Consider the following 72,089-nt stretch of genomic DNA (forward strand, 5'->3'; position numbering starts at 1 on the left):
GATTGACAGTATTTTAAGATATGACCTTGTGGTTCATAAGTTGTAAAAAAATAAAGTTTCTTTTTGAGCTCAGTTTATATATATATATGTTTCTCTCGTGTAGGCCTCACAACACCATTGTCACCTGTAATAAATATTCTTTTACATTATTCTTCTACGTGTTTGCTTTCTTCATTAAATGTTGACGCAGTTAATTTTTATATATATATATATATATATATATATATAGAAAGCAAACACGAAGAAGAAGAATTATGTTGTAAAATAATATTTAATACACGAATTTTCGGGCCTTTCCCTTCGTCAGGTGACAATAACGGTGTTGTGAGGCCTACACGAGAGAAACATTTAAAACATGATTAAAACGAGCGCAGGTGAATGATGGGAGCGACACGCAAGCGACACATGAGCGCCATGCGCACGTTTTAATATAATTTTGGTATTCTCCGTTTTGCGTGCATTTTTTTAATTAAACATGTTTAACGCTCTTTACTTGTATACGCTCTACGCATTTTTACCCTCAGGCCTATGCTTGTGCTTGCGCAACGCCTATAACCTTTTTGTACTCGCACTCGCGTTTTCGCATTTTATAATTTTATTTTATTTTATTTTCTGTCTTGCGCGTTATGTTTTCCAACTTAAACATGTTTAACGCGCTGGATTTGTATACGCTTCCCGCTTGCTCGCTTGTCGCTCACGTGTCGCCTCCCACCATTCACCTGCGCTTCGTGTATTTTTAATCGTGTTTTAAATGTTTCTCTTGTGTAGGCCTCACAACACCGTTATTGTCACCTGATATAAGGGCGAGGCCCGAAGAAAATTAAAATGTATAATTAAATATTATTTTACGACATTTTAAGTATTCTTCTTCGTGTTTGCTTTCTTCATTAAATGTCGACGCAGATAATTTTCTATATATATATATATATCCAAAGAGCAGCCCTTTTGCTTTCAATTAGCAAAGTCGGATGGAGCACATACACCTACCCAACAAAAGGTGAAGTACCCCTTCCCCATGTCAACGTTCTAATACAAAATAGTATGCACTTAAAACCAAATGTGTCAATTTTATGCTTAAATACCAGTTGCATGTACATGTTACAGTTCAATATAAAAATGACACATGGCTAAAATTGCTCCAAGTGCAGCAATCTACATTCACTGAGACTTTCTCTATACTATCCACAGTACACAGCCATAGCAAAACAGACAGTGATACTTTTATACACAGAAGACTGGTTCTATTTTGGAAAGCACCATTCAGCAAGTTTGCATAAAAGCTGACAACCAACATATTTTTTTAGCCAGCACGACGCTCAATAATCTAAAAGGTTGGGGGTGTAACGGTCAAAATATTATAACATTAACGTTACTGTTACGTAACAACAGCACCATTTCGCAACACATTAATCTTTTATATGACTCTTGCAATTTGCCGACAATCACATAGCTTTGACTACAATTGCCGACAATCTCATGGTTTTCACGACAACAGTCAATTTTTGCCAACAAAAATTGTGTATAGGGGGTGTCACACCCCCATATCCCCATCTAGTCACAGCCCTGAGTTTAATACCAAGTTATAGTGAGGCACAACAGGTTTATGGTCAATTTGCATTTTGTACATGCTTGCCGGACAACATATTTGAATCCAGCCAACCAGGGTTCGAATTAGTTTAAAAATTTTGTGTAGCAGTTTTTGACTAATTCATCATAATCAGGATACTTCCATATACTCAAAGCACTATAAAGTGTTATAAACCTCATCTAAAGATTCCCGCCATCTGATTGGTTAAAAGAGTGGGCATAGTTTTGAATATGCCCGCAAAAGTAACTATTCCCCGGGCATAGTTCTGTGTGTGCGTAAAATGATATTACGCACAAGTTGTAATTTGTGCCGTTCGCATTGAAAATATTAATTTCTCTTTCCAAAATCGATGCTTTTAACCAAACAGATGACAAGAATCTTTAGATTTGGTATATAAAACAAATATTTATTTGAGGCATGGTTAAAATTAGGCCCGCGGTGATCTCAAAACCATGACTATAACCCTCGCCACGCCGCCGCATAGTCATGGTTTTGAGATCACCTTGGGCCTATAATTTTAACCACTAGCAGTCAATATTTGTATACTATATAAATGCAAAATTGGGTAGCAGTTACTTCAAAATAAGGAGCAAACTGCTATGCGATACAGCCAAATTCGTACCCTGCAGCCAACCCGATCAAACATTAAGTTGGTTGTTCGTTTTTATGTATTAAAACTAGCCAAATGGAAAATATTTTTCCAAAATAAAACAAGTCTACAGCATAGAGCATTAAACAATTATGGTACAGACAGTGAAAACTCATTAACACAAACTGTTTATAGCATAAAGTTATGATAACACACTTGTAAATTAATAACTGTGCATTACTTGTTGGCAGTGAAATTGTACAAAATAATGCATACGTTGATGTGTCTTGTGCACGAGCCCACAGGATGGAGCGCATTAGACACATCAACGTCGCAGTACTACGTGTGCATTATGTTGTACAATTTCTCTAGCAACAACACACAGCTTATATACTAACCTATTCATACACAAGAAAAAAAATCCCATGATTTTTTGCTAAACCATAACAAAATGTTGGAAATGTGAGTAAATATAATGTAATCAACCCGCAAATAAAATGACTCAACCATATGCCTCACAAGTAAAAACACTGCGCATAGTTTGGGGAGTGCAATTATAAACAACACATTCCTGGCATTTCTCAAATGTTTGCTCCAATTGGTTCTAGCTATCCAAGAGTGTATGAAAGTCCCAAGTTTATACCTGAACAAACCTGATAACACACACTCCTTATAATACAAGCTAAAATCGTCAATACAGGCAAATTTGTGTTAACGAGTCTTCCCTCTACATACAGAATCATGCATGAATGCAAATATATGGACTTTTGCTATTCCACACTATGCATCATTAACAAATGTATACATTGAGGCTTTTTGAGAGTCCTTCATTTATGCGGTATGAAAAACTGTACAATCAGTATAAAAAGTGCCCAAATTAGGTATGTTTGAAGGCTTTTTGCCATACACACTGTGACAGTGACAGGTGTGTATATAGGTTGGGTATTTTTAATTTTGATGCAACACCAGTATGCAGCATTTAATGTTGTTCCACTGGTCCCGAAGAAGAAAAATGGCAATGTATCTCCATACAATTAATGAGGTATAATGTCTAAATATATGTCAAAGGGACTTAATAACAGTGCATGAATGTCCATTTGTGTGTGAAATTAAAGCCATGTGTGATTTGCTCCAAAGCGACGCCCTCAATTTTTCTTGAATTGCTACTTTTTGCATAATTGTAATGCCAAGTGGTATAATATTTAAAATTTGATATTTAAAATACCATGTGAAAGACTAAGCCTGAAGTAAAATTTAAGTTTTTATATTAAAAACAAAGATCTCTGGTTTTATTCAGAGTCCACCAACCGAGTGCTTGCTAACACGTCCCATGAATGTCAGCTTGTGTGTACACACATATCATTGAATCAGTGATATGTACGCATATCGCTGTCTGTAGTATGTCTTGACGAATAAACGGTGTGCATATCGCTATATTCGTCTTATGTCTTGTTTGTACATCCCAGCTCATGAGCTGTGCGGTGCTTAGTGGAATGATAAATGCAATACAATCGGAAAGCTATACATGCATTGTAGGTACTGGAATGAAATTGCAATTTGCTTATTTTACCTCATTTGTTTGGCTCAAAATTAAAAGGGGGCAATGTGCTCAATGAAAACTAACATTTAAATAGGAATCTATTCTTTATGCAAATCACATATTATGGCTTCAATTAAAAATGACCCCTCATGTGTGACACCATTTCCAAATCTATGTGTCATGGCCCTTTTACATAGCTGTCTACCATAAATGACCAGTCATGTTTCACAAGCTATGTCAACCTTCTTATCAAGGCAGTAGATTTGCCACAGGTGTACAGCTACATGTACTCAATTCAATATGTGGCATGATCTGGTTAATGGAGAAAGAAGGAGGAAATTTGAAATATGGCAAAAATATGGAGTAAAAACAACAGCAATAAAATACATAAGAAAATAGACATTGCAAAACTTCAGAATTTTAGAACAAAGTATGCTAGTCCTTTGGTGTTTTCAGTATATGATAGCCAAATGTTTGTATAATGTAATAATTACTGTAACTCAATTTAAAAAAATGAATCCTTTGACCCTCCACAGACCAGATTGTGTCATATAATATGGCAGATAATGTCACATTCACATGTCAGTGTTTGAAAATTGCACATTTTAGCTGAAACCAAGAATAACCAAAGATTATATAATGATTTTTATAATATCAAAACATGTCCCTAACATTATACAGGGAACAAAATCATGTTTTTTCCCTTCAAACAAAAGCAAGACTTCTATATTCAAGAAAGTGCATATGTGACATGATCTGGTCCATGCAGGCCAAAGTAGGTATTTTTGAAAATTGAGTTACTTAATTATTACATAATAAGGCTATTACATGCTGAAAACATCAAAGGACTAGCATGCTTGGCTCTAAGTTTATATGATGTCTATTTTCCTATGTATTTTATTTCTTTTTTAAATTCCATATTCAGTTTGCCTTTATCTCAATTTCATATTTACCACCCTTTGTCGGCTCCATGGACCAGATTGTGTCACATATTAGGCCCTTGAAACTTGATTTCCAGTTTCAGGACACCCGCATGAAATGAAATTCAACATGGTTATGAAATTTCACCGTTTGTGAACCAAGATTCCGAGAAAAAAATCATTATTTGGTAAAATTGTACTAGAGAGATCTTCGAAGTGAAAATGGGCCACAAAATCATTTCAGAAGCAGGGAATAAACTATTCAGTCTTCGGTTATCCCCTATTATGTATGGGTGGCACCCATAGGGGATAACCGAAGACTGAATTGTTTATTCCCTGCTTCTGAAATGATTTTAATGGGTGGTGCCAAAGATGTTAATTTTTGTGAGAAATGGAAATCGCCAAAATAATGTAAAAGTTGCCATATTATGAGCTAAAAAAGGTGACAAGAAAAAGAAAATCAAGTTGCAAGGACATTCTGGGAGTGGGGCAAAAAGCACATTTTTTTCTCAGAATAAATTGAAACACTTTCTACTTGTCTGCTGAAATATAAGTAAGATCTGAGCATGTTACGGCCAATCAGTAGATTTTCATGAAATCTCTACTTATTAGCTAATTTTACTTTATAACTCTTATATGTGATACAATCTGTTCCATGGGAGCAAAAGGAGGCATTTGTGACATGATCAAGGGAAATGAGTAGGATGTCGTTAACAATGATTTTGAGATATTTGCAAAGAAAAGTCGTATCAACATGGGGTTTTCAATTTCTGATAGCTCTATGTAAAACTCATTTTGACTAGGGTCAACATGTGACTCATTCCCTTGATCATGTCACATTTTTGAAAATTGAGTTCTATAATTATTAGGCTATCACATACTGAAAACACCAAAGGTCTAGCATACTTGGTTCTAAAGTTAAGTTTTGTGATGTGTATTTTCTTATATATTTTATTGCTTTTTTTCCTCTATTTTTGCCTTCATCTCAATTTCAAATTTGCCACCTTTGGCATCCGTAGACCAGATTGTGTCACATACATGTATGTGGTGTAAACAGTATAGAAGAGAGGCCATTGGTCTATCTGCTCTAGTTAAGATTTTCATGCAACATTTTTAGACAAAGGTGCCTGCCTGGTTAGAATTAACCATTAGGCAACGAAAAACAAACAACCCCTGTTCTATGGGCCGACCGACCTAGAATTTGCCTTTTGGAGGATTTTTTCAAATTTGGCCAAAATCATGTAAAATCAGCTGTTTTGGGACCAAAATTGATTAGTTTTTTTAGAAAATATGTTTGCAAAAAATCTTCAAATTTTACAGATTTTGGTGATACATTTATAATTTCAACTTCCAGAAAAAAAAAACATAACAAAAAACGCCTGACTGACCAACATTACTTGAAAGATATTTGGTTTGGAAATTCAGTTTTTGTGATTTTTTATACTTTTTTTAACCAAAAATGTAAATTTATATTAAAACAGCTTTAACTTTGAACGTAAGTAGAGTATGAACTTCAAATTTGCGTTGGAGAATACAAGTTACATATATTTTCAATATTCATTGACCAAAAAATTGCATTTTTATATCTTGATGCAATATTTTGGAAGAAATGCATTATTTTGATGATTTTGCTCCATTTAGACCAAATAAAGTTTATTTTACATGGTAAAAATTGGAATTAAAAAATTAAGACATTTGAAATAAAAAAGTATATCAATACATTGATATGAAGGTGTACATCAATAAAGTCAATCACAACAACTTCCTGAAACCATATGTTTTTGACCTCTTGAATATCAAAGTTCAACATAAAATGATCATATGATAATATGACTTTAAAATTTAACATGTTTGGGTAAAAAATTGTAAAAAAAAATCACAAAAACACATTTTCAACAACTAAAATATCTCACTTCACATCACTTGTCAGATATGACACTCGGGTTAAACAGGAGACTACAGATTACTTTTAACCCAGCTGGTACTTTTGTCCAAAACTGTTGCACGGGTCCCTATGAAGTCACCTCTCTACAAGTAAGAACAATCGCGAAAGTAGTCATTCTGCTGATCACAGCCAATAATGATAATTAATTAATTTGAGACTATGTAATGATCTAGAGGGTCCTAACAACACGTTGTACTTTAAATTTGCTGATGTCAGATGAATGGCTACTTTTCCTGTATTGTTCCTACTGATTTCTCTCTATGTGTTGTGATCAAGCAAAATCAGTCATAAGTAGGAAATATTATTTTTGAGATATAACTGCTCTTTAGAACTTGTCATCCAAATTCATTGGAGTTTTCAGCAAAATGTAGCTTGCAAATGCTGTTTACAATCCTATAAGAAATGGAAAATGGAATATGTCCGACTTCAAACTGATTTTGCTTGATCATGCACACCACATTTACTTATATAGTAAGAATTAGGCCATAAAAAAGAATCGTCTCAGAGACACGTATGTAAGGTAAGTTGGATTTGATGGGTAACTTTTATGAGATGGGCCACTATTTTTCAGTTATAAAAAAAATGTTTAAAAATGTTCAATTTATTCAACAAAAAAGGTGGGCCAAAAATGCAACAACAAAAAAAGAAGTGCATACATGTAGCTTTCCCTCCCCCACAAAAAACAAACAAAAAACTGCATAGTACATACCTTTTTGACCAAATGTTTCTGAGACAAACTTTTTTTATGGTCATAAGGTAAATACGAGGGGGTATCAAAAAGTTTTAGAAATCGGCCAGAAGTGAAAGAGCTATATCAATGAAATTTTGTCAGTGCAATCACTGGTCCTTATGTACACTATGGTGCAAAAAATGGTCTCATAAGTATGTTTACTTTTTTACAGGAGCTAGATGTCACTACCTGCATATGTAACCGCATAACCAGCAAAATGGAGAAAATTTAGGCATCCAGCATGATTAAGTTCCATTTTCAGGGTTACAGTGCCCAGAAAATCTGTGATGAAATAAAATTCCTTTTCCAAAAGCGACAGTGACATATCACAATCACCACCAAGATAACTTTCATTTCATCATCAATTTTCTAGGTACTGCAACCCTTCAAAAGCAGGATCTTAATAATGCTGCTTTCCTCAATTTTCTCAATCTTGCAGTTTATGCGCAGTAACTGGGGCAGCAGGTTATTGGCATCTAGTGCCACCTGTAAAAAAAGTAAACATACCTATGAGACCATTTTTGCACCATAGTGTACATAAGGACCAGTTATTGTACTGACAAAATTTCATTGATATAGCTCTTTCACTTCTTGGCGATTTCTAAAACTTTTTGATACCCCCTCGTATTAGATTGAGGATTTTGTGAAATTTGATTGCCTATGGGCAAAGCATGCTCAGATCTTGGTGATATTCCACAAAAGAGTCCCAAAGCCGTTATAGAATGTAAGTGTGAATGGCAGGCTTCCTCAACCATCCAAAGATACATTCTGTTTAGTTGACAATGTTCCCATCAAACTTGTAGTCGAGTCACACTGTACCAAACTCAAGTTAAAGTCATCTAGGGCTCCAGTCTTGAATCGACTTGTGTCACCGAAGTATCATTTCAAGTCAGTTGGGATTCGAGACTTGAGTCCTATAGTTTGAGTCCGAGTCATATGGAATTTGAGACACTAGTCTACATGTAGTCACATTTAAGTCTTAAGTCCAAGTCCTGAGTTAGTTCATTCAAGTCAAGTCATTACAAGTCTGGTTACCATGTCTTCAGGCTTCAGTGTGTAAAGGTAACTCGGCATGGCATACATTTGCATGATGTTTTTCACTGTATATCTTTTTCTTCTTCTTGTCCTTATTCATTTTGTAGTTCACCAATAACTTGATCTAATTAATACTTTTGAATGCTTTCTTACTTGCATTTGATGATTTACTCCCTCCTGATATATTCTGATCTAAACCATGTGTAACTTTCAAATCCATATAGTTTTTATACTCTAAACTTGTCCTTGTGCAAATACATCTATATAATTCAGGCAAATATAGTGCATGCAAAGAGATTTAAGCAAGCTGATGTGCAGAAGTTTGTGCTGGTGCATTTGAAATGGGTGGATTAACAGCAGCAGGTGAAATGGGTTGAGCAGGTGAAGAAGTTTGTACAAGTGGATTGTGAGAAGTATAAGCAGGTGGTTATACAAAAGCAATCTACAAAAGCAGATGAGTAGCAGATTGAGAAGGTGAAGCCATGACGAGAAGCTCTTCAAGTTGTACAAACTACAAGCCTAAAATGGAATCAATAGTGATAATAAAATAGAGTTAATTAAGAAGAATGAAAACTAGCGTGCATTCCATATTTCAATATTTATGCCAATACCTAAAGTCATAAATAAATTTGTATATATCTTTTCAGCAAAATGTTATTTTTTACTGTCAGACTTTTAATAGTGAGCCTAACAACTGCGGTAAGCAGAGAAAATTGCAATGTAATACGCCAATTGATGCAAGTCACTACGTAGACCAACTGAGGTCGGCCCTGTTGATGTGTTTTGACCATCCCATACGCCATGCATGTGCGGTGTATCAACATCGCACATAGATTCCACTAATATTTCGATTGTGTGAATAAAATGACCTAAACCAGTAATTCCATACACAATGGATTTTGACATTTTGGTGCAAAAACATTAAAACCATCACACTACCGTTGTTCCAAAAGCACTTTTAAAGAATGGGTAATGTAAATTTCCTTTGATTTCATGCATGTGGCTGGGGCATGTGGTACATATGCATGCATATGGACAGACAAAGTTCAAGATTTCATTGCGTACATATAGTACTTTGCATCAATTTCATTTAAGGGCTCGGTAATATGAACAATACGTTACTTCTTGCATCAACAAAATGGTAATGGTTGAACATTCATGTCAAATGTTCATCATAATGCCATCCTGTAGGACCACTGTGAATGAACATTCAGAAGCTAAAAATGCAATTGGGTACATCATATCTCTAATCCCTCCATAAACTGTACTAAACTTGGAAAAACAATTACAAGGAAATAAAACCTTGTCATGTCACTTTGAATTTGTGTTGGATTTTGTGATGGTTTTGTATTTTTTACTCTTACATACATTTGTGATGCAGCACATCAAAAGGGGTACTTTGCAGGTAAATGCAATTTTGAGTTCAGTATTTTTGCTTTGAAAGAATTTTGCAAGCTTTAAAATGAAAACTTGTTTGCTAAACGTGATCAAGGTATTAATATTAAATGTTTACTATGTATATCAAATTTTTACAAGTGAAAAAGCAACCCAAATTCTTATTATTTTCATATCGAGATCGTAATTTGCAATTTTATAATACCATAACATACGAACGCAATATCTTCGCTTAGGAATGTCCGATTTCATTGGGGAAAACGGAGATGTGGAACAATATTCATATATTTCAGATATGTAAAACCTCAAAATTGATAACCTGCCCAAAAGTGTCTCCTTATGACAACCGTCAAGCATATTTTCTGTCTATTTAAATCTATGTCTTGAACAGTACTTTGCTGCAATATCTATATATTTCAGATAGTACCATTTGTGATGTGCTGCATCACATTTGATAAAATTGGCAGTTTTACATGTGTCATAATTCATTAAGCCATAGTTCCTCCTTAAAGGAGCATTTCGTGATTCACAGCCTCATCAGATTTTTATGCTACCAGAAACCTCTGGCTGTACACAATTGCTATGTACAAAACCTTTCTTGCCGATTCAGTTATAAAAAAAAAAACATCATCGAATTTGAATTTATGCTCTGTTGGCAAAGCAAAATTACAACACAGCTAGCCTGTGTGTGGAGTGATATAATTCATATATAAATCATGAATAAGTTGTAAATTCAAAATCGGAATCTACTGATTATTTTTGCAAAAAGCTTTTTTTGTGAATATCTGCTAGAATCACTAAATACTCCTTCAATACGTTGCATGATTTAAATCCTGAAATCCAGTCATGTTGATTGGTTATACACATTGCTGTGCTTGTGTCTTCAATATCAGGAAACCTGAAAAAAAAAAAATACAAAAAATGTTGTATGATTCTTTTTGCATACAGGCAATGACATTTTCGTGTAAAAAAATGATGAGAAATTGCCACATGTGCCCATCAGTTTAAACATGAGTTGAACATAGTGTGCAAATTTGAATATAATGAATTCACATTAACTGTTTTGCTTTTCCTTCACTTATGGTAGATTTGAAAGTGTCAATGTGGGTCGTGGATCAAGAATAATTTATATCTTAATATAGAGCAGTATAGGCACGAATAACTTTATAGGGGTTTGGTTGCAATCTACCGCGACGATTCGTCTCTCACACATAACAAATGCGCTACGATTAAATAGGGTTGGTGACAACATTTGATTGGATGGACTGCACCGTACCATGATTACGGCAAAGGACACCTGTTCAAATCCTGTGTTTGGAGCCAATTGATAAAAGTATGCTGGGCCTTTGTATTATTTATCGACATATTTTATTTGACAGGTCAAGTTTTGATTTCATCCCTTACACATGTATGACAATGTCTTTACTAAATCACTATTGTGCATTCAATTAACTTAGACCAGGAGTTTTTATTCAATTTTGACAAAGTAGGGATAAATGTGGAAAATCAATCATGAATAAAATGTTGCTAAATATTGTCAGACCCAATAAGTTTCCAACTTCCACTTGGAATAAACACTTTAAATTCTTCACAAATTTGGTGTTTTCCCACAATATTTTTATAAAAGCTGTAGATTATAGGGTACCATAAACCTTTTTGAATCATTCCATAGTGCAATGATGACAAATGTTAAAGTTATAATAATTAGATGTGTTGAGATTGTATTCATTCGACCATCCCGTATCAGGAAGTGTTGTACGTCAAATAACAATATTTGCCAGTAATTTGTGTCAATACCCCTCTGTTGAAACATAACTTTATTATTAAAATGTGAAGATGAACTAAGGTTTTCAGAACATATAGGCTTATATAAATAAATTCCTCACATATTTCTTTATTGTGTGGATGGGTCTGAGAAACTACACATTCATTTTTAACTTTTATATTTCATTAAATGTTGAATACAAACTATGAAATGGATATTTGGAAACAAAAGAACTTTTGTACAAGAAAATATGGTTTAAAAAAAATAACGGAGACCTATCACCTCTTTTATTGTGTTATGAGACTGTTATCATGCTATGCTGGCCTCTTGTTGGACAGATTTTTTTAAATGTGAGAATGAGTGACATATAGTATTCGATAGGTCTATGTCCTCCCTAAGTTAAGATTGGACTGTCCCATCCGATTTGTGAAAAGGTACCTTGCAAACCCTATTGGTGGACCCAAGTAACTGCCTAAAATAAGGCAAAATTGAAATTTGGAATTTGAACAGTATAAATCATGTTTGGTCTAAAGATGCGCTAACTTTAATAACTTAAACCAAAAGTTAAATTTTTTCAAATACCTGGTCTATGCTAATTGAATGGAAGTACATTATTATGCAGTTTATATTTCCACAGTGTAATGGTTCATTTGGTTGTATCATCTCCATAATATTCAATGACTATAATTTAAGGAAGGTGACCCAATATATTGGAAAATCAAATTCTTTAAAACTTTTAAGTATTTAACATAAAATGTTGTCCCTTTCAAGCATTAATGCAAAAGGAACACAGAAATGTTTCTTGTAAATGTGACTAATTCCTTATGGAATAACCTGGTGGGCCCTCATGAATAAAAGTCTTTGCAAGCATCCTCGTAAATTGACTTTCTAAAATGGCCCTAAGCTAGGATGTTGAAAAATTTGTCAAAGTAACCCTAAACAATGATTTTACTCAAATAAAAACACCATAAATGAAGAATTGGTTTTGAATTTGCCCCTAAACAAGGATAGACATTATAAAAACATCCTAAGCGAGGAATTGGGTTGAAATTTGCCCCTAAACAAGGATAGACATTGCGTGTACCAGTATGAGTGACATTCAACGACTGTGATATCGATAAGCTGTAAAATCGCTTGGAAACCACTATTTTATGCCGAATAACTTGATAAAACGTGTCACAATTAATGGCTGCTAATTGGGTTTATGATTTTTTAAAAACTACCCTAGGTGAGGATCATTCTTAAAAAATACCCCTTCTTCTAGTAAAATGAGTGTTTTGAGAAGCTTGTTTGGAGACAAAACCACCCTAAATCCGTGTTTTATTTCACATGGATGCTTACAACTTTTATACATGAGTGCCCCCTGTGGGAATTACTGACATTTATACAGCGTGATACTAGTTTTTACTGATGATAATCATCATGATCGTGCATGTAATATATTGATATCAAATGAAAGACCTTATTTTTCTCATTAACATATTGAAATTAGGAGTTTCAAATCGGTGTATTTCCGAAGATATCATCAAAAAAACTGTCAAATTAGTCTCAAACAAGGTATACTAGTCTTTTCCTTCTTCCTAGGTAAGTGTATCATCATTGCATGATGACTGGCACACTTCAAGTTGCGCATGTACAGAGCATCATCTTTAAAGACAGCAGTGCAAAATATGTACAGTGTGATGTGCGATAAGGCAGCTCTCAGCTGCAGAGCCATCAATGCAGACTTGAAAGTGTTGAGGTACGGTGAGCTGGCTGGATCTTTCCAGTCAAAACTAATTCAACAGTTTTTTGATGATATCTACAGAAATGTACCGATTTGGACTGCCTAATGTCAATATGTTAATGAGAAAAATCTGAGCTTTCACCTGATACCAACATCTCCATTTTGATGGGGTAAATTGGGGGACAAGGCGGTACATTGGGTCACCCACCTGTAAAAAAACAAAACAAAACAAAATCAACAGCAATGATATACCACCACCAGAATAATAATGAGAAACCTGTCTTGTTACCACATGACAATGACATAAATAAAAACATTTGCATTACTTAAAAAATAGTGGTTCGCGAACCACATGATCCCCCTGGCTGGGCAGTCAGTAAAATGTAACCGATTAGTACTCATACATACTCCACCCACCCACCACACAGTGGCATCGCCCCGATATCTAGATGGCAGAAAATCCCGGGGTCACTCCCATTGTGGCCTGTACACCATCCGCGATAATCAACTTTTGAAAAGCACCCTAAACAAGGATTTAACCCTGGGCTAAAACGACACCCTAAACACCGGGATTTCATTCCTAACATCAAATTTCATAACCTAAATTTCATTTCCGCGTATTTAGAAATTGCAATTTTGCTACCCTTTTTTCCAATTTTTCATGTTTTTGACACCCTAAACGCGAGCACGCGGCGATCGTGCCTACCCACTAAAAACTGACCCTTTTACGCTGCTTTTCATTATCGCGGATGGTGTACAGGCCACAATGGGAGTGACCCCGGCAGAAAATGCCATGGTACAGTAGGTTGAATCCACAGCAACAGATGGCCATTGTGTTGAATAGTTTTAAATGCATAGCAGGCTGAAGGACATCCGACTAAGGCTAATGACATTAGCCTGTGACTGACCTCTGTACGGTCAGTGAGCATTACATTCGCCATTGTCACCTGCTTATAGACTGTCGCTACGATAGTCTCTTACACAGCCAGTTTGTGTCAGTCGGTCTGACACTCGTCGATCCTGTATGTTCGTGATAGCCACGTACAGTCTGGCTCGAGACTACCTCCACGAGGTTCTACGCTGTGCTATTTAAAATCTTGAATTTTGGTCACTTTTTCAGCTCAAGACACAAGCTACTCTCTCAAAGCGCAAACTAACGACTATCATCTGTTCAACACATATTTTCAAGTGTATGAGCCACATCTGGTTTCTTGAGAAAAAAATCATTTACGGGAGATATTCATCATTTTCCAACCCGGTATCCGAAGATTTTCGTCTGATATCAAAATCGTGCATAGCAATTCACGTGTATCGATCCCGTGTATTTATTTTAATATCTCTGCTGCATCAAATAATTATTAGCCAGGCGATGTCGGTGTGCACCACCCAGTTGGACTACAAACCCCCACCCACCCTGCACTAACTTTGAACATCTCCAGTACCAACTAAAAAATATATAATTTGGCTCTAAATGTAAACTGTACCCACTAAGTTTCATGCCCATCAGACAGTTTTTACTAATTTGACCTCAGATGACCCCTGGTGACCCTGAAATGACCTTCCAAAAGTTGGCTCTAAATGTTGACTGTGCCCACCAAGTTTCATGCCCGTCCGACAGTTTTTACTAATTTGACCTCAGATGACCCCAAAATGACCTTCCCAAAATTTGGCTTTAAATGTAGACTGACTCTACCAAGTTTCATGGCCATACATTTACTAAATAAACATTATTTTTCATCAGGTTCGCAGTTGCATATAATAAAGGACACAAGTAGAAATTAATACATTTACTAATTTGACGCGAGATGACCCCTGGTGACCCAGAAATGACCTTCCCAAAAATTTGGCTTTAAATGTAGACTGACTCCACCAAGTTTCATGGCCATATGACAGTTTTACTAATTTGACCTCAAATGACCCAGATGACCCTGTAATGACCCTTCTCAAATTTGGCTCTAAATGATGACTGTATATACCAATTTTTATGCCCATCCGACAATTTTACCAATTTGACCTCAGATGACCCCTGGTGACCCTGAAATGACCTTCCAAAAATTGGCTCTAAATGTTGACTGTACCCACCAAGTTCATGCCCATACGACAGTTTAACTAATTTGACCCCAGATGACCCCTGGATGACCTCAGGTGACCTTGACCCACTAACCAATACAAACTTGTTCTGTCTCGGTCAAGATGTACCCACCCATCAAGTTTGAGGAACATGCAACCCCTAGTTTCTGTGTTCTATTACAGTGTTTTTATAAAGTTATCATTGAGGAATGTTTGATGCATGGTATGTGTACTCATTGAAGTGACAGAGTGAAAAACGGGTACATTTCTTGAAAAGAACACGTCTTCAAAAGTTGTGAGCTGATTGAAATATTTCTTTCATTTTATTAAAGCTAACGAATAAAGGTTTCTTTACATACACAAATATATTTGATAAACTTTTCAGAAATAGGAGAAAAAGAGGGCACAATGAGGGTTCTGTTTTTATTGGGACAGCCTGTACATACACACCCCTACACGTACACCCCTACATACAGAAGGAATACACTATTGCAATATCCCCCTCCATGGCTAAAGCCAGTGGGATAACAATATGTCAATGTTTGTTATATTACAAAATAAAATAAAATTATACAATGTAAACTGGTCCCAAAAAGTTACTTACCAGGTAAGAAATTCGTCTGTCAAGTTCAAACGACAAATCGTATTATACTGAATAGCATATGAGTGGAAGCGGTGTACATTTACGCTGAGTTTGACACCTCATTTGTCGTAAACAGATCAAAACTTTTGAAGTTATGCTCATTTGAACAAGCCTACTATCAAATTTGAAAGTTGCAGGTCCGCCCCAATGAATTCACACAATAAACAGACACATGAAAGGATGTTCAGAACTTTTATTCTTTGTCAACTCACACTTTCCTGCTCAAACTTTGATCATTCTTCATCCTCACAAGAAGCAATAGGAAAGTTAGTCATGCAAAGAAGAAGAGGAGAGCACTGATTACACCTGTATACTGCCAACCATCTCAAGTGGTATGAACAACACTCCTAGCCACGTTCAGCGTTCGTGCAGTTTCTGACACGCTCTGACCGGCCTCTAACATTCCATTTAAAAGCCATCTCTGATTTTCACTTAATTTAGGCATATTGCTTGGTCTTGTCAGGTCTTGAACCAACGACCACATGAACGCAATACTCTGGACACACCCAAGGTCCCCTAAATCCCTGGTCATCATATTGATTCTTTCATTCGACTTAATTTCTTCAGATGATTGAATAAGGACAATTGTCATTGAACTTTGATCATTCTTCATCCTCACAAGAAGCAATAGGAAAGTTAGTCATGCAAAGAAGAAGAGGAGAGCACTGATTACACCTGTATACTGCCAACCATCTCAAGTGGTATGAGTGCAACTTTCATTCCAGTGGATAGGTTAGGTTAAATAAGCATAACTTCAAAAATACTCATCCGCTTGCAACAAATGAGGTGTAAAAATTCGCGTCAATTAACACTGCTTCCACTCATATCCCATTTAGTGTAACACAATTTGTCGTTTGAATTTGACAGACAAATTTCTTACCTGGTAAGTTTCTTTTTTGGAGCAGTTTATGTACATTTACAAGGCTGATCAAGGCACGTCGTCATCATCCCTATATCTTTGTGTTAAAAATTGCCATGATAGTAGGGCCAATCCACTAGTTCTTCAACAGCAATTTTGTTCGAGATAAGCCGTGCGATTCAGGTCAAGCACACCAGCTGTCCCACAGTGTCATCGCCCTGATATCATTATGGCAGAAATCGTCATGGTAGGTTGAATCCACAGCCACGCATGGCCATTTTGTTCCGACCTTTGAGACGCATAATGAACCGAGGGACATCCCGACTAAGGCTACTGACAATAGCCGGGTAATTGACCTCTCTGTGTGTGAGTGAGCATGTATACGCCATGTGAGTGAGTGCTCACATCAGAAAATTGGAATATTTTTGTCAGTTTTTGAGTTCAAGACGCACGCTTCTTTCTCAAGACACTAAGCTAATGACTATCATATCCGCTGAACATATATATTCAAGTGCAAGGAACCAAATCTGGTTTCTTTAGACGAAATCAATTACGGGAGATATTCATCATTTTCTACCCCGGTATCCAAAGATTTATCATCTTATTATCAAATCGAGCATAGCACATTCACGTGTATCGATCCCGGGTATTCATTTCAGTGTCTCTGCTGTATAATGTAATTATTAATCGGGCAATGTCAGTGTGTGTCCGATATAAAGATGTTTCTTTCACATTATGAATATGGCGTTGCCATTCATCTGTGCAGAAATGGCTCATTTTTACGACCTGTGCATGCTCATTACCCTCTTTATCGTTACCAACCCAAGAAAATTCTCTTTTTTTTTGTTGTCAGTTTTTGTTTTCAAAGTGCAGACTGGAAGTTGAAAGGGCATGTATGAGCTTAATATTCTTTCAACACATGTATTCAACTGCAAGTCAAGCAATAGGTTTTTACAAATACCAAAAATAACAGGATATATTCAAGGATTTGAGCTATAATCATATCAAGAATATACACCACCAGACTACCATATGTAGTCTATCTTCATTATAACTAGGAATAAAATCAATTCATCTTAATATGCATCTTGGACAGCTCATAGTACTGGCGACCTGTGTTTATGTTACACTTTCGTTTTTAAAACTATTTGTGTAATGTAAGAGAAACTACACAGGTTAATTCATGCCTAGCACAAAGGTAATGGTCTATACCCTGTTTCAAGCATTGCATATCCTGGACACACACAGTATGTTTAGGAATAGGGGATTATCTCTTTATGTGTTTGAACAAGTTGTATACAAATGTAAAACATTCAAACCAAGGTCGTGTGGATCCGATGAGACATCAGTTGTGTGCATCCAATATACATGTATAGTGGTAACAGATTTTAGTAGTGCATCTTATTGCATAGACCACAATGTCGTATATGTTTAGTTTGTAAACTTAACAACCTGGAAGTAAGATAATACCTCATGTTATTGTGTAGATTTTTGCAGGTTTCTCACAAAATGATGCCTGTGTGTATGCCACTAAAGAAAAACATCATCATGGATATCCTAAAAAATTAGGTTTGCCCAAAGGAACTTTATTTGGCCGAATGGATTCCTCAACTAGATTAGTGATGTGCTTGACAAGTGGGGCTAATGACAATAAAATGAAACATAACGCTGATAAGTGTGCAATACACCAACATTAAGTTTTAAGGGCACTCATTTCAACATTCCTGATCTTATCCTGTGTATAAAAACAATGTTGCAGTGCAGCTATTCCATAGTACAAAGATCAAAGCATATCAACATACTGATGAGGAAAGCAAACAGATGGTTACAACTGCTAAGCTCATACAGGAATTCTATATGCCAATGGAAGATCTACATGTAATCACTGTTTAAGCATGGACTATGTCACTCCTGTTTGCCTGTTTGGCATTTAAGTATATCGACAGGACACAATGGAATGTGCTCAAAATGCACAAGATCATCTTTGAGTATGAATATACTGAAGTGCTCGCCATGTGCGATCACCAGACACTCAAGTTTAGCATGCAGAAATATCTGTGCATTCATTTTTGTTCATGAATGATTTGGACAAGTTCAGTGAATGGCTAACCCCTCATACATGAAATGCCATTCACCCGGTATATCAACAGTGAAGAACATCATGCCACAAAAACTGTCCAACTCAAACAACATAGTTAGACAATAATAAGTAAACGGAAAGGTTTCCACAATAAAGCCCTAGAGATAATAGGTGACATGGGCTTGACCCAACTTGTTACTCTGATCACAAGACCAGTGTCAAAAAAATACTCTTGACTTGATATGTACGAACAATCCAAACATTATCACTAACATCAAAACATACCCTGGCATATGTGACCATGATATTGTTGTCTGTAACATCGACGGGTCTCCAAAACTCAGCCACAAGCCTCCCAGAAAAATATATATGTATCAGAAAGCTGACACAGTCGCTCTTGAGGATATCCTCACAAAAGAAGCCATCATCTTCTTAAACGGTGAACCAGAAAAGTGTAGTGTTGATGAAAACTGGCAGAAGTTTAAACAAGTAGTCCATACCAACATGGAAAAGTATATACCATATAAAATGTCAAAAACAAAACCATCCTATCCCTGGATAAAATAGTCACATTGTAAGACAGATGAGAAAATGAGGCAAGATATGGAACTCATACAAAAAACAAAGAAATCTAGTTACCAAGCTTACAAATGTATCAGAGATAGCCATGATCAATATAAGTTAACTGTGCTGGGACCTAGTCTCGACTCGGACCCTAAAAGGTTCTGGTCCTACGTCCGTTCCCTCAGGAGAGAGTCTCTTGGCACCCCACCACTGACTGCTGACAACAAAACCTTCTCCACAGAAACCTTAATCAATCAATTTACATCTGTATTCACAAGTGAATCAAGTGAATCCAAAAGCAACATACCTGATAAAGGTCCATCCCCATACAGTGATATTCCAGATCTGAAAATTGAACTTGAAGGTGTTGTTAAACAACTCAATTAAAGAACTAAACAGCAATAAAGCTGGTGGACCTGACAACATCCCAGCATGGTACTTTCAAACCTATGCTGAACATCTTGGCTCCATTCTTCATATCATCTTCATGCAATCCTATGATTCTGGTTCCCTCCCATCTGAGTGGAAGAAAGCCCTTGTGAGTGGTGTTTTCAAGAAAGGAAATAAGTCATCTCCAGAAAACTACAGACCCATAAGTCTTACATGCATATCATGCAAAATTATGGAACATGTAATCTTGTCCCACACAGCCAAACACTTGGCTAAGCACAAGATAATTATAGATGAACAGCACGGTTTTCGTGAAAAGTTGTCCTGTGAAACACAACTAATCCAAGCCACTCAAGACTGGTCTGAGGTACTACATCGGGGCAGCCAAGTCGATGTCTTGCTACTTGATTTTAGCAAGGCATTTGACAAGGTGCCCCACCTTCGTCTGCAAACAAAACTCCCATCATTATCACGGGCAAGACATTGGGTTGGATCGAAGACTTCTTGACAGGGAGAGAGCAGAGTGTTGCAGTGAATGGATGTCAATCACAATGGAGCCCTGTTCTGTCTGGAGTCCCTCAAGGCTCAGTACTTGGGCCGACCCTGTTTCTTGTTTATAAATGACATCGTGGCTGACGTAAATTCAACACTGCGGCTCTTTGCTGACGACAACATACTATATAGGGCGATCAAAAGCACCAAGGACCAATCTATTCTCCAAGATGACCTGAGTAAAGTTTTTCAATGGGCCGACACATGGAAGATGTCCTTTAACGCAACCAAATGCCAGTCGCTTTCCATAACACGCAAGACAAAGTCATTTTCCTACACATACCAGGTTCATGGGCACCACATTGAGGAAACCAACAGCCATAAATATCTTGGGAGTCACCATCACCAAAACCCTTGACTGGAAGCAACACATTCATACCATTTCTGCCAGCACACATAGTACCCTTGGCGTATTGAGACGAAATCTCTCATCATGCCCGGTAGATGTTAAATCTCGTCCATACCAAGCCCTTGTAAGACCATGGAGTCCCTTCTCATCTGACCAGATAAATAAGATCGAAGCAGGGCAGCGTCAAGCGGCGAGATCTGTTCTAAATAATTACAACAGAACGGTTAGTGTTTCTGACATGCTTCTCAAACTAGAATGGGACTCACTTGCCACACAGAGACTATTACATCAATGCTCCATGTTTTACAAAATCCACCATGGCCTGGTGAATATTACCACCCCCCTTGTGTCAAACCATCCATTCGGCAAGGAAGAGCCAGTAACAGCCCGAGCTACCAGAATATCCACTCCAGAATAAACGTATACCGCTACTCATATTATGTCCAGACCATTCCTATAAGGAATAGACTTCCAACCATGGCTGTTTCAGCACCCTCGGTTCGCCAGTTCCAAAGCTTGGCCCTACCAGTCCTGAGAGAGATGCTCCCAACAGCCACCCTCCAGAAGCTGTAGATGTCCAGTTTTTTACTTGCACCCGTTGTATATATTGTGAGCACCAAGTGAACACCTAACCTACGCACAGCACAGATTCCTCCTACGTCAAGCTTTCTTCTGCTTTATTTGAGTGTATCATATCAAGCATCAAGCACCTCAGCAGAATATCTGGCCAATTGCACTTATGTCTCTGCCATAGGCGTAACTGCGCGTAGGCGCAACAGGGATGTAAATCTTGTTATGAGATATTGGACATGCATGTAGCAATCTTTATAATACTAGTCTTCAAGAGCACATGTGAATTATATTTCCACTGAACTTAATCCATAAATTGCTGGAGAACAGTGTGGTCAGAACCGGTGCCATCTTACAGGTAGGGCTGGAATTTTTAGTTTTACGTGTTTTTTTGCCATGTTTCAGTGCATATGGCTCATCTCCAATCGATATACCATGGCAGGTGATCCCTCCCCATCTATTTGGCATTAGGGCAGCAGCTTTTGCCTTGTTTGATCTTCAGCAGAGGAAAATTCTGTAGCCAATACAAATATCTAAGCTTCAATGCATTCAGAACTCAGCTGCTAGATTTGTACCACTTAAAAAATCTTGAGATCAATTTCTCCAATTCTCTGCGATCAAATCCTAGCTACTACCAAAACCTGCATCATGTACAAAATTCTTCTTCTTACCTACAAATCTCTTCATGGACTTCATATTCTTATCCACTGCTCTATACTTCACTCCGTCGCACAGCAGTTGATGGAAAGCAGAGAACAGCCTTTGCCAAACTCTGGACACCAAGTGTGTCCTCCTCTCAGTGAAGTATGTATAGGATCCTTGTGCTGCATAGATGCTTTTGGATTTCTATAGGGCACTTCTCCGTATACAACTTCCAAAATGGGGCTCACTCCCTTGATTCTGCATACTAATTTGTCACAAATAATTATAAACAACAGGAACTTTATTATCTCATCATATAACAATTAACTCATATTTGCCACAGGACTCACTTCATTCATAAATGGTGTCACCTAAAAGATCCCACAAATTGGATAGATCAGGTGCAGTGTATGTCCTTCAATGTGATGATTGTGAATTCACCTAGATATTATTAATATTAAGAATTCCAACCCCTAAGAAATAGACTCGGGGAACACAAAAGACCTAGCTCTCCTGTTGGAGAGTACGCTATAAGGGCTAAGCACAGCATTGATTGGGACAATGTCCGCATTCTGGACTGCGAAAGTGCCTGGTACCACAGCGGAGTGCAGGAAGCCATTCACATCAAAAGATGAAACTGTAACCTGACATCCGGACATCCTGCCTCTCAGTTATGACAACATCATCAAGTTGTGTGACCCTAGAATCACCAGTGGTCATGTGACTAACACAAGTGTGTCCTCCTTGCAGTGAAGGGTGTATAGCATCCTTGTACTGCATAGATGCTTTTGGATTCCTATAGGGCACTTCTACAACTTCCGAAATGGGGCCGACTCACACAATTCTGAATATTTGTCACATAAAAGTTATCATGAGAAGAAATGGACTGAGCAAACAGGAAAGACCAAATATGCTCCCTGTAAAACAACTACCCAATATGAACATGAACATCTGGCTAACAAAAAACCGTAGAAGGATCAGAAGTAGTAGATTAATTACCATAGCAATGGGTTACATTGTTTTTTAATGTATTGCTCCCACTATAAGCAGGATGCACCATAGCTATTATATATTATATATGCCTACCTATCAATATGTTAGGAAAATATTTTTACTGCGACCACATGTTGACATTGCTGGCTAAATAAGCTGTACATGTATTTTTACTCGCATAAGGGTGACAGTAATCTTGTCGCATTTTGACATTTTTATTTTCAGATGACTTGATCTTTTGAAGTCATCTAGTAGACTTTCTTACCAGTCTTGATCGAGTGTTGTGAAAAGCTCTGGACAAAAAGAACAAAACATGGAAAAGATGGAAAGCTCTCCAGTCTCCTGAGGCTTGCCTTGATCACAACCTAGCAAGGAATGAGAATACATATACTTCAACACCCCAGCAAGCTGGTCTCCTCTGCTAAGTTGCGCTTTACCAAGTGCCTGCTCAGAGAGCCTTAATTTACTAGAGCAGGGTCAGATCGAAGATGGAGTATGCTAAAACTACATGGAATGGAGCAACTCTTACATTACTGTCAAAGCTAGATGCAGTCCAGAGGCATGCTATCAGCATCATACTATGGAGCCATATGGCCATGCATGCAAGTTCTCCTGTATATCCTTTTGGATTCACAACACAGCAATCCACCACACAATTGTTATATTACATTGTGTGCGTTTGGGTGACCACCCTTAAACACTGTACGGTCAGACAAATGTTATACTCTAGCTTCCTTATCCAGATTGCTTCTCGGATACGGCGGGTTCCAGAAGTACAATATTTCTCAAGGACTTGGACATCTTTCCAATTCATAACATTATTTTGTTGGACAAAAGCTGCATAGTGGATAACATAAATCTCACATATATGTGGGGGCCAAAAAGTATTTGACTAATAAAAGACACAGTCAACCCATATGTGCTGTAGGTTTATTGACACGTCCTGTCACTTTTTGCTGTACCCGCCCGCAGTATGCAATTAAAAAGTATATGATATTAACTATGCTTATATGCTCCGTTCATTAACATTAGGTTTTATTGAAACCATGTCACTTTGCATACCTAATGACTTTTTGCCACACCTTCCGTATGCAATGAAGAAGATTATGATGCTAACTATATCTATGCACCATTCATACCTGCTGATCATGGAAAGTTAATGTAGTCATGTTATGAAGAATTTCAGATGTGTCGATTTTACCTCGGATACAAGAGTATTTTTGCTTAACCTCTATATCTGATTAAAAAGCAATTGACAAATAAAAGACCCAGTCGACCCATATGAGCATTATGTTTTATCAAAACATCATGTCACCTTGCATACATGGTGACTTGTTGCCACACCTTCAGTACGGTACACAATTAAAAAGCATATGATGCTATTCCAACATATGCGCCATCATACATGTATCTGATAATTATGAAAAAGTAAACGTGGACATGTTATGGAGACTACTAGTACTACCGACATTGATCTATTTTAGACACAAGATTTGTACCATGACATGTTGGCACAGGGTCAAGCCCATGCATTGTAAATTTCAACAGATTGAAATTTTCCTGATCAAGGAACTTGGTGCTAATTGCCTTCCCATACAAAATTCGAGTGGAGGGCTAGCGTTGATCTCGACAAGTACATATCTTGAATGATTATTGAATGATTTAGGCCACCATAATCAGTGACTCTCTGTAAAGTGTGCAGTCTTGTGGGTATGGCAGTTAGCCACATACACAGATCATCATCACTTCGAGGTTGGGTCACAGCGCAGCGCATAGTCAATATAAATCCAATGATCTCTTTTTATTAACCAGGAAGTGTCAGACTGCATGCTCATGGAAAGGCATATTAAAGGTTATTTAATTTGATATGTAAAATATCAGACCTCTCCATCATAACATACGAACACTTGAACAGACAGCCACTTTTCTCATGACACCAACACATAACATACATGTACCTACATGTACAACACACATATAACACTTGTCTGTATGTATCACCAAAATGTATATGTATATAGAAAAAAGTGCATCCCACCTGATGCCAGAATTGGTTTTCCCTCGGGTTTTCACAGAGCTATGTGCTGTTGCCTTGCCCTAGTAGTAGTACTAATGGTAGACCAGTAGCTTCTTCATCTCCTCAGCCAACTGTGTCCATCATAATAGTAAACGGAAATCATTTGTGCATGTTATTACAAACTATAACAGCTAGTCTTTGGGGAAGAATGGTGTCTTTACAGAAACATTGAAAAAATTGAATCCTCAAATTATTTTTGTTATGGAGAGCTGGCTAAAACCAGGCATTTTGTCTTTGTATTTCTGACAAATATACAGTCCAAATAGTATATGCAGTATATGCAATGTGGTGGTATTCACTGCAGTCAGAAATGAATCATTACAATCCATCTAGATTTCCTAGAGGGTGTTGATGCAGAGTTGATATGTAGATGAAGAGTTGACACAATTTCCATTAAGGGCAGGATAATGGATGATGCAATTATCCACACCTAAATTTTATGATTTCTTGGTACTTAGAAACATTAAGATTTATTCCGAAACTGGTGAAATAAATCTTAATAACCCCAGTCTTCCACCATTTTTTTTCTTGATTTTTTAAAAGGCACTTTTTTAATTATTTCAGTATTTTTGTCATTTTTGTGCACTAAAACTAGACATTTTGAAAGCATTGGTGCAAAAAGATGCACATTAATACCATGCACCAGATACAGCTTTCATAAGCATGAAAGTGTACTGTTTTCAAACATTGAATGTTTTGTGCATGATTTTGACACTGAGATTTCTCCGAGTTCACTTTTGACAACATTGTACCATTTTTGTAGAAAATTAACTTGAAAAAATTGCAAGCAAATGGTAAACTTTTTACACTATCTTTTAGAACAAATCAAAGTGTAGGGAATATTTTAAATACATAATACACCTATATGTGCAATCTTAGGGACTCCCTCAATGAACTTGACTGGAAAAACAGTCTGGACCAGACTTATTGTCCCTAGTGTTTAATGCTGAATGCAATTATGTATAGCTGCCCTTGATTTAATTCTCATGTGTTTCAAACCCAGACTGACACAAAGGCAAAACAGTGCGTTCAGAGATGTGTTTGCAGACAAATATATTGTTTAAAACATTAAGGAATCAGATATTAACATTTGCACAGTATTTTTGTGGGAGCTGAGTGTACTTCACACACCGTAAAACCCCGTCTACAAGCATATAGTGTGCTTCTGATGAAAGCTACATTAATCCAGTCGCCATTATGGAGTTTGAGCCCTTAAATCTCCACTTTTTGGGATTGGTACAAGTTTTAGAAAATACCACTGCACTGGCAGGTTTTTTCATTCATTAATGCCTCATTACAGAATTTGTAACTACATGTATGTCATAGGTTTGAAACATTTTACGGAATCCCATATTCACTGGGCTTTTTTCCTTATGAAATTCCTTTTTGACAGCTTCATATTAATCCTGATCAAAAGCATCCGCTCACATGTTAAAGCCATAATGTATGATCTTATAATATGAAATTAGTTAATTTTTTTCAAACCTGAAATTTTTAGCAAATTTGTAGTGTTTGCACATGTACCAACTTACACCTAAATGGAATGAGCCAAATTTGTTGTGTTTGCATGTCAACAGAGCAATTTTGACATGAAGGCATAATTATGACTATATGTCTGCCATAGAACTCCATGTTAAAAATGAACAAGATAGCTAAGTGGAGCTTCTTTCACTTAAAATGGACAGAGAGCCTTCCCGTCAGTTATTATTTCAGCGTTTTGGGAAAAGAATAACAAAATTAAAATTTGAGTAAAATCATAGATTATGGCTTTAATTTAACTCTTGATCTTTAACAACTTCACACACATCGGTTACATTGGGTGGGTCTCCATTTGTCCACGTAGTTGCCATAAGTGTGTTCACTTTTATTTGACCTTTTTAGCAGTTTAGCATTAAGGAGGCACACAGGATCACTAATTATCCATTATTATTCACCTCATAACTCGAAAACTATTTATGTAAAGTATATAAAAGTATACATTTTTTGAACGGAAATGAGCTCATAAATCCATTTAAAATGTCAGTTTTGGGTCAAAAAGTACAATTTTCGAGAAAATCCAAAAAACGGCTTTTTTGACCAAAACTTTTGGTCCGCCATAAAAAATTATTTGAAAAGGAAAAACTGTAAAACATGAATTTTATTAATTTAGACAAATAAATCTAGAAAGTGTTTTTTTTTTTTTTTGAAATTTTGCTTAGTTTTTAAAATATAGGCAAAAAATCAGTAAAAACGTGTGACCTGTGTTCAAATTTTTGAATCATGTGTGATAAAAAAAGTTCTAGGCCCTAATTTAAAAAAATGAAAAAACACTATCTAGATTTTGGCCATATCTAAACGTTTGACTTAAAAACTTACCTCAGTGATGCTTCATTTAGACGCTATGGCGGACCAAAAATGGTTAAAAGTGGTCAAAAGTGAACTTGCCGAAAATCACGATTTTTAGAAAAATATAGCGGATTTTAGGTCCATTTTTGAAGATTATTCCATAAATATATAATCCGGTGACTTGTGACGTTTGGTCAAGTTAGAAAATGAGAAAGGCGTCCTACTGCAGCAGATTGGCATTTTTTTGGTGATTTAGAAGGTAAAATATACAATATGACAAAATTATCCGTGCACATTCGGCAGATGTTTATCCACATGGTGTAGCCATTTTATTTACTGCAGTCTTGTTTCCATGGTGCAGCAGAGCTTCCGGCAAGGCCGCGGCGGCGTTTGAGGAGCGACAGGGCGGCGCAGTCAGGTTCGTGAATAAGTTGCACAGTGCATGGTCGTGTTGCCGCGAACGAAACCATGATTATTTAAGCACAATTTTGTCCTGTTCCATATAAAAAAAAGATCATGCTCTGTATTAAAATTTGCGGACATCAGTACATTAAAATTAGCATAGAATAACTGACAAGCAATTATTTTAGCAGATAATCAGGAAGTTTTATGAAATGAAGAATAAATTGAGACATAATCATGATAATTGCGATTTCTGTTTTGTACTAATTTTCATAATTTTGCTTTAAAAATGCAATGTTTTTAATTTATTGTTTTTGGTTGATTTTTTTTTTTTTTTTTTTTTTGGTGTTGACAAATATTGCATTTTATGTTCATTGTCCTTTTCTGAACCGCAAACATGAGGTTGTTACTACTCGTTGCTTTTTCTTTTTAGTTGAGAGGCACCACAGCGGCCCGTCCGCGCCGAAGATAGGCATTTTAACGCCCATTATAGCTAGGCCTACACCACAGGAATCCCAAGTAAAATTTTAAAAGATTCTGATGTGTCGCATTACTCAATATTCCGTTTTTGTTATTGTAATTGTTTGTTGTTATCATATTTTATTTTTAACTTTTTACGGAATATCAAACACGTACAAAAGTCATAGGCCTATTATAGGCCTAAAGCCACAATAAAGTTGTAAAATATTTTGTACCGCATAAAAAGTGAATAAAATACAACAACAAAAATTAAACAAAAGTGTGTCTGTTGTTGTTTTCAATCAAATAAACGTGTATTAAAAAGTGGGGTAAAAGTTGTAATATGTCTTGAATAAACTTCTTGTAAAACGGACAAAAAGTAGGCCTAGGCTATAATGTTAAACGGGCAAAACACGGAGAGGTCACAAGAAAACTGAAAAACACAGAAATTTACATAGCCTAACAAAACCGAATTTCAAAAGTAGAAAACGGAACACTTATGGCTTTAAATTAGATTGTGGTTATGCAGTAGGCCTACCGTATATAGGCATCATGCATGCTATAAAGAGCATTTTAAAACACTGCATGAAAACATTTACAATGTACGAAAAATGCTTTAAAGCAGTTTACCTTTTAAAGTATGCAGAAAACATTATAAACGTGAAAGTTGAAAGTCAGACAAACATTGCAAATAAAAAGGTATTCGGCCAAAACAAAAAAAAAAAGTGTTGTAAAACCAAAAGCTTTTATCGCAATCATGGTATATGGTAGACCTAATAGGCCTACTAATGGAAATGTACCGTAGTTAAAATTGGTTATGAAAAAAGCACGAATTTGCGTTTTCGATTATATTTCTCGTTTGAAATTATTATTTAGCATTAAAACATTCATGAAAATGCTTTCATAAACGCGTGCTTGCTATGCCGATTTCAAATAACGACATTTTTGACATAGAGTTGTAGGCCTATGCCTGGATGGTCGATATGATGTATTGAAATGTCAACGTTTTTGACATTGCGTTAATGGTCAATCAGGAGTAGAGAACGTTTAAAACGAATCTTAAATCCGTGTTTTAATAACACTTTGAAACATTATTCAGGGCCTTAGGTATCTAATATAGGCCTACCGGTAGTAACTGCTTGCCTACTTTTTATGGTCTTCAAAATGAAGACGAGACTGAACGACCGCAGAGGCTCCTGAACCAAGGCTGGGACTGCATAAAATATAAGCTAATATAATAGGTCTATATTCTTGTCCAACTATACCAACTTGGTAAATCAAATAACAACAATGAAATGAATGAATGAATGAATGAATGAATGAATGAAATAAAACAAATTTTTAAACATAAAATAATAAGCCTAATGATGTACTATACAGGCTAAGTCTAGCCTACTAGCAAAATATTTAGGGCCTACGTTTTCTATCGTATCTACCAGATTGCGTCATCATTCTTACGGGTAACTACTCCTTACAGATAAATTTCATCTTTTCAAGTTCAGAATGAAACTTGAAAAACAAAACAAAAACAAACAAAAACAAACAAAAATTCACTATTATGTTCATATAAAAAACCCTATAATTTATACCACTATATCAGCACTTTTTTGGCGAAATTTATCGAGTAGGCCTACTGGTTCTGGGACAGGGGACGGTGGTGGTCTGTCGGCCAGCAGTTTCGCAATGCAATGGTGCAAGCTTTACCTACCTTGGAAGAGATCAATACGATAAAATACGGTAGTGATCGCGATTGGCGACTCCAGCGCCTCAATCAGTAATCACCTCGCCCATCCAGTTTACCATGTGTGCGTGTCTTTGCTAGCTGTACGGCGCAGTACGCGTTACGAGAACGCGATCTATTTGCAGGAAAACAATAATTTATTTGCTTTTGCATTTTGACAAATTTTTAATGAAAAAGGGTCTTTAAAATAGCTTTTCTTATGGTTCAAATTTTAAGATTTCTTTAAAATCTATTAATGACAAGATAAAATACGGTTTAAAGATGACATTATAGTGATGAAAACTCAATTTTGGCTATGTAACACTTCAGTGATCCTGTGTGCATCCTTAACAGACACTGACTTCTTTAATGACAGGCTGCCGTGAACTGGCAGTTGATGTTACAATTCTCCACCAATGTGAAAGTGGATGATCTTATCATGGAAGACGGGCAAGTACCTATCAGCATGATCATGCATGAAACTGATCTTAGTTATGGCAGTGTGTGGAATATTATTCACAACCAACTGCACATGTCTAAGTTGTCAGCTTGCCAACTCCTCCCATAACGGCATGTACAGCATGGCCTGTAAGGGTCGAGTTTGGCTCTTTTCAAGCAGGATGAATGCGAATTTTTTTGTCGTCTGGTAGCTATGCATTTATCTCCATGATCGCGATGCCAAAGAAATGAGCAAGCATTGGAAACACACAACACAAGCTTCCCCCCAGGAAGGCTGAAGTGCAGAAGTTGCAAGGGAAGATCATGCTGTCAGTTTTTTAGAACTGTCGTGGAATCATTCTCACAGTATATACCTTGCAAAGGGTGAGACCATCAACAGTGCCTATACTAATGCACACTACACAAAAATTGCGAGATGCTCTGAAGAAAAAACACTGGGGTATGCTCACCAAAGGTGTCCGTCTCTTTGCCGACAATGCACCTGCTCGCTTAGCTCAAGCTTTGGTTATGGAGGCAAATCATTCTTGCCAAGTTGCCTATTCTCCCGATCTTGCTCCAAGTGATTTTTTCTTTTCCCACAAAAGAGGGGTCGGTGATTTGATGACACTGACGAAGTCATTCAATGGAACAGTGGTTTTCAACACAATTTAACAACTTCTACAATGGCGGCATGTGCAGTGTCAAGAAACAGTGGAAGAAATCTGTGACTCTGGATGATGACCATGTGGAAAGTCTAAAGGACTCTGAGATCTTCCCATCTGATGATCTCTTCAATGGCGGTCTATGGCCAGTCAATAAACAGTGGGAAAAAATTGGACAGTGACTATGTATAGTAAGTCTTAAGGATCACTAATCAAAATTAAGTTTTTGGCCCCTTTACTTCTAGGAGATTTCAAAAACTTATTGATACGCCTCTTACCTGTACTGTATCTAACCTAATTTAGCGCCATGGGTGATAGTCAGTCATTTTTACACAGAGATGTATCACATATACTTGTCTAAATCCTGAAAATTGCTGAGCACTACATATAGCAAAAGACATTAAACGGGAGCTTATCCTGGGATTATGCTATTGGATATCCCACCTAAAATTTTTGGGTTTTTTTGCTCTTTTTATGATCAAAATAACATCCATATAAATAACATATGCAAATAAAGTCATTAATATTCAAAAATATGCAAATAACATGAAACAAACTGCATGTATACATGTACAGTACAATCAGTAATTATAGTCTATCACTCTACCAAGCAAGTGAGAAGTTAAATCAGTTATTGTGAGGCTGCAGAGTGCATTAATATCATTTTAAGAATATGGAAATAAGCTCATTATTAATATATCAACAAAATATGCAAATACCTTGGGTACAAAAATTTGCAGCACACAAGGTGATTTTATTGTGATTATACGCTGGCGAAGTTACGTAATAAATCAAATTAACTACCATAGAAATAGGTCAAAACAATTTTGAACATATCGCACTTCACTACAAGCAGGTTGCATTCATCACCTGTGTATGTCTGCAATCATAGATTGAATACAATACTGGTCTTTTCAAAGATGATAATCTTACAGGTGCAAGTGATCAGCATGATATGGTTCAATGCAGAGGTACCGCGTGAACGTATCAGTGCAGCGTGGTATATTCAAAAATTGTTTTGACCTATTGCTATGGTAGTTATTCCGATTATTACGTAACTTATATGTGTGTATCATTCTACCAAGTTATTGTGTGTACACTGTACACTTGTAGGCTGCCAAGTAAATTATTGGAATTTCAAGCAAAATATGCAAATAAGCTCATTGATATTCATAAATATGCAAAACACTTCACACAAAACTATATGACTCATAAGGTTACCATACTCTATCAACGTACCAAGTTTGATTTGAAATTGGATGCATTGAGTATGATACATGAATTTGTCGGTCCAGCTAAAGTCTTTATATATCGTGCGAGACAAAGTCAGTTGCGATGTTTGAAAACTCTAGCGAGACTGATAAATTCATGACCATCTGAAAAATCCATCCAATTTAATCATTTGAGTACTATGTTCTTAGAATAAATAGCCTTCCGAGTGGTCAATTAATCACACATGTCTATGAGGCGAGATTCTGAAAACATAACAATGAAGTTAAAGCCATAATGTGTGATAAATACATATACTAGAATACCATGTAAAAGACTTTATAGCCGGAAGTGCTCTAATTACAGTAAAATTTAAGTTTTTATAATAAACAGTTTTATTCACCCTGTGTGCACTGATGGAGTGATGGCTGAATCGTTTCATGCATGTGTGAAGCATTGACGTATATTGTCTTGACATGCATTGTTTTAGTTACTTGTCTTAACAAATGTCCCAGATGCCAGCTCCACTCAATACGATCTGTGAGCTAATACACACTAAGAGACATTTTCTCTGAAAAATCTGTGAGCAATTGAAAAATTTGTGAAAAATCTGTGTTGGATTACACATTCTTCACAGATTTTTCAACCGAACACAGATTTAAGTCTCAGGTTGACAGTCTGCATTGACAGTTGTTATAGGTGCTGGAATGAAGTAGTGATTTTCTGTGTTTTACCTCATTTGCTTGGATCAAAATTTAAAAGGGACATGCTGTGCTCAGTGACTATAAATATTTAGTGGAAAACAAATAACAGTCTATTCTTTATGGAAATTACACATTATAGCTTTAATCGGTCATTGCATGTAGTCTGCATAGTGGATTTGTGATTTTACTCCCGCTAAGCCAGACACTAAACCAACCATAACCAACCAGGCATATGCACCATAACATAAAAGCCTCCCTGTTTACATGCACTTTTAAAGCATAATATGAAAGTATGTACATTTACGCACACTTATATTAAAAATACAGTGTCTGATGTCAAATAATCATAATCTTGGACAGAAAGATTTAGAATGTGATTTTATTCAGATATTTGCTTTCATTCTGTGCAATTTTCACCCGAAAGATTCTGTAGAGGCACTTCTTAAGGGAGGGCACTATAAATTAGGTCAAATACAATATTACAAATTTTAATAACTAACTGTTGAATCATCACTCCAATGATTATAGTTTTCCATGTAATTCACAATAAAAATAAATTTGCAGCTTTCAGTTCCTTCTCCAATTTTTGTTGTTTCTTCACATTCCATTGGTGAATGAAAATTGAAGATAAAACATAAAATGTGACTGGCTCATGGAGCTTGCACTATACTTGATTTTTTTGATATAGCTGTTGAACTGCTCACAAATTTCAGAGTTGGCACCTGTTTTCAGGGTAGGAACACGTTTTGCAGAGTAGACAAATGGACATTTGTGTGAAAATCCATGAAAGATATCGTGATAAAAACGACATTCACGCCAGAAATGGGGCTCCCTGTTAAGACAATACTCCTCTAACTGGCAGCTGAAGTCATAGAATATTTCAGATGGAGGAGTTTCCATATACAAAAAAGCTGATGAAAATGGATCTTTACGACCTTCGCTAGCTGGCACAATATGACATCCATAGCAATGACCATGTAAAGGATCAAACCACAGAAAAAGATAGGTCATTCCTCCACCTGTAGTGTTGTAGTAGCGTTTGCGACATGTAGTCTGCTTATCATCACTATCTTTGTCATTATTACAGCTGTATTTGGGCATCTCGCGTACTCTACCACCATGCTTTGTAAAGTAATAGGCACGACCCTGCTGGGGATTGTATGATTCTACCACACCAGATACATCGGGTGCTGCCTGATCAGCCTGATGTATTGCCTGGATTTTACCTATGATATATTGCAGAAATTTAACAACATGCTCTGCTTGCGAATTGCTGATGGCTACATGAAGTAATTTAAAAATTTCTGGTAGATGTGCATGGAGGGATGATGTGTTAATATGGTCTAAATTTTGTAAATCCAAAGAAAGTTGACGAGTAAAACGATAGTTAATTAAAGATGACAATGGATAAGTGGTAGAAATGAATTTCATGATTGGATTTAAAGCTTCCAAGAAACATGGGCTGTACTCTTTGTTAAGATACGCTGCTAATAATGGTTTACATTCATTTGGAGTGTGAGCCAGAATATGTTGCTTCCTTTGCTCTTCAGTTCTTACTTTCTTTTCCTGTTCTGTCTTACGTGCAGGTTTCTTTTTGGGAATGAGAAAAAGCAAGTCCTGCTGAGCAAGGATAATTGATTGCTTGTGGTTTGAATTCGTACCCTTTGAATAAGAAAAAAACTGGCGGGTTGTCCTGCTGTGTTGCTGCTGTATAACAGTCTCACATGTTGGGGACTCAATTGATGTTACTGAAGAATTCTGGAACAAAATACCAAGTGTTGTCCCATCACATGCCAACACTTTAGGATTTGTTCCACATAACTTGCACGTCTGACGAAAATCAGTTTTGAAATTTGCCATCCAAGAGAAAATAAACTCTGTAAATGTCTGGCGGCTCATAAAGTCAATGTCACGAGGATACTTACGAGACATATATTTACAGTAACCACTTAATGAAGTGGAAGAACCTGGGTTGGTAAGTAGGTTAATATAGTCCCATCCAATTTCATCACCACCTGCAGTACAGCTAGACAAAATGTGCACTCCATCTTGCTTACCACTGTATTCTACCACACACTCAGGATTGCTATTTAGGCATTGCCGATCACATATCCACACTTTCATGCGATTGAGTTCTGTATACAGAGATGTTGGATTGGTGAACCTTTTTTTGGTAATACCATTGGGGTGTTCATCATCAAAGTATTTCAATCCACATTTGCATAATTTTGTTTTGTCAAGGTTAGGTGATAACTCGTAACACTGGTCATTGCTTTCAAGGGACCAACGGCGCCTCATTGACTTGCAATGAACCAGAACAGGGTCATTTTCTTCTCTTGGAACATGTTTACTATGACACTGAAAATCCCATAGACCAGTATCAGTATCAAAATAAGAATTGATGTGTATAGGTTCTTCATCATCATTTTCTACATTGGCAACATTTTCCACATCTAAATCATCTTCACCATCATCTTCATCATCTTCACTTCTTCCCTCCAGACTAGGCAACCACTGCTCACTGTGATCATGCATGGACTTCAGATGCTCACAGTTGGATTCGTTGGCAATGTCCTTGAGTTTCCTAGTGTGCCCATGGGATGCACAGCATTTTCCATTGAGGCACGAAACCCTTTGTCCTTGGACATTGACAACTGCGCAAGATCTGATATCACTAGACAAAACAGAATATCTATGAAACATGTTGTCATTATCTAGACGCAAAACACTCACATGTATTGCTTCTTTGGACTTGCAAAGTTTGCGCCAAAGATGTGTCTGAGGAACATCAGCACTATCCACACTATTAGAAAATAATGAAGGCAGAAGTGGATCAACATATTCCTTCATGAAACGGATATGGCAACAGTTGTCATTATTTACGCTATTAAGAACATAATTCATATGACAATTACATATATACAAGGTATCACCCCGAGAACATTTCCAACGCCATATATGTACAAACTTGTTCTGGTGGAAAGTTAGCCTGTCAAGGTCAATGTCATTCATGACAACAACATCTAAATCAGAAGAATGAATGCGCCATTGAAACACACCACAGTCTGAAATCAACGTTTGGGCAAATCTGCTGAAAGGTGTTGATTCATCCTGTGATGAAGCAAAATCTGCCACTGGTGCAGGATGATTATCCTCAAAATGAAAACTAGCACCCTCAACAGATGACTTAACCTTTTTGGTTCTAGATAGCCCTTGGGGAACAGGCCTCTTGCTGGTACTTGGCATGTCTGTTACATTTACCCCAAGAGCTGTCAGAACATCTGCTAACTTACCCAACCGATAAAAATAAAGAACTCTATTTCTCACTGAAGTAGGTATATACTTTGACAATTCACAGAGACTTTCATCCTCTTCATTAATAGAGCGTGTACCTGTTGACATGTAATTATATATATTGATCCCATAACGTCGAGCAGGTGTGGAGTCATTAGATAGGGAATTAATCACAAGGAACTGATCCCTATGTGAAAGCCTTCCACCCTGGTACTCGTCTACATGTTCTGCAAATGATTTTAAAGTTGGTGGTGGTATACCATTGACTAAAAACTGGTGAATAAAATTCTGAGTGTTACTATATGTACCATTTCCAAAGTAAAAGTCATTTGACTCACCCAACTTAATGCCTGTACTTACCTGTTTTTTTCTGATATAGACCAGAAGCCCCAGGTGCTTGATCTCCGGCGAATCTGGGAGAGAAGAGAGGGACCTAGCCATGTTGTTGACAGATAATTTGTTGGACAAAATAGTCCTCCCCCATTGTCTCCCAGATTTGGTCTTGGAGGACCCTGCACCTGTAACATGGCAAGAAAAAGTAGTAATGCTAACAACTTCCTATATGTATGTTTTCAAACTGTATGAAATTTGCTATATTCAACTTCTCATTCCTTTGAGATGAAAACATTGCATCAGATGTTACCAGTTGTGATTGGTCCATAACATTTCTGAAATGTACAGTAAACATAGCAAAACAAGATAAATAATAATAAATAAATTTATTTAGATTTAACAAGTATTATTTTTCAGGTGACTAACTTTGGAATTAAAAGTGCTCAAACCCATTACAGGTGAGCGTAGAAACAAAATTTAGATTTAGATTTTTCCAGGATTCAAAGTGCTATATTTCGCTGCCTGGTGAATCATCACAATCAGATTGCATCGGCTAGGCTGGTTGCAGCCGAACCCAGCGCAAACCTATCCGCACTTAGATTGTAACATCCACCAATTATTTCTGCAGCTCCCCAAATTCAACTGGGCGAAGGAAATATATTGAAACACATTTCATTGAAATGAGTTTGGTTCTCTCTGTGCAAATGTAATGTAACTGCAAATCCCTGGACTACATGGTTTTATCTTTGCTAATGTGGTCCTACTTCATGTGGAGCTTTACACGTTATTCCAATATTTTCATGATCTTAAAGTAGGGAAATTGGATTTTTTTTCATAGAACATTAACAAGTTTGGTATCACTGGAAAGAGTGTTAAAAAACTATGAGAATGGTGAAAAAATGAGCTCAATAGCTTTAAGTATGGTGGAGTTAGGGCCATTAGAAATTGCTTGACAACCCTTTTCAACCTGCCAAAAAATGCTTCTCCCCCCTTGGATTGCCAAAAAACTTTGCCACCCCTATAATTCACCACCCGGGGTCAATTATAATTATTGCACCACCCCTGAAATAAAATTATATAAACACAGCCAAATTAAAAAGTCTCCAGTAGTTCCATCCCCATTTGATCAGAGTGTGATGAGTTTATGGCAAGATAATTCTATATAAATAAAAGGAAGTCGCTAATCTTGTCCAGAAGCAGGCTCCGAGATGATTTGACTTTCAGCTCTGATTTATTCGTACATTGATCGGGTACATATTGCCATAAAACCATCTGACGTTCATTTTTGCAAAACTATTCAATCACTATGGAAATAACAAAAACTAGATGGACCGCGGTTCTCGGATGTCGCGGTTTTCGACGCACAGCGTCGACCGTGATGCCTCCACCAAAGGGAGTGATGTGGAATTCACAAGTTGATACAAAGCATCAAGCCTAAAAGAGGAGACTGAATTTGACCTTAGATGACACCTGGATGACCCCAAAACAACCTTTCAATGACTCCTGGGTGACCCCAAAATGATCGCCCAAAAGTTTGGCTCTAAATGTTGACTGTACCCACCAAGTTTCATGCCCATATAGTAATTATACTAATTTGACCTCAGATGACCCCTGGTGACCCCAAAATGACCTCCCAAAAATTTGGCTCTAAATGTTGACTGTACCCACCAAGTTTCATGACTATACAATAGTTTTTACTAATTTGACCTCAGATGACCCCTGATGACCCCAAAATGACCTTCCAAAAATTTGGTTCTAAATGTTGACTGTACCCACCAAGTTTCATGTCCATACGACAGTTTTTACTAATTTGACCTCAGATGACCCCTGGATGACCTCAGATGACCCCGAAATGACATTCCAAATATTTGGCTCTGAATATTGACTGTACCCATCAAATTTCATGCCCATACGACAGTTTATACTAATTTGACCTCAGATGACCCCTGGGTGACCCTGGATGACCCCAAAATGACCTTCAAAAAATTAGGCTCTGAATGTTGAATGTACCCTCCAAGTTTTATGCCCACACGACAGTTTTTACTAACTTGACCTCAGATGACCCCTGGGTGACCCCAGATGACCCCAAAATGACCTTCCAAAAATTTGGCTCTAAATGTTGACTGTACCTACCAAGTTTCATGGCCATATGACTATTTTTGCTAATTTGACCTCAGATGACCCCTGCATGACCTCAGGAGACCTTGACCCACTAACCAATATAAACTTGTTCTGTCTGGGGTCAAGATGCACCCACTCACCAAGTTTGAGGAACGTGCGACCCCAGTCTCCGAGAAAAGAGGTAAATAAGGATAAAAATTCCCTCTAAAAGGAAAGCCAGCCTCAATGTAGAAGAGGTCTTGTAATTAGTTTTGGTCAATGTGAAAGGCATTTTTAGGATCACGCTTACATCTACATGACAGTCCACCAAACCATCAACGATGAGAACATGCACACTGAAACAGCAGAAAACATTAATTCCTAATCTCATGTCAACTCTTTTAATTCATTACATGTACTCCAAATTGTTCTGGTCTGTTTGTTTTGTTGTTGTTGTTGTTGTCGTTGTTTTTTTTTGTCTTTTCAGCTTTTTACCCACGATATCTCAATTTCCAATTTTGTAATACCAGAACTTACGAACTCAATATCTTCGCTTAGGAATGTCCGATTTCACTGCTTTCGATATATACACTGCGGTTTGAGCTAACTTACATGTACATTTTATTTTAAAATAACTTAATTAATTAGCAATGTATAGTTTAAGCCTACTATATTATAATAGATAGTGGCCAGCACATTTATAAAGGACTGGTTACTCACTACAATCTTCACTCTTAAACTGTGTTTTTCTGAATGTGCTGATCATGTTGATTGCTAGTCGGAAACTCCATGAAGCTATGGACATGGCATCTTACATACTCCATTCTATAACAGTCTGCCTAGTGCCTTGTGTGTTTTCTCTTCAATCATTTTGTTGAATGTAATTTTATGAATCAAATAGTTATGTGTCATTTTATTTATAATAAAGAAGTTATTAAATTAATAAAGTAAGACAATTTATTTATCTATAAGTGCATGTCAAATGGGGTACTTTGTTCAATACTATATGCATAAATTATGCCCATATTATAGCTAGGCCCTAAAAACTTTATTTTGCATCGGATTTTTCCCGTTGAAAAGACAAAACTGATGTTTATGATAGCAACCATTTCATCAATAACATTTTGAGTCATTTTTATCCATAAAACGACACAGGATATGATAGATAACTACTTTCACATCAATATGGTCCATATGATCACAGATTGTTGAGAATCTGTGATATGATCCGGGATATGATGAAGATTTTGATTCTATAGATCTGTTATCAACATGATATCACGCTGTTCAGTGGTCAAGGAGTAAGGACCCCGGTCAAGGACACTGATATGACATCATAGGTGTGTCAGATTTTCTTCTGCTGACCATATGATGCTATATATATTAACTATTATTGTTACATTTAGGCCTTTAAACTTTTAAAGTCATAATTAATTAGTTCAAACATAACTTTGGTAATACTCACTCGTTTTGTTCGTTGAAACTGCAAAACATACTTACTTTTCCTTACAAATCGAATTAAAATATTTTTTAAAAAATTCAACCACAAAAAGTTTTAAACAAAAGTCATTCCAATACCAATAAAAAATAATCTCTTGAGCAAACTGACCCCATCCCAGAAATAGGTACCAGCCCGATGGGCTGGCGAAAATGGGCCCTCTGACCTCAAATGACCTTTTACCTCAGTATATGACCTTGAACCTCACCCAAAAAAAAGTAGCCAGAGTTTTTGACCATGACCCACCTATCCTGAAAATCTGAAGTCAATCCGCCCATCCATGCCCGAGATATCGCATCCGGACGGAAGCACGGAAGGACGGAAGCACGGATATTGCAAAAACAGTATGCCTCGCGGTGGAGGCATAAAATGGTCAGTTGCTAGGCCGTTGAGGTCAATAACCGTATGGGTCAGGTCATGACAGCAAACGCGTCAAGTGGCGAGTCACGAACCTGTGCGTACACGGCACCATGGTTTCACACGCTTTACGCGCATGGTATGGGCGCGACTTAATGTTGGCTAACGTGGCGTATGCCTACGACGTATGTACGTGACTGACTTCTTCTGTGAGACAGTGGCGGATCCAGAAATTTGGGAAAAGGGGGTGGGGGGCACACTCGAAGTTTTTGCCACCACCTTCTTGAATGGCCACAAATCCCCATTGTGTCGCACGCTGTGCGGGGGTTGTGTCCCCTCAGAATTGGAAACGAAGTCAAAGTAAAGGCCTTGAAGCCATTTCGGGGGGATCATTGGGTGTAAGCTGATGAAAAAGGGGGTCATTGGGTGACAGATTTGCAAAAAAGTCCACTTTTCAGAGGGAATGTTAAAATGTAGCCAACAGGGACCGAATTAGTCGTTAACTGTTCAGTATTAGCTCGAAAAGGTTAAATGTTAGGGGTGGGTGAAAGTCCACAAATACGGAAATGTTTTGTCATAACTTTTAAACATGTTTCTTACATGTTTTATACTATTATAACCCGAATTGAAATGTTTTCTAGCAACCTCTTCTAACCTTAATGTTTTATGTTTGTTGGGATAAAGTTAAAATCAATCATTCTGTCACAAGCTGTTTCAAAAAGTAATCTGAGGGATTGAGTGAGTAGGCCTAACAACATTATCACAGGTCTGGATAATTATGTTTATCAAGCTAACATGATCATTACTATACTGGATGAATAATCTATACCAAGACACCATGATTATCATCACCGTTTACCATGTTTACTAACCACTCCCATTTACTAACCGCTCCCGTTTACTCAACTAGCAGGGACCAGCTGCGCTGGTCTCCCGCTTAGTTGTATAATAATTTCTATACACTTTCCTTGAAGGTTGATACCAAATTTGATATCAAAAGTTTAATCACCGTGAGCATAAGAGTCGTTGTTTGGAAATTCGTGCAATTTCAAAAATGACAAATTAAGAATTGACCACGCAAAAGTCAATGCATGGTATCAGCTTATTATGTGGCCTGAAGCAACCCGTACAGGGATCATTGTACACTTGCCTGCGCACAATTGAAAGAGCGGGGTATTTGATTTGCATTTTGACATGCATGGGTAAACCTTTAACCTGCCGGCCTATTCAGGCGACGTAATTCTTGGCACTCACGCTAGTTCCGCTACGTGATACAATTCCGTATGTCATTTTTAAAATTGCACGAATTTCCGAACAAAGGTTCCTTTGCTTACTATGATTAAACTTTTGATATCTAATTTGGTATCAACTTTCGAAGGAAAGTGTATAGAAAATTATTATAAAAATGATTTTGCCATAAACTCATCAAACTCTGCGTAAATGGGGATGGAACTACTGGAGACTTTTTAATTTGGCTGTGTTTATATTAAACTTTGTGAATACCCACAATTTTTACAGTGACACCAAGTAATGTCCTGATGCAATTGCATCGAAATCCACTACATTCTCTATACATGTAGAAGAGGCATTTTGACCAATTACTGTATAAGTGGTAATTTTCGTGTGTACAGTTATTTTCGTGATTTGGCGTGAGAGACACATTTTTGTAAATGTTTTTTTTTCGCAATTGCACAGTCTTTCCATATACTTGTAATACATTATTGCATATATTCGCAGGGTGTTATTTTCGCAATTGGAGTTCTAATCGCAAAATTTGCAAAAATAAAATCCTCGCAAAAATTACCACTTATACAGTAACTTGGAAACTGACCTCAAATGACTTTTAACCGGTCACCTTTGATCTACAACATAGCTAACATAATACCTCATTACTCATGGCACTAAAGTTGTGACCAAGTTATATGGACAGAGACCTAAAACTTTTGAAATGGGAACAAAACCATAACCATAATTTCAACAATGACCCAAATAAACTCAACATGGCCTTTGACCCCAAATGCCTAGGTACCTCTTGGGTACCCTCGCCATGGAATTTTGAACAATTTTGGAAAAAGAACTTTGACCTAAAATCATAGCTTATCTAATGCCTCTTTAATCATGGATTAAGTGCCGGGTGAAATTTTAAACACCTTAACTATAACTTTAATATCCATTCAGAACCTGGGCATATCACACTGTACATGTACGTACATCTCACTCAAATTGCTAAAATATATACATGCACATATATATGTGGAGGTTATCCATGAATGACCTCTGCATGTGACATGCGAGGGATTTTGCAGTACAATGAATTCTGTGTGTGTGCATCCTAGGCATCAAAACAGTTCAAATGGGTGCAACTACCATTTTGGTTCATTAGCGTAATTTGCGCTACTGTAATTGGTTGTTAGTGGGAAGCCTGCTCGATTTTTTAAGGTTAATTTTAAGTTTTAAGTTGCAATTGCTCTGTTACTTTTACAGATTGTATTCTGTATTTTGACGAGTTAAAAAGTTATGGTTTCGACTTTTGACTTTCACTAATAACTACATATACACCGATCCCTGAAGTTGCTAGATGCATACTTCATTCAGAGCATGCTGATGTATTTTGAATTTTCTATACCAAAATACTACATTCATGCCACTAAATCTTACTGTTTAAACACATAAACAAACAAAAAATTGTGGATTGATTTTTATACCTGAGGCTTCATCTTGCTTGTATGTGCGCCTGTTGGTGAGATCAGTAGGAGTCATGACTTCACATGATATTAAATTCTCATTCATTTCATGGAATTTTTCACCAACTCCTGCCAAATTCCCAAACTCCATAAATCGGACGTACACTCTGGAATGAGAATAAAACAAAGTTATGATGAATATAAAAGTTGTTCTAAACTTTCCAACAACGACATATATATTAAACAAAAAATTGTTGGTTCGTAACTGCAAGATCCCTTGGCCGACGCTGTACCTTTGTGGTCATAAATATTTTAAACATGTTTAGAATGTTGTAAGGAACATTACTGTAGACTATGCCATAGTCGAATTTTGATTTAAATAAAAAAATGTTATTATTTATCATGATAAATGCATCCTGTTTGAACTCAAAATTATACTGATACATGTGTATTATAATTAATAGTAAAATGGTCATAAAGAGTTTATATAATTAGTGACAGTAAAAGAAAAGTATACTTATGTTATTGAATGCAACATATCTTGCATAATGGCTCACTTTAATACTGAACAAACAGATCAATTCTGACAACTAGAATGCGGACGGAGAAGTGGAAAAATAGGGACAAGAAGAAGTAAGAAACGAGAGAGAAAAGGGGAAGGAGAAGGAGAAAGGAGGAAGAAAGAGAAGAGAAAAGGGGAAGACGGGGGGAAAGAGAAGGGAAAGGGGGGAAGGGGAGGGAACTGAGGGGGCAGAGGGAGAGTAATATTAGGGACGATACTGACATTTGCCCCCTGGACTGACAAGCAAAACCTAACCAAAATGGAACTTACACATAGATACACACCCCCTGCACAACATACACCCCGACATACAGAAGGAATACACTGTCGCAAAATCAACCTCCATGGCTAAAGCCAGGGGGATGAAAATGAAAAAGTATATGATGTTCTAAATATACAACATAATCTGTAACCTATAACTTTTTTGTTACACATATAGCTATATATTTTATAGCTGCGTAAAAATGTGACAGTTAGGAATCAGTACACATACATCAGTTTGAATAATTCTCATTGGCTATACAGATCTGCCACAAATAGCCATATGCGAGAAACTTTCTAGTGTAAACGTGTCCGAGAAGTCCTGTGTTTTGACTACATGTATGCCCATATTAAATTGATATTAGCCAATGAACCTATTGATAACTCAAAGTACTATCATACTGTTTAAAGGCCCATTCAGTGATCCCACGCAAGTGGAAAAAAAAATTAGAATTGTTTATAAATTGCTTAAAAATGAAGAATAAGCCATTCAAAAATTAACATTTTATCACTTGGTATTTTTAAAATGAAAATTTGGCAAAAAACAACGAAAACAGCAGCATTGGTGACGTTGAAGCCCCATTCAAACACATGTAGCTAATTTATACTGTCAGTATATAAATTACAGCTTCATGCAAATACCTTTTTTTTGTCTTAAATACACAGCTTTCTGCTGTTCACTAGCAGGCTATGCTAGCACATCTACGACAATGACAAAGGAACCAAAATCTGAATTTTTGTGATTTTTATGATCATCTGGATGTGCAAATCACTGAATGGGCTTTAAATCATTTGAATTTATTTTTGTTATAACATTGTTGAACATCATTTTATACTGTTCATACTTTTCCAGTTTATCCAACAGAAGAGACTAGAATTAACCTGACGAATGCACATGGGCAGTTAAGCAACTGTACTGTTTGTTTTGTCATAATAATCCAAGAAATTAATCTTGTGCTGTCCATGCACATTAACTTTTCCTCTCAACTTTTAAGTAACATCAATAATTTAAATGAAAAACAATACCTTTCTCCAACTTGGAAAGAGGAGAGGTATGTACCATCCTCCGTCAGTCCACAAGAAAAGGCATCAATAATGGAATTCTCCAAAGCAATGGTAGCCTTGTGCAATTCCTTGTAGCTGACTAGAGCAATGGCACAATCCTCCTCCTTCCCAATAACCGAGTTGCATGCCCTCAGCAGGCGAATGGGATCTGAAATCAAAATGGCAAGAATGATACAGTTATTACAAATGTTTTTCTGATTTATATATTTGAATTTGAAATCACACAATAATATATTATTGTTTTTAAAACAAAAAAATGAGAATGAGATAAAACCACTGATCAACTTAAAATCGGGAAGATTTAGCTTAAAGGTCCTTGACCCGATCGACAACATCATCCACCCCAATTTCTTTCATTGTTGTTTTGTAAATTTCCCATGTGTGGTTTTAACAACATTTTACATGTGAAACCCATTTTTAAATGTATCCTGGAATGCCTTGATGTTTGATTTCCTTAAAATTCTAAATTTGTTATTTCACACTCAAAATCCTGAAATAATATTAGTAATAATTGTCGGGAAGGTTTCTGTCCATTTTGAGCTGAAATAACACGGTAAAGTGAAAGAAACCCTACTGATTATTTTGGCTGTTTAACATCATAAACATGCAGTTCTATAGGACATAAAGTCATAACTTCTTGAATTATGACTTTATGTTGAAGTTTGCTCTGTTGACCTACAAACACAACACATTTGGCTGATTCCATTTATGTGCAAGTTTGGATTATGTACATGTACAAACATTGCAAATGTGCCAAAAAATCGGGTTTGAAAAAAATTAATCAATTTCAAATTATAAGATCGTACATTATGGCTTTAATATATTTATGCCCATGATCCTGAAAAAAATAACCATTTTCACTGTACCATCATTTTCAAAGAACATGTAACAAATTGATAATAAAATGGATATTAGGCCACATAAAGAGATTAATTTGTTTCAAGTCCGCCTCCCTCCTCATTCCTCACTTTCTGGGATCAGTTTTCATATTTTCAAAATTTAAGGTTTAATTTCTGTTATTTTACAAAGAATTTTAGGATTATAACAGGGATTTGCAGAACCGAAACACAGTTACTACACTATGTCATAATAGATTTTTGATAAATAAAAAATGTTATTAATTATGGGGATTACGATAAACACATTAAGTAGAGCTCAATATTATGCAAATGTTTATCATACATGTACATGTAAAGTATTCAATAAATGGTCATAAAAAGGTTAGGGACAGTAAAAGTAAAGTACAGTATATGTATGTTATCGAATGCAACATGTATCTCAACATGGCGCATAATTATAATGAGGGCTCATTTATTGATAATTCTCGTTTATCGATCGCAAAACCGTGAGTATGGAAGTATGTACATACATGTATGGTCACTATGATTGTGTTAGGGACAAAGTTCCTAGGCAAAGTTCTGCTCAAAAATTCAAAACACTTACATAGTTGGAAACATGATGCATTCACCAAGTGAGAGTTCAACTTTTGCATCAACACAAAGTGCTGCAAATTCCACAGATTCTTGTGTACGAGCTTGTTCGCTGTGGTTAGTGGTAATGGAACATGCCCGGAGAATAAAAATCGTCACAAGATCTGGGCGACAAATCACAAGCCATATCCATTTAAAAATTAGGCCAGAAAAGTAGATGGCTTTCCATAGACCCCATCTTTAAAAGCATATTTGAATGATAATCCAAAGAATTTCACTTGAGGATATAGCAAACAGAGGGAGTACGATGTAGGCCTATGTTCATTGAAAAGATCAGATGTAAACAATCTATCAATTGTAAACAAATGAATACAAATCAGTGTTTTAGGCCAAGTAAAATAAATACAAAAAAACAGTCCAAAAATTTAGGGTTAGGGTTAGCGTTAGATTTTCGGACTGATGGGGGTTCGGATTGACGGTGTTTCAGACTGACGGGTTGTCCCTAGGGGACTACATTTGTATAAAAACATACTCTTAGCAGGATCAAATTTCTATAAAAACATTTGTTTGTTTGTTTGATTTGTTCGCGTTTTTGATAACCCTGGATAACCCAAGAAAGCTTATTTCCATTGGGGTCCATTTGAATACCGGGACGGGTTGGGAACAGTCAGGGTTTGCACCCTACTCTTTTCAAAACTGGCTGCCAAATTCTAAATGAACCATGGGGAGAGCGGAAGTCTGAATTTAATCTACAGATGTTGCCAATAATATGATTTTCAGACTTTTTTTCCCAATTCAATATCCCAGCAAATCGCCACCACGGGAATTGAACCCGGGACCTCATGCACTAAAGGCAAGTACCCTAACCATTGTGCCACGCTCTAATGGGACTAGTTTTCCCTGGGAGTTTTGAATGTCAAAAGTCACACTTTGTCCTATTTCGTATCAAAAAAATTGCGAAAGTTTAGATACTGTAATCAGAAAATTTGGAGACTAGAATGGTGAATTTGATATCCCTAGCGGGAATTCCTAGAGAGAGTTATTTTTTTGGATTTGAAACTCCAAAAGTGGGAGTCTTGATACTAGTCTAGTGTCCCTAAAACAGATCAAGCATGGGTAACCAGACAGAATCCAAGAACCCCCCTCCCCCTGCCTTCACTACTCAGGCTTCACTAGCCTCTTTTAAGATTTCTATATTGTTAAACCCTTACATGTACTAGAACCAAAAAAGCCTACATATGCAAAGCTTACCTTGTTTTGCAGCTCGTTGCTCATATGTGTGAAAGAATGTTGCTGGGGCTGGAATACCACCGCCTTGTAATTCCGGTCGATTCATGGTCATGTAGGCTGTACTGTAACTTGGTCAATGTCAGAACGTCTGTTCTTTATTCGTGAGCAGGTGGTACAACTTGGTCAGCGTCACCAAAATTATGTCAGAATGTCTTGTTTTTCCCAACGACACTTAACTTGATTTGAAAGTAACAGCTAAATTATACTAAATACTAAAGTATGCTCCTGTCTTGTCAGAGGTTTACAGCACTTTACTGTATACTCAAGTACTCAGACTTTATGGTTTTAGATCCAAATGGAAACACCTACCCAACCCTACCCTAAACCTAATCCTATTAACTGACACTTAACCCTTAACCGCCAAAACCGAGGATTTTCACAAGCACTAATTGAACTACTAGTAGAACAACTTGTAGTGCAACTTGTACTATTATACAGTACTGTTCAGAAAGGTCCTTCAGCAATGTCAAACTATAAACTGCTCAACCTAATTATTGCGCAGAAAGAACTAGGTCACATGATGCTACGCAGAATGATCGGCAAATGAGGTGCCGATGTGATGATGACGTGATTCAATTAGCCAATAACAAGCCCACTTTTGTGTTTACGCTGTAAAAAGCACCAAATTGGCAGACTGCTGAAGAAACTAGAGTACTAGCTGATAGTACTTAGTAGTAGTATGTTGCCTACTTTTACTATATAGTTTCAGCAAAATAAGAAAAATGTTAGTCTATGTGGATCAAAACAAAACTCAATTATGGCAGCACTCACTTAAATAGGGTCAAAGAGAAATGCTAACCTGGCACTAGCCCAAACCTAATCCTAATAACTGACACTTACACCCTAACCCCAACACTAACGCTAAAACCCTGCATTGTCACTAATACGCATGTACTAGTAGTACTACTACCGTACTACAATATACTGTTCAGGGAGGTCCTTCAGTGATGTCCAAATTAAACTGCTCAATCCTGATCGGCGAATAAGGTGCCGATGTGATGATGATAATGATGTGATTTAATTTATTTTATTTCTTATTTATGGTATTATTAACTATGGTACTAGCAGCTGGTACATATGTTTTGCAGATTTCCTTTTACAAATTAAGGGTGCTGCTAATCGTCCAACACATATTATTTTACATAAGGCTTGACGTCATGCACATATATGTGATAGTTATTACAAGTTACTTTTAAAAAGATTATAGTATGGTACGTACCAGTAACCTATGTTTTGCAGATTAACCTTGCAAAAAAATTATATTATAGCAACGTACCAGTAACCTATGTTTTGCAGATTAACCTTGCAAAAAAATTATATTATGGTACCGTACTAGTAACCTGGAGTTCCTTTTAAAAAACAAGCATGCTGCGCGCTGTGACCATCCAACACGTATTATTTTACACAAGGTCCTACAAAATGTATGCACACGCTTGAAGTTACTTGAGAAACACTAGCAACAAATTTGGTCACAGATGTCCTCGCAACAAAGTTTTGCGTTAGAGAATACTATATGCTCGAACAAGCTTCGCAAAATATGATATGAAAACACAGGTAAGCAATGTATAAATATATAGGTCAAACAGGTTTTCAATTACATGTATTGTCAATATTAATATTTTGCGACATATACTAATGAAAACAGTTTACACTGCCACTGGAGACACCCTACGGGCACTTCCTACCTCAAATGTTTGAAATTTGCAGTTACTACAAATACATCCAACATGTATTAATTTGCACAAAGAGCCCTATGGCTATGCACACGCTTGACGCTGTGCAATGGCTAGTGCCGTATTACGCTGTCTTTCCTATTCTTTCGAATGTCTGTTTTTCCCAACGACACTTAACTTGATTTGAAAGTAACAGCTAAATTATACTAAATACTAAAGTATGCTCCTGTCTTGTCAGAGGTTTACAGCACTTTACTATATGGCCCATTTCACGGTTAGGCGCCACCTTTTGATTTTCAACGTATCTGGCCTGGTGTGTAAAAAATAATGGGGTTACAGAATTGACTGTTGGTGATTTTTCATTGTCTCTGTGTAGCCTACCTCCACTAGCTTAATCGGCCTTTCTGCTTTTATCTTTCAGGGTGCACAGGGGTCAGAAGTGAAAAAAAACCACATTTTACTAGCAACCTAAAAACAGACATTTATTTTCCAATGCTGCCACTTTTAACTATGTTGAGCCTACCATCTGCTTTTGTTGTTTTTATGTAATGAACAAGTTACACTATACAGCCATACATGAACAAAGTAGTAGTTGTCAGTTAAACTAGCATGAGAACCATTTAAATTTCTGAATTCGGATGTGACATTTTCCGTTCACATCTATGTACCTTATTCAATGTGGAATAGATCGACTAATACTTTACATGAATGGCAAACTAGTGTGTTTTAGTAAAGTTCAGAGTCTTGTTACTATTTGTTGAACAAATTACACTTGTTGCTCTTAATACATAGATACAGCGATATTTTGAATTTTTGCCAACAAATTCCGTTCACAATTTTGTCACATCCGATTAATTTTCCAAATAGTATAATTTATTAACAAATAAGTGGCAGAATTTGTTCTCCTTGATTTTAAAAATCTCCTGCTATGAGCTATCTAATGACACCATTTAATGAAAACTCCTTCATCAACTTAGCTTGCAGATGTCATTTCAAAGTTTCCGTTCACATGTGTCACATCCATGGTACCTGTCACATCCAAAATAGTTTCTTCAAAGAACTAAGACAGAAATGGGACTAGGATGCCAGTTTGAAGTTATTTCATTACAGGTTTGTGGGGGATCAAAAGGCACAATAAGTTTTTAATTCAGTATGCCTTCTTTAATTGTGACAGGAGATTCAAAAAGCTTCAATTTCCGTTCACATGTCACATCCCCAAAATTAGTAGTTTGTATGCCAAAATACTTAAACAACATGATATTTGACTTTCTAAAATAGGTTTATTATTTCATACATATGTCACATATGATTATTTCATGGCTTTGTTGTTGTCTTTTGGGGGACAGTTTTGTATACAATTTACAGAAGCGGATGTGACATTTTCAATTGTGAACAGAATATTTCAGTATTATAAACATTTTGCTTGGCAAAAATATAAAGGGTCAGGAAAAACATTTTAGCATTGCTCAATTCAATAGAATCTATCAAAATATATGTGTTAGAAGTGCTTTAAAGCTTATATTTTGACAAGCAAACTGTTTATAATAATGAAATATTCTGTTCACAATTAAAAATGTCACATCCACCTCTATAAATTGTAAACAATGTTTTAAAATGAACACTAACACAGGTTAATATGTTTCAATATATCCCATTTAATTTACTGAGTGTGTGAAAACTCTTTGAATCATTATTTTCTGAAACATACTCTGCTTTACAATGTGTGGTTTCCGTTCACATTAACATCTGTCACATCCAAAATTGCACAAACATAAGAATCTTGAATTTGACCTGTGCTTTCAAACTGGCTGATATTATTTGTGAACATTACCCATATTATGACCATCAAAGCTGTGAAATATCAGAGTCATTCATTGATTATTAAAATTGTTGAGTAAACCTTTTCATGTCAATTTCCTTTTTACCACAAAATTACATGTAAGTGGCCATAAATTTGTCATTACACAACAAAATTTGCCCAAATTTGGTCAGAAGAGAGCCTATGACATACTTGTTTATTTTAAATATCTATTATATATGTATTGGACAGTAAAAGTATAAATATTCACTACTCAATATTTATCAAATTTGTTAAAAAATTGCATAACATGAGATAATAAATTATAATTTTCTTCAAGAAGTAGAGAGATTTAAGCTGGGAAATGATATTTTTATGAAAATCTGGTCTTATGTGGAAAAGAAAACCCCAATTAAATGAAATTTAATCCATTTTGAAAATTTCAAGTTTTTTTCACCAAAAGTGGCGCCTAACCGTGAAATGGGCCATATACTCAAGTACTCAGACTTTATGGTTTTAGATCCAAATGGAAACACCTACCCAACCCTACCCTAAACCTAATCCTATTAACTGACACTTAACCCTTAACCGCCAAAACCGAGGATTTTCACAAGCACTAATTGAACTACTAGTAGAACAACTTGTAGTGCAACTTGTACTATTATACAGTACTGTTCAGAAAGGTCCTTCAGCAATGTCAAACTATAAACTGCTCAACCTAATTATTGCGCAGAAAGAACTAGGTCACATGATGCTACACGCAGAATGATCGGCAAATGAGGTGCCGATGTGATGATGACGTGATTCAATTAGCCAATAACAAGCCCACTTTTGTGTTTACGCTGTAAAAAGCACCAAATTGGCAGGCTGCTGAAGAAACTAGAGTACTAGCTGATAGTACTTAGTAGTAGTATGTTGCCTACTTTTACTATATAGTTTCAGCAAAATAAGAAAAATGTTAGTCTATGTGGATCAAAACAAAACTCAATTATGGCAGCACTCGCTTAAATAGGGTCAAAGAGAAATGCTAACCTGGCACTAGCCCAAACCTAATCCTAATAACTGACACTTACATGTACACCCTAACCCCAACACTAACGCTAAAACCCTGCATTGTCACTAATACGCATGTACTAGTAGTACTACTACCATACTACAATATACTGTTCAGGGAGGTCCTTCAGTGATGTCCAAATTAAACTGCTCAATCCTGATCGGCGAATAAGGTGCCGATGTGATGATGATAATGATGTGATGTGATTTAATTTATTTTATTTTTTATTTATGGTATTATTAACTATGGTACTAGCAGCTGGTACACATGTTTTGCAGATTTCCTTTTACAAATTAAGGGTGCTGCTAATCGTCCAACACATATTATTTTACATAAGGCTTGACGTCATGCACATATATGTGATAGTTATTACAAGTTACTTTTAAAAGATTATAGTATGGTGCGTACCAGTAACCTATGTTTTGCAGATTAACCTTGCAAAAAAATTATATTATAGCAACGCATACCAGTAACCTATGTTTTGCAGATTAACCTTGCAAAAAAATTATATTATGGTACCGTACTAGTAACCTGGAGTTCCTTTTAAAAACAAGCATGCTGCGCTGTGACCATCCAACACGTATTATTTTACACAAGGTCCTACAAAATGTATGCACACGCTTGAAGTTACTTGAGAAACACTAGCAACAAATTTGGTCACAGATGTCCTCGCAATTAAGTTTTGCGTTAGAGAATACTATATGCTCGAACAAGCTTCGCAAAATATGATATGAAAACACAGGTAAGCAATGTATAAATATATAGGTCAAACAGGTTTTCAATTACATGTATTGTCAATATTAATATTTTGCGACATATACTAATGAAAACAGTTTACACTGCCACTGGAGACACCCTACGGGCACTTCCTACCTCAAATGTTTGAAATTTGCAGTTACTACAAATACATCCAACATGTATTAATTTGCACAAAGAGCCCTATGGCTATGCACGCGCTTGACGTTGTGCAATGGCTAGTGCTGTATTACGCTGTCTTTCCTATTCAGCGAAGATGACAATTTTGACCTCCTCGTCTGTTTACAAACAGAGAGGTAGACAAAAGACCGTTCTGCTTGTACAGACACTCAAGTATTATTTAACCTTCTGAATGTTTTGCTAACTTGTGTGGGCTGCGCGCATTTAAATTGCAAGTATTAGAAGGATGGTCCACAATAGCGTGATTCACATAACATGAATAGGGATCGATAAAAAGCTGTCAAGTAGATCGTTTGTCCAATTATTTAATATGCAAACAGTTCAGACCCAGAACACGAATGTCGAAATTGATATTTTGTTCTGGGACTGATTATTCGGACTATACAATGGCCAATCAATGCATGGCTAATTTTATTATTCAATTTACAAAATGGTTTATATTTATTATAATGCTTAAACAAACAATCTTGCCTTGTAAAAAAGTACTACTAACTTACTATGACATGTTACGAACGTATATTCAATTCAAGGGTTAAAAAAACATTTGCAAAAAGCAAAAATTATATAACTTGGTACTTGGTTGGTCTTCCTCCAAAATACTCAGAAGAGAGTTTTAACTGGAGGGAGTGGTCAGTTTTTAAGCTTAACTACAACTGGCATGACTGGCACATGGATGATGGGCAACTCACGACACAAATTAACTTTCTACTACCATTCACGCTAATCACTCAGCTATAGTATATACTTGTTCCAGAGAAAATACGTCGGTCTGTCGGTCTGTGTGGATCAAAAGCCCCAACGACAATACTTAACACAATGACGTGATAAAAATTGGAAGTCTGAATTTAAAGACGGAATGCAGCATTTAAAATACAACACCGGACTCGACTGTACTGTATACACAGCTCGTCTTCTTTTGGCTAATTTTGTAAGCGCAATTCTGATTGGCTCCTATTTTGTGGCACTCGACAGTGGTGTAAACAAGATGACCAATTATTGGTCTCTAGGCCAGTCTGTGGGCATGTGCTCGTGTGTCACAATGATCGCGAACCGAACGACAGAACCCGGCAGTAAAAGAGACTAACCAATCATTTGTTCCTTCTTTCCAATTCGCTTCCTGATTGGTCAACATGGTTAGCTTCGGATAAACACAGCTTGTCACCATTATTAAAACTTTCTCCCGGGAATTTGACATGATTATATGGTCAATTCCAGCGAAAGCGGGACAAAATTCTCTCTATGTTAACTTTCCACTTTAAAATGTCATTAATAAAGGAAATCCCGTTATTGATGGAGCATATCATGTCACGTCCAATGTGCTCTCTTTGTGCATATAGGCCTTTACTAGCAAGTCATACCAGGGGACAAGTTATGATAGCTTAAATGAATTGGCGTTACCCACGAATTCAAAGATAAAGCACCATATATGTCATTGAATGTCCTTCAATCAAAATGAAATTATTACCGTTAGAAAGACGTTTGCATGATCTCTCATCATATGTAAAACGATTGAATTCCACCAAAGTTTGTGGACTCTAGAGGCCATTAAGTCAATTTGGCTAATAATTTTGTTACCCGCGTATCAAAAAGAAAATGATCGTTCTGAAAAAGGTTAAGTGACTATGCCATAAATGACTATATCATGAAACGAAGTTTCGTTCTATAATTCTGAGGTCCAAGTGATTATTTTATGCAAATACGTTTTACCCATAAAATCCCATAAAATCAAATTTGACGTTACCCACGTATCAACTGTTACCCACGAGTCCAGCAAATATAATTGCCATAACTTAAATTAACATTTAATGACTTTGGACACTGAATTTAGTTTGACAAGCGCTTAAAATTGTAAATCGTAAAAATACGTTCACCGCTTTAAAAAGAATCTACGACGGTTTAAACTTTTGTTACCCACGAATCCCGAATAGATGCTAACCTTGAAAAATAAGGAGATTGTTTATTTTAAGTTTAAATCAGCACATATTCAAGCAATGGGTATGCTATAATTTTGACAGTACTTACAGTTTATACACCTAAGAAACGCAAACCCCAAACGGTACTATAGTACTTATAGCTTTACCCACGAATTCGGCGTTACCCACGAATCCAAGGATTTACTCGTAAATTATATGTTTCTTATGCATCTTAACATTTTGAAAACATGCGAAATAGGTTCAAAAACAGTCCTGTTTAATAGCGCCCTCTTGAAGGTATACTGAAGCTGCATCATGAAGTTTTGATTGATTATCCTAAATTACCATTTTTTGGGTAAATGCAATTGGTTAGAGAAACGGGAATCATTGAAACACAATGGAGGAATAACCGCATGGTGGTTTCCAACCTTCTGTAATATTTTCTATTTTGCCGCTTACCAATACATACCTTCAAATATGTGTTACCCACGAACATTATGGTTACCCACGAATCCCTACTTAAATTATAGTTAACAATGTATTGATAGTGTTTTAGTTCATAGGAACTGTCAAACACGAGTTAATAGAATATTGCTGCATGAAAATATGGAATGATTTTACTAAAATAATAATATAAAACTGTTTGCTCTGTCTATTTGAATTTGGCAACTTTATTATTCTCAAAATTTTTATACCCAAAATGCCATAATGATCCATTCTAAATATTCCATGTAGTCTGTATTTTGATTAAAATTCATTTTAGTGCCATTGCAGCCTGAATTATTGACATACGGAAAAGTATTTTTTATTTTATTTAAAAAAATAATAGGAATTGCTATTTTCCAGACGCTGTTACCCACGAATCCATCCGAGATCCTCATCCTGCGACGAGATACAAAATCTAACTTTATATTTATATGAAGCATTTATTCTAATCTTTCGAAATAATACAGTAATGATAAATGATAGCCACTTTGGAAAGAGTTCGAAGAATTGACACAATCTTAACTGTACACCTGGTTCTTTCTTAAAATTTGTAATAACCAAAATATTTCTGTATAGATATATGTAATAAAATTCTATTTTACGTTCAAAGTCTTCACCGATTTCTAGTGTATATGAGTCACACATAAAATATTGAAAGATATTAAAGAAAGTGAAATTTTATGGCGTACAACATGTGAAAAATGCTTGAATTCGTGGGTAACATGCATATGCGCATTTAACACTTTATTTGGTCTAGCAAGAAAAGTTATTTTTCAATCCGATGGCACTTCCACCTGATGATTCACTAGACATGATCGTCTCATTTGATAAGTCTAGAATTGAAAAGGAAAACATTTTCAAAATGGCCCCCAGAGAGAATTCCATTAAAGTCATAATAAAAAAATCCATAGCTTCAATATGAAAGGTCAAAATTTTCAATTGACCGTCGGCTTTTCCCCTGCTACATACACTTTAAGAATATATCATTAGATTTATATAATTTACTTCGAGGACTGTTATATATCAAAATTCGAAAAATATCAAATTTTTATAATTTGTCATAAAATTTGTACTAGGCCTATATTGTGATTTTCAAAAAATGAAAATTATTTGATATCAGAAAGACATGCTTCGTATTCAGAATGCAATTCGATAGGTCTGAGGTGCTCTCATTTGCCACAAAAAATACTGTCGAAACGCAATAAACGCTCATTTTAGATCCCTTAAGGGCTGGGGTATGAACGTTTGGACAGTGTTTTTTTGTGAGACATGACATGAGAGCACATCAGACATATCGAATTGCATTCTGAATATGAAGAATGTCCTTCTGATATCAAATAATTTAGATTCTTTTGAAATTTGTGATATGATAGGCCTACACATTGTATGGCAAATGATTAAAAATTTATATTTAACACTATAAACAGTCGTCGAAGTTTAACGTTCTAAATCTAATGATATGTACAGTACTGTAAGTGTATGTAGCTGGGATGAAAAGCCGGCGATCAATTGAAAATTTTGACTTTTAGTATTGAAGATATGGATTTTTTCCCCAAAAGACCTTTTTTTTTTTTTAATTGTCATAAAATTTGTATTATATCGCAAATTTCAAAAATTGTGCCATAAAATGCGTATAACACAGGGTGTCCCAGAATGATTTATACCGGAAAAGTTGTATTTTTTAGGTATGAAGGGCATTACTATTGGTAGTATTGTTTTAAATGCTAAAATTTACATATAGGCCTATTTAGCTTTCTTAGGAATTTTAGACTTTAGAAATAGGATGTTTCTAATAGAACCCGTACCCGTACCCGTACTCGTACCCGTACACGTACTCGAGTCCCAATTTCCGTACCCGTACCCATGGCTCTGGACTCGTACCCGTACCCGTCACCATTTTGGCTTCGGACCCGTACCCGTACTCATAGACTGGGACCCGTAGGCCTACCCGTACTCATGGCCTGGGACCCGTACCCGTACCCGTACTCATGGCCCGGGACCCGTACCCGTACTCATGGTTTGGGACCCGTGCCCATACCCGTACTCATGGCCCGGGACCCGTACCCGTGGACACGGGTACGGGTACTATACCATACAGTGCCTGCCTACATGCATGTAAGAAAGTGAGAGTAGATCTACTCTCACTTCTCACAAGCCTGTTAACTCCACTCATGCACTGAGTCCTCTGATCATATAGACATAATCAAAACAATAGGTTACATGGATGGGGTTGGGTGTGGGGAGTAACACATGCATGGATCCAGATAGCAAGTGCCCTAAATTGTAGCCTGGCCAAGGGCCCTGAAAAAGGTAAATCTAGTCCTGGCTACACAAAATGTACATGTATGCTACACACCAGGTAGATACCTACATTGTCATGATTGGGACACCCGGGGGGGGTCACTCCCCATTGTGGCCTGTACACCATCCGCGATAATGACAAAACGCGTAAAAAGGGTAGTTTTTCGTGGGTAAGCACGATACGCGCGTAACGCGTTTAGGGAGTCAAAAACATGAAATATTGGGAAAAAGGGTAGCAAAATTGCAATATTGCTAATACGCGGAAATGAAATTTAGGGTATGAAATTTGATGCAAGTAAATAAAATCCCTGTTTAGGGTATTGTTTTAGCCAAGGGTTAAATCCTTGTTTGGGGTGCTTTTCAAAAGTTGATTATCGCGGATGGTGTACAGGCTACAATGGGAGTGACCCCCGGGGAAAATGGTGCAACTAAAACCGAAATTCTGACAAAACTAGCTCATGGTGCATGGTGATGTGCGTTAGAAAGTTATTATTAGGGGCCTACTTTGAAAAGCTAAAAGGTTGATCATTTATAGCCAATCATATTAATGATTAATATTCATCAGATACATTTTCTAAGATGAGCAAGTGGTCGAGTAGGAACAATTGTGGTCTACTGTCACCCATTAGTACACTGAAAAGGAAACTTGGGGTGACTAACTAAGGAAAAGTTAGTTAAAACAATGTCAAGTACGACTAACCTGTAACTAATACGGCTGGACTGGACTAAACTATATGTTAGTAGGTCAGGATACAGTCCAGGGATGCAAATTGTGCGGGAGCGGGGAGCACCGCTCCTAGGAAATGAGAGTCAAAATTGAGGAAATAATGCCATGGGAAGAAAAAAGAGAGGAAAAAGGAGGGAGAGAGAAGAAAAGAATAAGGGGGAGAAGAAGGGGGAAAAGAGGAAAGAAAAAAGAAGAGGAGTGAAGTACAAAATAATAGGGGAGGGCTGCGAGGCAGTGAAGCTACTGAATGGAAGAGAGAAAATATTTAAAGACTCTGGTTGTGCAAAATTTGGAGGAATTCACAATAGTTTTCAAGAAATTAGAGCAAAAAAAGAAGTTCGGTGTTGGGGTTAGAATATGGAAATGGAATATGAGGAAATTTACAATTCATCACCATAGGCTAGGAAGTATTCAAGGTAATTTAACAGGAAAAAAGAATTTGGATGAAGGCAGGTGGAAACATGGGCACACGTATCTGAGGAAATTTACAGAGAGGCGGTAATCATATATATATGAGGAAATAGAGAGGAGCAATGAGGATTAACTAGATTTTACATGTTTTATGGGAACAAAAGTCATGAAGAAATTCAGTGTATACTAATGCCACTGAGAAGAGGACAAGTTGTGCTCCCTCTGACGAAAAATGAAAGAGGAAATGGGGTAAAGGAAAATAAAAGGGGAAAGGGGCCTCTGTCCCACCAAAATTGACCCAGAACTAGTGTAAAATACCACAATTTTGCGCGCTACACGCGCACATCGACCCCATTTAGCTTTTTTTGGAAGCTCGAAGACTTAAAGCCATAATGTACAATCTTATAATATGAAATTGGATATTTTTTTCAAACCTGATTATTTTGCTTATTTATGTTAATGTTTATACATTCACAACTTTCACCTAAATGGAATCGGCCAAATTTTAGATCTATGTAGGTCAACAGAGTAAAGTTCGACATAAAGTCATAATTTTTTTTATTATGACTTTAATATGTCTTCCCATAGAAATGCATGTTAAATGGCCAAAATAACCAGTGGGATTTCTTTCTCTTTACCTTGTTATTTCAGTTTAAAATGGACAGCAACCATTCCAGGCAGTTATTACTAATATTATATCAACATTCTGAATAAAGAATAACAAAATTAAAATTTCACTGAAATCGTACATTATGGCTTTAACATAGAGTCCCTCTAAAAATACATGCTATGTTAACATTCTCATCTTTTGAAGTGCAGAATAAAGCTATTTTATGCATGGTATGATTGAGGAAATTTTGAGCTTAAAAACCTTGCTCCTGAGGAAGAAATCACAATTTGCACCCCTGGGATACACTAGGGACTTAACTATCAAATATACTAGTTCAACCTTGACCTACTAATTAATTAATATAATAAATTAGTTCAACTGAGACCTACTAGAGCTTACTAGGGACTCTACTAATATATTGGGGTGTTCTTCTAATGGGCTCTACTATCAAAAACGATGCCAAGTACGACTATTCTTTTTAATAGGGCATTCTGTACTAATGTTTGACTAGTTCAGCTGACTGAACTAGTCTGTGGAACTAGCCCAATTCTAGCCCGGTAGAAGTGGTCGAAGATATGGAAAGGTACGTTTTATTGACCTTTCTTCCCAACCTTGTATTTTTTAATAACTTACAAACCGTTTGAGCATGGTTAGAATTTGAAAAATAGATTTGGCCCCGTTTTTCGAGCCTTGTTTTCTACTACAAACGGCACGATGAAGGTTTCCTGCAAACCTAATAAAGATATTTTGATAATTGAAAATAGTCTGTATCATAAATCGTATTGAAAGAGTCAACAAGCGTCAGAAATTATAATTTGCCATGGAACTTCGGTCATATTTTCATTTGAAATATAACTGGATGTTAGGGTCTGCATGCATGGTATGCATAGTATGATGATATACAGACACTGACCTTTCCCTAAAACTATTAAGCAGCAAGTTGTGTATCACACCCACCATGGGTTCGAACCCTTTATTGTATTTTATTGTTAAACCTGAATAGCGTGATTACTTTTGAATGAGCGGCAGCACACATATTTTTTCCTCACATCTTCTCTGTAGTACAAAGCTGTCTTTTTATCTAGTGTTTAGACAATGTTTACTCAACCATTGCTATCAATGGATGTTGCCATTTTGACGATTTCTAACTTTTGAAATGCCCAAAATGAATCAATAAAACCGTGTATAAGATATTTGCGGGGATATTTGGGCGCGATGACAAAAAATTAGGTATCTACATGTATAGAGGCCCTGCATGAAATTATTGATTGGCTCCAAACAAAGAATTTGAACCGGTGTCCTTCACCGTAGTTATGGCGGAGTACAGTCCATTCAATCAAATGTTGTCATCAACCTATTTGATCGTAGTGCAGGGTTATGTGTGTGAGACGAACTGTCACGGTAGATTGCAATCATGCTTTTGTTGAATGCATTTGAGTAGTCTGCCATATTTACGGGATGATACGTCACATGCAATGCCTCTATAGATTCTATAGAATTTTCACACCAGTTTGGTGCCGTCAGACTTCAGTAGGCCTAAGGCTGCGTTCACATAGAAGTATACGGTATTCGGTATTCGCTATACGAAATACGCTCATTCGTTCAGGCTGAGTTCATATTGGAGTATACTATATGTGAACTCAGCCTGATCGAATGAGCGTATTTCGTATAGCGAATATCGAGTATGTCAGTTTACCCGTTTTCTTCGTCTTATCAAATGCTTGTAACTTTACTTCTTGAGGTCACATTGCATTCAATGAGGTGTCATAATGTGCAGAATTAGATAGTGTATCAATTAAAAAAATGAATTTGCCCACATATGGTTTAGGTTTTTAAAATTTGGACGGTATACGCTGCACTAAAAATCGAACATGCGCGATTCCCACTATACTATACTATACACAGGTATACGGCCTTTTCGAATAGCTCTTATGTGACCCGGTACTATGAAATTACCTTGCTCGATTTAATCTATACGCGTGCACCTTCAAAACGTGCATCGTATACCCGAATAGTATACTTCTATGCGATCGTAGCCTTATGTGACCCGGTACTATGAAATTGCCTTGCTCGATTTAACTATATACGCGTGCACCTGTAAAACGTGCACCGTATACCCGAATAGTATACTTCTATGTGAACGCAGCCTAATGGCATAAAGAATTCTTACCATCACTTGGCTCGTCAGATTAGTGTAAAGACGGAGATAAAAAGACTAGAGTTGGCGTCCAGGAAAGTTGTATCCTTGAGATAATCCCGTAGGTTATCCTGTCGCACCTATTCATAGTCCTTTATTCTCAAGTAGTTACACATCTACTTGAAAGTAGCCTTTGATGTGATGTGCCTTGCCGACTACGGTTGATTAATTTTCACTCCAGAATTGAAACCATATCCAATGTTTCTATAGATAATTCCTTGAAAGTATGACACGTGTGTGTTAAGAACCTGATGTTGCTCTGCAGGGATACCGCACGTGGATACTATAAGAAAGAAATGTAGTTTTGTAAAGATTCCAAAAAAATCCGCCCATTTTGGAATATATATGTTAATTATTTAGGAGAGTGTTTTAGGATTTTGTTAGAAACAGGATGATTTTTGATCATCTATATTTTATTGTTTTAATGTATTTTCCTGTCATTTCCTGCAAACCTAATAAAGATATTTTGATAATTGAAAATAGTCTGTATCATAAATCGTAGAGGTTGAAAGCGTAACCAAGCGTGCAAAATTATTATTTGCCATGGAACTTCGGTCATATTTTATTTGAAATAAACTGGATGTTAGGATCTGCATGCATGGTATGCATGGTATTGATTGTATACAGACACTGACCTTTCCCTAAAACCAGTAAGCAGCAACTTGTGTATCACACCCGTCATGGGTTCGAACCCTTTTGTTGTATTTTATTGTTAAACCTAAATAGCGTGATTGCTTTTGAATGAGCGGCAACACACATATTTTGTTTGAGGATAGCGGGATCTATCTCCTTCTTTTACATCTTCTCTGTTGGCGTCTAAAGTTCTGACAACTAGACAGAAAAAAGCCGTACTGCGCAGGTCAGCAACCAATCACAGCGCGCCTTTGCCCTGACGTCAGAAGGGATTTAGTCTTTTGACTAAATAAAAATTAGCATGTTATATGATATCGTTGCTGGCGCCATATTAGTTGGGTCATTTAAGCCATGTCATTGGTCATATCTTTCTTATTGTTATTTAGATTTCTTCCGTAATCACAACCCTTATAACGCTTATAATTTGGCATTATACTGATTTTGTTTCATATCAAGAGAGACACCTTAACCAGTTGGTATACCGGTATACGGTCAAGAGTGACATAGGCCTACGTACATCACAGGATTTGTCCGAAGAGAGAGGACTCACAGGTATGTAGGGGGAAGTGGGGCAAATTGGTCCACCTAATGTCCCATTTTGCCCCACCATATTTTACTCGGCTATAATACTAATACCCGACAACTTGCGACAAGTGACCACTACAAAACAAATGGTACATCACCAAGTGTCTAGTAGACTTACGTTTCACAAAAATTGGTGCCGGTCGGCCTCCGGCTTCATTATTTTATTAAGGTGTCTTTAAGGCGTCCCATTTTACCCCACTGCAAGATTTTTTCTGTAACAGAGGCTGGGGCAAAATGGGACAGCTGGGGTAAAATGGGACGCCATTGATTTACTATGGGACTTTTTTTGTTGGGGCAAATGGGACAGTTTGAGTTAGCACACAGTAAATCAATGGCGTCCCATTTTACCCTAATTTGGCATATTTCTAAAAGAAAGCTTTTCTTATAATTTTCGAAGAAAAAAGTTACAATTGTTGTCTTATTTAATTGAAAGGGTAGCTTAGAAGTTATTTTTTAATTTGAGAAACACTAATCCGGACCATTGATTCAGATATTGAGCCACAAGTCGTGACCTCTGCTTAGACATGACAACAAAATGGAATACTTATTTTGATGTGTTAAGCTTACGGCCCTCAGAAGTTCCTGTTTAATGAAGAATGGTACTTTTAAACGGTTTGAAATATAAATAGACATTATATCAAAGTTATTTTGTTGCAAAATGGGCAAAATGTGACTATTTTAAGGTATAAAAGTATTTCCGAAATCACTGTCCCAAATTACCCTGTGTCCCAATTTGCCCCAAGTTACCCTACTCTATTCAGATTATCAGTTCATAGGCAATACAATCAGTGCAAATTGTTTTAAAGTTGGCCAGGATTATGCACTTTCAGTTTCCCACACGTTTGAATGGGAATTGGATTGCGTACTTTCCCAATGTTTGGTGAGCATATTTCTCCAATATTTTGAGAAGTTGACGTCGAGTGTTCTATTTCTATATTGTTTGGCAATAATGTCTTTTGCCAGTAGTATGTTTAAAGTTGTAATTTTGTGTTTTTGATCGCATAGATCGGATATTTTTATTCCCAATTCGAATTCTAAACCCTTCGCAAGAGTGCAGAATTCGACAGGACTTTAACGATAATTTTGCCTTTTTGGACACTAAAATGCATTCGATCCTTAATTTTATTTCAACCGAGTCTTAAATTAGCAAGCACATAAGGTGGGTATCAATTTTATATACATTGATGACATTTTAAAGAAATTTTGTCAAATTTCTGACCTGCGCAAATCGTTAAGTGTGTATTTCCCATTGACATCCAAATGGGCGTAAGCCAGTCCTCTACATAGGCACGGCGTGTAGGACTGGCACATGATGCAGTCATGTCTACAGTAGAATTCATAGATCATCTCGACCTTTGCAGGACTTAACCCCATTAAAAGCTATTAAACCAAGATAACACTCATTGAAACAGCTCAACTGATTAAATCGGATCTTCTCTGGTTGTGCACAAGTGTCTGTTTTCATGTGCGATATCGCAATCAGTAGCGTAGCCAGCAGGGGGGGGGCAGGGGCAGAGTGCCCCCTGACAAAAAAAAAATGAAAGGAAAAAGTGCCCTCTGACAAAAAAAATGAAAGAGAAAATCAGGAGGGCAAAGGAAAAGAAAAGGGCAAGGAGCCCTGTTCTAGCAAAATTCAGGGCTAAAATAGTGTAAAATACAAAAATTTTCCGCGCTACGCGCGCACATTGTAACAATAAGGCCCTTTTCAGCCGGATAATGGGCGAAAATAGTGTAAAATACCATTTTTTTTCGCCCTACGCGCGCACATAAAATAAGGCCTTTTTCGGGAAGCTCAAAGACATACATTCTCTATATATTGTATGATGCAACTGCAATTTTTTTCATCCGTGCCCAAAAATTTATTTTGCCCCCCCCCCCCCCGACCAAGAAAGCTGGCTACGCCACTGATCGCAATAAAGCTGGTATTATAGCTTCAGTTGGGTAACCGATTATAAAGGAAACGAAAGGAAACAATGGTATGTGTACCTTTGTTCACGTAATGAGACAATTGCATGCTTTTTGTAAACCAGCATTCTTGAAAATGAGCAACATAATGATTGTTGACTTAACACGGTTTGGAAATAATTTCTTCATATTTTGGTGTTATCTGTCGTTTAGGCCTACATATCCTTCCTAAAACACAAAAGTGCGACCCTCTCCAAACACCTAAATTAGCTAAAAATTTAGGACATGTTACAAAACTATATTGTCTAGAATTTTAGAAGAGTACTTTTAATATTGGCCGGTTATTTTTCACACAGCGACGTTAACTAGTCATATCCCCATACTTTTAACGTAGGGCTATTTGTAGAGGTCACGCGTCAATGGGAAAGAGCACTGTGTATTGTGTATAGGAAAACGGACAGTAACTGCAGTATAAAGCGCGCTTCAGACTCCGTATTGTACGTACAATATTGTACAGCTCAACTTACCGTACTTTGCCTAACCAGACAGTCCATGCCAAAATTGTTACTACACCTTTACATTTCATCGAATCTCTTTTTGATGTCTGTCATTTTGAACATCATACTTGAAAGATGTATGCTATGTAGAAACTTTATTTTGCAATTTCATAATTTGCATATTATTAGCATATTTGCAAGAAAAAACATGAAAATCAATAAATACCTATATTTTTCACAATTTCAATATTTTATTAGAAATTAAGCATGTAGGCCGTTTGTTATGACTTGATGAATGAAACTGTTAGACAGATTTTGATATTTTTGCTTATTTTTCCTTTTTTGCCCCAAAATGTGTAAAAATCACAATTTTTGGATGACCTATATTTTCTTTGAATATTTATCAAATTTCTTAATTTAGGTATAATACAGTGTAGAAAAAGATGTCAAAAAATCTGTTAAAACAGATTTCCAATAAATTGTTCCATTTTCATTTTTGGGTTAAATACTCAATTTTCATGCGCGGGATATTTGAAACATAAAATGAAAACATGTCCATTGCACTTTTTCCTCGAGATGTAGGCCTACTATAATATCAAGGTTACGGATATATTATAATCCCTTCTTATCTTCACTGATCCATCAGATACCTATTGTTATGAATGATCAATGAAAAGGTTCAGAACTGGGCTACTAATGGTCTTGTCAAGTATCTATAGTTATTTTCATGACTGTGTCAACTCAAAAATCATGCAAGGTCGAATGTAGGAAAAGTATGATCAGTTGAGCTGTATGTACAATATTTTTCGTGACGTCAGAAAGTATTGCACGTACAATAAAAAGTATGTACCGGGAATATATATATTTTGCCACAATTATTGGTTGCTTAATTGATACGGAGTTGCCAAATTTCTAAGAGTGGTAAATTTAGTGCAGTGTTCGTGCACGGAATGATGAGCATCTTTTTATGTCTTCGTGTATTCAACTGTACTTGAATTATCATACAATCAATAGGCACCTTTAAAGTTAATAATATTAATACTGATATTAATATAAAAAAATATTAAAATTGTAAAAATAATATAAATGGCATATTCAGTTCTTATTTATTTATTTATTTATAGATTTATTTATTTAGGCCTATTTGTTTATTTATTTATTGGTTAATTGATTGATTGATTGATTACTGATTAATTAATTGATTTAAAGATTCATTTATATTTAGTCATATATTGATTTAGTCAGTTTCTTAAGTATTATTTGTAGGCCTATGTGTTTATTCTGGTTTTGATTTTATTGATATTGATATTTTTATTTTTTTTAAAGTTTTGGCATAGCATTTGTTACATTATAACACATTGTGTTATGAATTTGCAACACATTTTTACATGTTGATATCGGTGAGACATGTTATGATCATGTATGTTATAGGCCTACCTATGATCATGACAATACATCCGTAAACGTGTTAATGCAGTAACCGTAGCTTTATAGGGGCACGGGAGCGCCCCCCATTGATCTGAATTTTAGAAAATCCATAGGAAAACTGCCAAAAACGGCTTGTGCCCCCCCCCTCATCAGACCCGGATGCAACGCCTTCTATACGTTTTCATTAATTATAGGCCTATTAATAGTAATGCGTTGAGATTTTTAAAAGTAATATCCGCCTTTATTTCTTTCTTTTTGAAATGATATACTCGTTACAAAAACAAATCAGCATGGAAAACATTTTTTTTTTCGTCAGAGGCAGATATTTGGTCTAATCAGTTTAAGGTACAAAATAGACGATCTTTTAAAATCATTTTTAAATGGCTTTTTTTTTCAACCTTATTGTTTGTATTTGTAATGTTCACACAATCTGACAATGTCATAACTAATACCTAATGTGAATCGAGCCATTTAACACGTGCTTGTAGGACAACGATTTTTTTTTCTCTCTTTTCCACTGAGCACATACTTCGGTGCCAGTGCTTTTATTTTGTTTTGATTTTATATACAAAAGAACAATTAAGAAGAATCACAAAAAATCATTAAAAATCACAAAGAATTACATACGCAGCATTAATTACAAAGTGTTACTACATTTTAAACTTAAACAAAATACAAGAGTATACTCAAAGAATCATGTTATCTGAAAACCAGTCTTTAAAAATCAAATAAGATACAGTACATGTACTTACTTGTATGGTACCAAAAGAAAAATTAAAAATCAAACCTCCATTTTTAAAATGGGCAGAAAGTTTTCCTTTTTTGGCAATAAAATACTCGGTTTCTCTGTTGTTTTTAATAAAAGCCTTACAACTCAAAAATTTTAGCTTCTTTTTTTGAAATTTGCAAACATAAATATAGTATTTTATACATAAAATTAAGTATGTAATGAAATTATCTTTACTAATCCCAAAGATCATATCAAAATTTGAAATGGAAAAATCAATATCGTGTATCTTGAATAACTTGAACAAAGTTATCCCAAATAGGTTTAACATGTTCACATTCACAAAAGATGTGAATGATTGATTCAGGAAATTTATCACAAAAATCACAAAGTGGGGAATCTTTCCGCTTAATTTTGAATAAAAAATCATTAAAAGCAATTTGAATTAAACATGTTAATATTGTGATATTTTAATTCCCCTAGAACACCACAGTTAAGCGTCCTAAATTGTAAGTGGGTTTTCTTTTATTTTACCTCATTATTTCGTTAAAATTACTCGAAAACCCTCCTAAGAGTTGTTACTAATAAACATTTCATAATTTTTGGCAAAGAATAGCCAAATAGTTGACCGAAATCGTATATTTGCACCAATATTTGACTAAAATCGTATATTAGCATTACCGTCCCTTCGTGGCTTTATTGCAAGCCAAAGTGCTGCTAAATGTGAAACGAGATTACTTGAAATATATATTTCAGAGTTGAAAGAGTTTCAATTATACGAACATATTTCTGAAATATGTCTCTCTGATTGGTTGATTGTCAAGAGGATTGCGGCATCCTCAAAGCCTCTTGCTGTAATTCTCTATTCGATATCTATTATAGGACCGATCTTTTGAAATCCATACAACCGTGTCAAATGAAATAGTCTCGAATCATAATTTGTGCAACGTTGATACCGTACGTCAGATTTCGGAATTTTATTAAAAATAGGCATAAATCACATTGAACAGGTTGAATGCTGGCAAAAGTAGACAAAATAACTATGGGTCGAATTTACATTAATCAGTGTCCTGGGTCAGGATAATATTTAGGACTCCTTCGCATTCTAAAACAATACTTCACCAAATGTCCTTGCTTTCATTTTCTCATTTAATTTGATTTAATTTTAATTAATTTCTTTATCCACTGGCTCTGTGGTAAATCCGGTATTGCCAAATATTTCTCGTCCATTACCCGTGTTAATCTATTTATTAATTAAAATGCACCATCTATTAAATTCCTGTAATACAATGTATAGGCCTAGTGTATTTGATAACAAAGTTGTTTTTATTTTTATTGGAATTTGGGGTTCCATATATCTGCAAGTGGTCTGTTTTTGCGATTTCATATATAAAATATGTTTGGGCATGGCGGAATTAGTATATGATTAAAAATAGACATACTCTTAGGCCCCCTTTTTTAATGTTTGTACATTACGGCCCTGATTTGGTAAAATGATCCAACTTGAAATTAAAATCGCTGTTTCGAGAAAAAGAGCTTTTAAGTTTGAACACTTCACGTTTTTCTTTTTGAATAAAATAAAATATTAAACAGATCTAATGTCTTAGAAAATATAAAAATCTCATTAGTTGGTGGCATGGTGGTGATTTGAGGATGTCACTAATGGAAAGAGCGCCCTCACATTACCCAAGATATGGATTTATCTCAAAATGTCCAAATTTCAAGTTAGATCGTTTTACCAAATCAGGGCCGATTATTAATATTAATATTAATGTACAAAATGCAAACGAATGTATATATATTTGATTGTTTTGTAAACATTAAATTTAATGTTTACTCATTATGTCTGGAAAGTCAGGGAAAAAACTAAGGAGTATCGGTATTTAGTTTACTGGGAAAGTGGATCAGATGAACAGTGAGTAAAAACATTCCCTCTAAATGTTTATTTTATTTTTATTTTTTAATGAATTTATTAGGCCTACTGGTAAAGTGCAGAAAAAAACCTCCAAACGCACTCTAGGATTTTTCATCAGCAGCAGTAGAAATTTCTCTTGCATAGATTTTCGGGTGACCTCGCTTGGATTTAGCAAACAATGAACCGTCAGGGTTATAGCGCGTTATTAGAGAGCTTGCGAAATGACGTTACGTTAACTTTAACTTTAACTTCTAGAGGATTATAGAGGATTATGTATTCAAAACCAAGGTGGTTTTGAATACATAATCCTCTATAATCCTCTAGACGTTAAAGTTAAAGTTAACGTAACGTCATTTCGCAAGCTCTCTATTTAATCTGATTCAACTCGTCGTGGCACGTATTGGACGTGCAATACTTTTTGACGTCACGAAAAATATTGTACATACAATATTGTACGTACAATACGGAGTCTGAAGCTCGCTTAAGCGAGTCTAGGCACTACAATCGTGTGTTGCCGAAGTAGGTAATAGCAGGGATCGATACAAAGGGATGGGCATCCTAGTATTGCGTAACAAACCGGAAGATGTAGTTTAAGTCTAGACAATAGGCGGATTAGCGGCCATTTTGTCTTCGACATGATTTTATTCACGTGTCCTTATACTTTAGTGCACAAATATATAAGTTAACATGTTTACAATATTAAAATTATATTTTGAATAATCAATTATATTCTGTAGTAAATCGATCAAATGACGGTGATTGTTTAGGTATTATATGCTTGATAAAATTAAACTGTCTGACCAGCTAGTATTCTCCTCCGCCGTCAGTGTGATTCCAGACATTCCACGTACCATGTTGAGAAGGTGGAGGAGACTAAAGCTGTATTAACGAACACGCATGCATTTTCACCCTCCTGGTAATAGTACTCAGTCATAGTCATAGAGGTGATTAATCCATCGTCATGCATCCTCTGGCCATAAGGATTCAGAAATGTACATTTTGACCTATATGACGTACGGTTATGGAGTTATGGGCGTTCGACTATGGAGTTATGGGCGTTCGCCTATGGTTCGCGGTTGCGGGTTCGAATCCTGGTGGTGCCTAGTAGGCCTACGCTCTCGAGAAAAATTGAGTTAGCTTGAAATTCCCTTGGACAAGGAACTTATTTAATTGTCTGCTAACCCGCACGAAACTCAGTGGTTGCGAAGGTTATTTGTGGATTGTCTAGGGTGTGCGTTCTTGAAGCAGCAAAGTCCCTGATTTGTTGTTCAACATGCTTATGGAATAATGTGGGCCATAGTGGTCAGCGACAACCTATAAAGTATGCATATTGACTTATATTTGATGATGCACAAGCTTTGTATTGGTGCATGGGATAAGAACTTCCACTTTCTTATCTCTCGACCCAAATAAGAGCAAAATTGAATACCTGAGTGGAAAAAGGGCCCAACTCCATTAAAACTGTTTTTGTAATATTAAGAAATTTCATCTTCAGAGGACCTTTCATATCTGAACATAGAGTATTACATGCATTCGAAATTATATATGATGTTTCCATGGCAACGGTACAGGTCTTAATACGAGCTGGAGTTGGGACTCAAGTTCTTCCACTGCAAGTGCCAGTTCCGTACTAGCAGATGTATTGTAAATAGCTACAGAAATTTGGTAATTATCCATTAATTGTACAAGGAGCATGTAATATGTTAGCAAGAAAGTTTATTGCAGTAAAAAGTAGATTTCATGGATGAACAAAATTCCCCTTTAACCCAATATTCGTGGAGTTGGGCCTCTCTTCCATGAAAACCATGATTAAGTGTACGTGGAAGACTATTTAGAGAGTGGATTTTGGCTCAACTTTCACACACAAGGAAGAACAGTCTGCTAGCAATAAAATGCTGGGTCTAACTCATTTTTGTAAAAAAATTGGGAGTTGGGCCCTTCTTCCACTCAGCAGGTATACAATTGTTATTTCATTGTCGGGAATGATCTTCTTTCCTCCTTTCTTTGTCTTAAGGTTATAGCAACTATTTTAAACTGTTGTGATTTGGTAATTTACAGCATCTTGCGAATGTTAGTGAACTCATGGCAAAAACTGCATTGATCATTTCATAGCGAGTGTGTAGAATTAAAATATTACAGATATACTTTTGTAGGTCCTGGGGTTCTTGAGGTGTGTTGCAAAAGGGCTGAAACGACAACACTTTTGTAAAACGTACATTACTCGAGAACTCAATCTTCGAATTTGCACACGATAGTTGCGCATCAGAGGATGATTTAAGCACTTCCCACCACGCCACTGTGTTGACTTGCGGTTAGCACAGCTGTGTGAGTGAACATGACACCACTGCTCGCACACTGACATTGCATTGACGGGCATGGTTAAATTTGAATTTGGACTGATATATTTATAATAAAAACGCATTCAAAATGCTAGTCGATTTCACATTTTATGTTACCTACAGAAGGTGTGAATTATCC

The 72,089-nt window shown here is 36.4% G+C and overlaps 1 protein-coding gene across 1 annotated transcript; it reads right to left on the minus strand.

Annotated features, from left to right (window-relative positions):
• Positions 1 to 10,378: 10,378 nt before the first annotated feature.
• Positions 10,379 to 48,975, minus strand: LOC140142625 (uncharacterized). Its single transcript, XM_072164629.1, has 5 exons — positions 47,777 to 48,975; positions 45,057 to 45,243; positions 43,229 to 43,374; positions 36,596 to 36,753; positions 10,379 to 10,640 (listed from the first exon to the last, which is right to left on the minus strand). Exons 1-5 carry the CDS (start codon positions 47,865 to 47,867, stop codon positions 10,632 to 10,634), a joined length of 591 nt encoding a protein of 196 aa, XP_072020730.1. The 5' UTR covers positions 47,868 to 48,975; the 3' UTR covers positions 10,379 to 10,631.
• Positions 48,976 to 72,089: the final 23,114 nt, after the last annotated feature.

Source organism: Amphiura filiformis, chromosome 20 (assembly GCF_039555335.1).
Source record: "Amphiura filiformis chromosome 20, Afil_fr2py, whole genome shotgun sequence".
In the NCBI taxonomy this organism is placed as follows: domain Eukaryota; kingdom Metazoa; phylum Echinodermata; class Ophiuroidea; order Amphilepidida; family Amphiuridae; genus Amphiura; species Amphiura filiformis.

Excerpts from the sequence above, each read along its gene's own strand:
- LOC140142625 (XM_072164629.1), bottom strand. The coding sequence starts at position 47,867 with ATGACCATGAATCGACCGGAATTACAAGGCGGTGGTATTCCAGCCCCA. Across the intron at positions 45,244-47,776 it reads GCAACGAGCTGCAAAACAAG|ATCCCATTCGCCTGCTGAGG; the intron begins GTAAGCTTTGCA and ends TTTTGATTTCAG. Across the intron at positions 43,375-45,056 it reads TCTTTCCAAGTTGGAGAAAG|AGTGTACGTCCGATTTATGG; the intron begins GTATTGTTTTTC and ends TTCTCATTCCAG.